The 71,128-nt window shown below is 42.0% G+C and overlaps 3 protein-coding genes across 10 annotated transcripts in view; 1 reads left to right on the top strand and 2 right to left on the bottom strand.

The window, feature by feature from the left end:
- The window catches only part of LOC309438695 (uncharacterized protein), a 14,415-nt gene extending 2,249 nt beyond the window's left edge, over positions 1–12,166 (bottom strand). The window contains exons 1-11 of one of the 7 annotated variants that reach the window (XR_014183838.1): positions 12,056–12,166; positions 9,870–9,986; positions 7,980–8,084; positions 7,123–7,242; positions 4,724–4,876; positions 3,757–3,894; positions 2,979–3,095; positions 1,801–1,908; positions 1,257–1,370; positions 864–977; positions 1–147 (exon numbers count right to left, since the gene is read on the bottom strand). The exon at positions 1–147 is cut by the window's left edge and continues 45 nt beyond it. Coding sequence is in view for 1 of the 7 variants with exons in the window: in XM_082050420.1 (XP_081906546.1) it covers positions 872–977; positions 1,257–1,370; positions 1,801–1,908; positions 2,979–3,095; positions 3,757–3,894; positions 4,724–4,876; positions 7,123–7,242; positions 7,980–8,084; positions 9,870–9,986; positions 12,056–12,117 (1,140 nt within the window). In the remaining 6 variants the exon portion in view is untranslated. The remainder of the gene's footprint in view (positions 148–863; positions 978–1,256; positions 1,371–1,800; positions 1,909–2,978; positions 3,096–3,756; positions 3,895–4,723; positions 4,877–7,122; positions 7,243–7,979; positions 8,085–9,869; positions 9,987–12,055) is intronic. The other 6 variants (XR_014183839.1, XR_014183840.1, XR_014183841.1 and 3 more) reach the window with 6 other exon arrangements.
- A 13,424-nt stretch (positions 12,167–25,590) lies between these two features.
- TMEM129 (transmembrane protein 129, E3 ubiquitin ligase) lies at positions 25,591–32,668 on the bottom strand. Its single transcript, XM_082051964.1, has 4 exons — positions 32,302–32,668; positions 31,171–31,645; positions 28,670–28,829; positions 25,591–25,925 (listed from the first exon to the last, which is right to left on the bottom strand). Exons 1-4 carry the CDS (start codon positions 32,504–32,506, stop codon positions 25,677–25,679), a joined length of 1,089 nt encoding a protein of 362 aa, XP_081908090.1. The 5' UTR covers positions 32,507–32,668; the 3' UTR covers positions 25,591–25,676.
- Positions 32,669–32,878: 210 nt separating this feature from the next.
- TACC3 (transforming acidic coiled-coil containing protein 3) lies at positions 32,879–52,244 on the top strand. 2 transcript variants are annotated; one of them, XM_082051962.1, is made up of 16 exons: positions 32,879–33,032; positions 36,573–36,753; positions 36,871–37,016; positions 39,334–40,425; positions 41,622–41,721; positions 42,179–42,371; positions 43,159–43,211; positions 44,089–44,222; positions 44,313–44,424; positions 45,132–45,284; positions 47,631–47,707; positions 47,797–47,840; positions 48,891–49,051; positions 50,375–50,481; positions 50,687–50,807; positions 52,074–52,244. In XM_082051962.1, the coding sequence occupies exons 2-16, from the start codon at positions 36,574–36,576 to the stop codon at positions 52,137–52,139; spliced, it is 2,739 nt and encodes a 912-aa protein (XP_081908088.1). In that variant the 5' UTR covers positions 32,879–33,032; position 36,573; the 3' UTR covers positions 52,140–52,244. The 2 variants fall into 2 exon arrangements, with proteins under 2 accessions (XP_081908088.1, XP_081908089.1); XM_082051963.1 differs by lacking the exons at positions 32,879–33,032; positions 36,573–36,753; positions 36,871–37,016 and adding an exon at positions 38,279–38,395.
- Positions 52,245–71,128: the final 18,884 nt, after the last annotated feature.

The raw sequence follows: 71,128 nt of genomic DNA, 5'->3' as shown, positions 1-71,128 counted from the left end.
TCTCTTCCTCTTTCAATGCACATTTTATGCAACTGCACCAGTTTTCCAAGACTTCATCTGCTGATCTCAGACTATATCCCTATTCTTCAAATCATTTTCTGCCACAGGAGAAAGTCCGTCTTCGATCCTTCTATATACAAAGAGAGACTAGATATTTTCAAATACTGAATTAGCACTTTAGAAAAGTGAATCCATATTGTCTTATTCACGCTCAAAGAATTTAAATTAAAAACCAATACAGTCAACAGGAAAAAACTGTGATCAGCACAGTTTTTTTAAAAGCTGTCTTTTCCTCATATTGATATAACCTATGTAAAACTAATTGTATGCCATATTCTTAATTGGTTTTGTTACACAAAATATTTCAAGATCAATGTTTCAGAGCCTGTATTAAGTGTAGATCAAAGGCAATCAAATCACACAGACCACCAGTTAAAAAAAAGCGCTATTTGACTCAAGATACTATCCATTCTATTAATGCATCACAGGAATCTACAGTCCAAAAGAAAATTTTCATTGATACAATGGCAAATGCAAAGTTTTGACTTCATCACAAAAATACTAAGAGGTAGAAAAGCTGCTACTGAAATAATTTTTAAAATGGCACTTCATGTTTGGGTGATAAAATACATTATGATTTCTGGCCAAACAGGTAAATATTTTAATTTACCACGTCTGAAGTATTGGATGTTTTAATTAATATGCTGCATTAAATACAAGAGGATGGGATAAAATACTAATATAACAAAGGAACAAAAAGAGAAATCAATCTGCTTGAACTGAACAGCTGGACTCTGTAGAATGGTACTGTGTACAGGCTACTGAAACAGAATAGGTAACGTAAGTAGTCAGCATGAACTCACCTTAGTATTCAAATTTTTTTCCTCATTATTCTATCTTCAGCATTTGTACTTCCCCACCTCCTTTCAGGGTATTGCGACTGATGTCCTTCCAATAAACTGCTACAAAGTTTAAGCCTACAAATAAAATACATTAAAAACAACTAAGTAGCTTTATTACGGTAAAGTTTTTATATGAAATACAGCTACAACCTACTATTTAATACAGATTATGAGAACAAGGACAGAATTTTACTATACAACATAAATATTGGCCAACACACCTCTAAGAATAGTAAAAACAACAAATAAATCTATGTTTTATAATCAAAGCTTGGATTGAAATACAGTAATAAAGCAACTATACTTCTAATTTAACAGGCCAAAAAAGACTGACTGATAAGCTGCACTTCATACCTCTCCAGCCTGAAGTCTGTATCTCTGCAAGTGTTGCTGTCAGGCAGAAAGAAGTTGTTGTTTTTCTGTTTCTGATTGTTCCATCCTGAAGAACAACTGGCTGGAATGGAGTCACTGCATAAAAACAAATAACTACTATTGTTGTCAGCTATAAAAAAAGTTAATCTCTCAGGAGACAGAGAAGAAGCTTTCAGCTCCTAGGCTCAGGAAGTGAGAGGCTAGTGACAACCATGGGGATCAATTCTGTAAAATGTCATTGCTTTCCATAAGACAAAGAGAGTGAAAGGAGCTCAGCATCTTCCAGCATTACATAATGGCAGAAGCAGCAGAAAGCAATAGATGGATAGTCAGACTGGAAAAAGCCAAGTAAACTCAAAGAACACAAATAACAACCAAACATACCCCACACTGGAGGAAGTTCAAGGAGAGAGGAAAAAAAAAAAGTAGTATTAAACAGTGAAGGAAAAAATATTTACAAAGCCAAGAACACCTTCACAGCACAAGTAATAAACAGAAGAATCATCACATTTATTATGGTATTTACCTTGTTATTTCTATCCCATGTTGTACTGTCATTAGTTTGTCATTTTCACCAAAGGCCTCCCACTCCGAGCACTGTGAAAAAGCATCCCGATGTCCTGAGTCAGTAAGACTAGAAAGAAAACGAAAAGGTCTGAAACCACAAACCTTTGTATCACAGATCCTCTTAATCCTCCTGAAGGGGGGGAGAGAAAAAAAACTGTACCCTGAAGGGGGTACAGAGAAAAAAAACCTCATCCGTATAAACATTTTTACTAAGGTTAGTGTGAAAAGTCAACTAAACCCCCCAAAAACTTAAATCATTACTCCAGTTTTCTTATGGTTCTGACAAAACTTTGCATGAAGTTAAATCATGTTCTCCTCTATGCAGCCTATCATTTCTTATTTATAGAAAGACCTCTTATGCAGCAGCTGGGAAAGGGGGACAAAGGAAATATGATTAACACCAATCACTATAGGAGTAGTTTAATTCCTAAACAACTTAGAATAAAGAAGGTGTGAGCCTGAAAAACTCTACCCTTCTGTTACTTATTTTGAAGATTCACCTCCCTATGTCCCAGTCTCAGGCTGGGTGACCACCTCCTTGTTCCAACAAGCATTTTCTCCCAAACCATGTTTCAAAAGGCAGGGAAAAGCTTAATCAAAATACATAAAACTTCTTTCACATACTTTCATGAACACGTATTCTCTGTAATACCTGTAGCAAATGTAACACAGCAATAATTAAACATGCAGCAAGTTTCAGTATTCACTGTCACACTCGTGACTGCACATTGGGTTCCATTCCTTTACCATAACATTCGCCCACTTGTACACACTCTGTATGCCAAAAAGTAGAATGCAATGCACGTTAAGAGGTATGGGAAGTTACTATGGCAGATGCCTGACACTTTCAGAAATTACAACCTCCGACGCAGAAACCAGATCCCATGAGAAATCAAGAACAACACATCAGTGTTGTCTAAATCTACAAACAAAAAATAACCTACTTTGTGTCTTCTGACACTTAAGTTCCTTCATGTTTGCAGTGGACCACTGTAAATATTTGCTATCATACAACACGATTATTCTGGGATGATTAAATTTCACACACATTTAGATAAAATTAAAGCTATTAACAAACGGAGGGATAAATACTAGTCATATTCCAAAGGCATCTCCATACGGAGAATCATTTCATACCTTTCCAGTGTATGGTACATATCCACATAATGGTTTTTGCTCTTTGAAACCACAGAGGAGTCAGAATGGTTTCTTTTTCTGCGTTTCCATACCGGAGAAGAATCGGGAGAAGAGGAACTACAAAAATAAGACAGATTTTACACACACAACATTTTTCATCTCTTTGTAAATGCTTATCAGAATTCTGCAAAAGAATGGCACATGCTACACTGCAAAACTTTTTTTTTTGAGGTATGAAACTTCAGTCAGAGAAACACTGAGAAAGCGGCTCAAATTTTGGTAACCACTGCACTGTATTTTGGAAAATGAACCCAGTCACAATCACAGAAGAAACTTGGAAGCAGAACCATTTTCAGCTCCCACATATTCCCCAGACTGAGATATCTCAGTAAACAGGGAAGCGTGTGAGGCACTTTACTCTTAATCACTCTGCTCTTCTGCAGACAGGGTAACACTGTTAATTAAGGATGGTCACTCTTGCTTCTGAAAAAGGTATCCTACTTTCAGCACTCGCCAGTGGTTAAAGAAACCTCAGTACTCCACTGTGTAAACAGAGAAGCTAAAAAAATACTGCCTTTTTCTGTTGTTGTTCATGCAATTCTATAACACTGGTAATTTTTCCACATTCATGCTTTGTATCAGTGATGTACCATTCAACAGCAAGTGACAAACTCAAAATCCAAGCATTAACTGCCCTCCCTCATTAAACATTTCCTAAAAAAACCTGACATGTATTGAATTATTTCAATAAGTTAACCAAAAAAGTTTTATCTGGTACCTCTCTGGTGTGTAGTCAGCCTGTTTCCATTCATCTTCACGCTCATTTCTCTTTTGCCTTTCATCAAATAGAAGGGAGCCAGAAACATCTTGGTCTTTGCAGAACCACTCCTGGGAACTGCCTGAGGGTTCTGTACTACTGGAAAAAAAAAAAAAAAATGAGGAAAAAAAGAAAAAGGATATAAACCACTACCCATCTGGCTTACTGCTCCAAGCAGAAGACAGTTAAGCTGCAGTAATAATTAACAGTCTATCTCACATGACATCCAAATGGTGCAAACAACTGCAACTTCCACCATAGGTCAATTACAACACAGCTGAAACTATTTACACAATGCAGTTCCAGAACTAACAGAAGCCCATTCACTCTTTGTCTCCTAATTTACTAGTCCAAGCCTTGTAAAGTATCAGGTGGTGTCAGTTAGCAGAGCTAGCCTTGTTACAGAAATTCAAAGTTCTGAAAAGATTAAAAAAAAAAAACCCAATATCTTGAACACAGTTGTCACTCTCCTGCAGAGAGCACTGAAATGTCTCTATAATCCTCTCATACTTCTCAAATCCTCTAACATACTGTTATTGCAGGAGAAAGGTGGTTCCACTGACAACAGGAAAATGAAAGATGAAAAAGTTATCAAGGTCAAGGAACAGTAATCACCAAATTTCTGCTTATGGCTGTCACTTTCTAGAAAAATAATTTTACCTTGTGCTGACTAGTGTAAACACACAGGGGAAGGGAATATACAACTGCAGGCAGACCAAATGCCTTCCTTCCCCCAAAGCACCTTATTGGAGATGAATTTAGACTAAATAATGATAATATCTTGAAGACTAACAGAATTCAAAAGGAAAACAAGGCATTCAAGGAGATTCCCATTTCTGAACCTGATCTCTTCCTCCCAGTTAGGAATGCTCTGGAATACAGACTCCTCCCGTGAAGCAAGATTCATGCATTGAATTAATTCACTCACACACACACTGGCTGCAGATCCCAGGTTTCTTCAGGAGGATCCCAGGCATGCAGTGCTATCTTCCACAGTCTGATCTGCTGGTCCCAGGATCTACGGCTGTACTTCTTAAATTTGTTGGGAGTTCTGGGGTGAACTCCTGGTATTCGCTGATTCCTGTAAATACACAGTAACATTTATTACTTCAGAACATAATTTTCCTTCTTAAAAAAAAACAACTCAGCACATTGCATCACACAAGCATCAGTGACCTAATAAATTAAGTTTTTGTATTTTTAAACACTTAACTGAAATGAGTGTATTCTAAAACATCATCAAAACCAGACCACATAAGCAACAACTATCAATAACACGCTGAATCAGACCAGAGGTTCATCCAGTCCAGCACTCTGACAGCTGCCAAAAGCAGATCCCTACTGCCCTTGGACAAATACAAAACAGAAGCAACATAACTCGTACCCGTTCAATAGTATCCTAGCCTCCAGCTACTTTTATCTCAATTTTACTGAGTCAGGTGCAGTTTATTTGTAGTTATTATTGTACTGAGTCTGGCAGGGATGGGGTTAACTTCCTTCATAGCAGTCCCTGCTACTGCTGTGTTCTGGATTTATGGCTAAAATAATACTGATAACACAATTTTTGGCTATTGCTGCACAGTGCTTGCACAGCTTCAAGGTCATTTCTTTCTCCCACTCTGCCTCACTCCATCCCACAGCTGTTAAGTTGAAGGTGAACAAGAAGCTGAGAAGGGAAACCACTGGGACAGCTGACTCAAATTACCCAAAGAGATATTCCATACCATATAATGTCATGCTCAAGAAAAAATCAGGTAGAGGAAAATAGGGAGGCATCTTCTATAGTAGTCAGGGCTCAGAGACTGCCAGGGCACTCTGTTGTGTAGTGAGCATTTGCATCAATTGCTTCCTACTCCGCTTTCTTTCCTTCACCTATAAACACCCGTATCTCAATCCACTTTTGCTCTTCCTGTTCCTTCCCCAACCCACTGGGGAGAGGGAGTAAGCAAGTAGCTAAGTGGGTACTTGGCTGCTGGGAGGGGTCAACCCATAAGTAACTTCAGTGAACTTTTATTCCACAATTATCCATGCATTATTACAACAGGGACTGCTGTAATTCTATATGACATTTGCCTTTTGAGAGTACAGAAAACAAAGCAGCACCACTCTCCAGGTAAAATGTAAACAATATGCCTTTTCCATTGAATCTAGACAGGGCAGACACTACAACAATGCTGTCTGGGATTACCCAATGGCTGGAAGTGCTGTTTCTCAGATGGTATCTCAAACCTCAGTCCTTCCAACCACAGGAGAGCTCACTCAAACTGTACCTTCAGTACAAAATAATCCCATCTAAAGTCCTATCATACTGGAGCCAGCTTTAAGCCCGCACATTGTGGGGAAGCATAATGTTTTAAATCACACAGAAGTACCTTGGTCTCAAATGGTTTCCCCTACCAGCTTCACAGATCAATGTACTTAGCCATAACACTTTTTGTAAGATAAAAAGACGCCTGCTAAGGGATAGTATTATACACTACAGTGTTAAAATGCCACCCAGAACACTTTTTGTAAGATAAAAAGATACCTGCTAAGGAAAAAAGAGTGTTATTGAAGATGCAATCACGATATTGTGTGATATCAGTGATTATTTTTGGTGTCTGCTGTTGATTTTTAGTCATCTAGTCTAAGCTTTCAAATTTTTCCTGAACAACAAGCCTGCAGCATCCACCACACTTGGCTGACAATTTTCACAACAGATTCTTACAGGTAAAACCCACAGAAAGCAGGCAACTTTAAGTAGCAAGACGTGTAGAAAAACCTCTAAAATCAACCCTCAAAACAAAAAACCAATAACATAGATGCAAATCCAGACATTAGTACAGTATAGCTTCTGAGTCTTAACAGCTCTGCAGTAAGCACAGGGGCTGGCTAAATCTTGATTTAAGTGCCACAATTTGCAGATTCTGAAGCACAAAGCAGAATGACAGAGAAAGCAAGAAATCCAGGTTTTGATGTGCTGGTTACTGATGAATCACTGAAGACTTGTTTCCCTTGCCAATACTTGAATGCAAGGCTTTATTCAGTCCTCAGCCAAAGCCATCATTTCCTCATATCAATTAACTTCACACCGGCCTAGCAACAGTCACCAGAAGTATCACAGGGTGCTGACTAGTAAGGAATTTATTTAAAGTATGTTTGGTAATAGCAACAGCAATACACAAAGGGAACATTTAGCATTCAATTTTCCCTAAATTCACTTGTATGCAGAAAATACCTGGTTTCTCTAACAACAACAAAAAAATCCATTGATTCAAGTTTTATTCAATTACTGTTCATGTAATTTTCAGGAACAAAGAAGAATTTATTTGGAAATATGCAACTTACTTTGGAACTTCTTTAATGTATCTGTCATAAGCAAGGGTATTCTTTCCAAAATTGATCTGTTTCTGTCTTCTCCTCAGAACCACTTCATCTGTTTCCCTTTCTGCTGTATTAGTAGAATCCCTTGAAACAGAATTTAAAAATAAACATTAGAAATACGTTGAAAAGAACCTTCATGGCTTTACAACAATTTATATAAACACATACTCTAGAACTGAATGTATCCTTACTGTGATAGAGAGGAAAAACAACCCTTACTTCAGCATTTTACAGTAGTGAAAGTTGTGCTAACCAAATTAATCATTACAACAAACAGAGTAGGTTTTGCAAGTTCACGCAATTGCTTAGGCTGGTAACAAGTAAACATACACCTGAGGGTACCAGTGCTTAAGCTGCCTTATTAGAAACTTATATATAGTCCTACAATAAGAAAGTGAAATGACACAAGATTATTGCATGTATGTGTAACCTCCTAACATAAATACGAAAAAGCTTAAACTCAGCAAAACAGAGATGGGTAATATAAAGGAGGCTAGTTGGAATGACCTAATAGCCATTTCTCTCTATAAGCCTCAACAGCTGTTTTTGTTTGTTTCACTATCCAGTATTTTCTTTTATGGAAAGTTGTAATTAACTTGAAATTTAAGATGAAAAAGAAAAGAATCTGAAATTATCACACAAGCAGCTTTTGAGATAAGACTTCTCAATGCTACACTCTCCTTAAGGCTTCCTTCAGGCTTGATATGAAATGGCCTGGCGGTGCCTCAAATCTTCATTAATGCATGCAAACTAGCTGCAGAACATCAGATGGCTATTGCTAAAACCAACACAATAATAGCTGAAAATTATTCAATACCTACTTTGTAATTTTTTTACTTGATGTCCTCATTGTTTCGTTGTCTTCAATTCTACCTTCCCAGCTGGGGCAACCAGAAAGAGGCCTGGGGTATTCTGGTCTTGTAGAGCTGGAAAATAATGAGAACTCAATATGAACATTTGATATTCATAACATGGTTAGCAAACAGGACTTCAATAGTGGACAAAAACAGCTCCACAACTGTAACACCATGCGCATACCCCAATCTGTTTCAGTTCAAAGTCAAATGAATCAAAACATTGTAGCTCAAGACTTCAGCAGTGATGCAAGATTATCAGTTTTACTTTGCAAGGAAAGAAAATGGTCATGAAGTAAATTTCATGCCAGAACACAGACCTGACCAACTCTTAAAATTCTCCTACCTCAACCAATACAAATGCTTCTCTCTACTACTTGAGGACTTTCTCAATACTGCCATTCTGTCAAAGAGCACAATTCATGAAATTACTTGAGCTCAGAATCATCAGTCTAGTTACTGCTCTCTGTCATCAGCTACAGACTTTCTGAAGGACAGAGGAGATGCTTAAGGAACAGAAAAATGCCCATCACATCAGCAGAAGTAACATTTTGTCAGACACTATCATACCCCAACATATCATTTCAAGAATGTAAACTCTGCTGTATAAAGCCAAAAAGTGAGCCAGGAAGCTCTTAGTCAGATGGATCACTCATGATCTCTGAGTGAAGAAACACTTAACAAGGTTCCTCAATAACTCACAAAAAAAAAATATAATAAATGAAAAGTGTATAATACTGTAGTATTCTGAAACGCTGATAATTTCTTCTTTCGGTCTATCTACTTCTTTCAATGCTAATACCTCAACATTTAACATAAGTAATATTGAAGCAGATTTAGATTATAGTCTTACTTCCCTAAACAGTTTCACATCCACAGATGAAATTACTATCCACGCTGCCAATGTCATTTTAACACAAGACAAAGATTCCACACTAAGAAGGCATGTATCTACTCAGCAAAAGAGAAACACAAAATGCTGCCAGCACATCCAGTTTGATTCAAAAATCATAGTTACTATTTTTTTATGACAGCAAAGACACAGAAAACACTCCTGAATACAAGGTCTTTCCTAAGCTCCTCAAAAGATTCATTTATTAACTGATGTAATATTAAACATGTCATCAGAAATTACAACTGCCTTCCTATAATGTGATACTCAGAAATGTATAAACTATATTAAAAAAAGTTTAAGTGCCCTCAGTAAACTATTTCATCTCTTAAGTTCTACTCAATTTTCTGCACCTATCCAAGCACTCACCACTTTTCATACTGTCAGACATATAATATACCAATCTCAACCACTTCTTCCACCTGAGGTCTTTAGTGTACAACATTCAAAAGCAAAGCAAGACACTCCAAGAACTACCTACATATAAAATTTGATCTCATCTCAAATTGTCTCCAGTACAAAAAAAAAAACAAACCCAAAAGTATTTACTAAAAAATGTAGTACAGCTGAATATACCAAGTGTATTGCCAAGTGAAGAGACAAACACTCTTTGCCCACACTTACACATAAAGATGTGTAAATAAAGCATAAAAAGTAACAGCACACTGTTTCAATGGGAGTTTTATACCAATATTTAAGAGTTCAGCAATAAAGGGCTTAAACGACTGTACCAGTATGCACCGCTTCTCTCTTTCATGTGGAATACTGCCTAATATTATGTCATGTACTTCAATTAGCCAAACTCAATGGTCTACTTGTATAACGCAGGTACCATTTCCTAATTCTTATTAGAATTAGGAATTACTATTATTAGAAAACATTTAATTTAATCACATCCAGAGTTTTGTTGGATTCCTAAAGAGTGCAAAGTGAAGATTCAAACAAACTTCACATTTATTCCTTACCTCTCCAGCCACTGGTCTAAATGTCTACATCGATATTCATCAGACACCAAGGAATCTGAATAATTCCAACTTCTACATTCCTGCTCTTGATGCCAGCAGTGTGGATATTGCACAGGACTAGAAAATAAGAATTCTCATCAGAAATCAAGTCACTGGTAGTCAGTGAACATTGTCTATACAAAACAAATATGGACAATCTGAGCATCACCATTTATAATTACAAAATGCTGATTTGACAGAGATATGTGATTTGCATCAGTTTCCTCATTCAGGCAACACTAACTTAACAAAGGTGTTAGATAAAAGGTCTTTGACTAATGCAGTTAAGACATCAGAATTTTTAAATAAACCATTGATACCTAGATAACAAGAGTACATGCTTCTCTATTTTCAAACAAAAAGGGGGGAAAAAACAACTGAGGACTGCCACTGGTGTTCATGGAACTGCTGAAACATGCCAACATTGATAGATCCTCTGTCAACAATACATTATTTGACACTTATATATCATTTTGTCCACCACTGAACTCATGAAAGAGGCAAATACAGAAACATCACTTCAACACAGGAGAACAGTATGTCTAAGGATAAGGTCAAACATTCATGTGTAAACAAGTTTACACAGGATATTCTTCACCAGGCACTGCTGTGGAGTCCTCACAAGTAAGCATGGGACAAGGAGCTATAGCAGGGTGCTTGCAACATGCTGGAAAGACAGCCAGAGATTCCTTACGGATTAAGAATTACCTGCATTTTCCTCCTCAGCTCTGGTGGCTTTGACATCTTAAATAACAGATTACCAAAGAAAACACTGTCACAGCTCTACTAACATCACACCTGGCTTCTGCAATAAGGACCACACCTGCCTGAGAGAATGACTCTACATTGCATGCTGCACACAGTAAATATACTGTTCTGTATGTGCAAGTAAACTGTAAACATATCGCTCTGTATACGTGAGCTCTCTGCACTTTTTAAGTCAACAAGTGACGTGGAAGGAAGGTTTTTGTTATTTTAATGCTGGATTAACAACCTATGTTTTCCTTCCCTTCCTCCTCCCTCCTGACTGGCTATTGGAAATCTCCTGCTCCCAGAGGGCTCAAAGTTACTAACACACAACACAAAAAGCTTACTCCAAATCACGGATATAGGCAAAGGACACTTCCAACACATTCTTAGGGAACTGGGGCTGTTTAACCTGGAAAAAAGGAGGCTGATGGGAGACCTTAATGCTCTCTACAGCTGCCTGAAAGGAGGCTGAAGCATAGAGGGTGTTCGTTTCTTCTCCTGAGTAGCAAATGATGAGACAAGAGAAAATGGCCTCAAGTTGTACCGGGGAGGTTCAGATTGGATATTCGGAAAAAATTCTTCATGGAAAGGGTTGTTAAGCACTCGAATTGGCTGCCCAGGGAAGTAGTGGAGTCACCATCCCTAGAGCTGTTTAAAAGGTGTATATGTGAGGCTCTTAGGGATATGGTTTAGTGCTACTTAGGTTATAGTTGGACTCAATGATCTTAACAGTCACTTCCAACCAAAGTGATTCTATGGTTCAGACTTTGAAAAGGCAGTCAATGAATAAAACCTTTCTCTAACTATCTTCAACAACAATTACTCAACTTAAACACTTAAAATATTAAAAATAAGGTACAATACCCAACATGCCTTAGGTACAACATTATTTGACTATCTAGGGAAAAAAACGCTAACCATAAATCATGACATTTAGAAATAGAATCATAGAATGTCCTGAGTTGGAAGGGACCCACAAGGATCATCCAGTCCAACTCCTGTCCCTGCATGTGACAACCCCACAGTTCACACCATGTGTCTGAGGGTGTTGTCCAGTCTCTTCTTGAACACTGTCAGGCTTGGGGCTGTGACACCTCCCTGGGGAGCCTGTTCCAGTGTCCAGCACCTCTGGGTGAAGAACTTTTATCTAATGTCCAACCTAAACCTCCCCTGGCACATCTTCCTTCCCTGGCAAATATTCCAGCATTTCTTTACCTCCAGGGCTCCGTACGCCCTCCCACCTCAGCGCCAGCCTGGTGACCGAAGCAGCCGCTGCACGGAGCCTCCCTCAGCGATGGCGCCCGCCCACACACCACAGCCCCGGGCGCTCTACAGACGCCCTGAGGGAGCGATACCCTCCACGCCCCAGCTGCCCGGCCCCCCGCGGTAGCTCCCACCTGCGCAGCTCCCCCGGCTCCCCGCCGGTGTGGCAGGGCAGCTCCCGCTGCCCGCGAGACATGGCTGATGAGAAGCGGCTCCAGCACCGCGCAATATGGCGGCGGCCCCCCCTTCCGAAGGGAGGGAGGGGGTACAGCGCGCGTGCGCGGCGTTCCCGCCCAGCGGGGTGAGGCTGCGCATGCGCACAAGCCCGCAGGCGGATAACCGGGCGGGGGCTGAGGGATGGGTGGGTTAGTAAAGGTGAAGGGAAAATATGTTGTTTCTGCTAAAAAGCCGATCAGGTTGTAAGGAACGTTTAACGAAAAACTGTTGTTTTTATATAGCTGAGGACCTGGCGCCTGACCCCAGCAGGGGGGAAGGACCGAGAGACATCAGACTCTGAATCCTTAATGTAAAACACAGTCTATTCCCAGAATATATACTGATACCTGTATTTATGAGTTAATTTAGGGGGAAGTGTAGCCAGCGTACCAGGAATCCATATCTTAAGTAGATTGATAAGGGGAAGGGTATTGTATGCGCCAGGGTAGCCTGTAAACCCTGAAGCACCACCAATGGGGCACAGAGGAGGGAAATTGTGGCCGGGATTTTGGGGGGATATAAGCAGGGGCTTTTTGCCCTATTATGTGTGCCTACCTTTAGGTAGAACACCCGGTGTTGCAATATTGTTCTTAAAAAAAATTGCTTTGCTGAGAGATCCTGCCTGAGCCTATTATATTTGCAGAAAAATTGTTTCCTACAAGGTTTTACAGAGGGAAGCTGGGGGGCGTTGGGTCCTGCAGCCCATGGCGCTGTGAGGGGGCAGAGTGCAGCTTTCCCTGTGCAAAGGGCACCATTTCCACCACGACTGCTCCCTCACCCAGCACAGGGGATGGCAAAAAAACAGCCCTGATATTGGTGTGCTATCTCCCTTATTAGCCAAGGACTTAGTTTCGGCCCAGTTAGCCTTCTGCTAGATGTGGTGAGATAAACCACCTCAGCAAAGAGTGCTGATAATCACCACAATGTACGCTCTACAGAAACGTGTCCCACATTTCATACTGTTAATGGAATTCACCGCATCCTTCCGTTGCCTGCACTTGTTAACATATCTAAGCAATGCCACAATAACAAAAAAAAAGGTTTTATACAGGACACATAATTGCTATATGCCAGTGCTCCCCTGGAAGGACAAACTTCTAGTCATGGCCTCTGCTGATTTCATGACATCCAGTGTCATTCCTTCCCCCGCTAGTTATCAGATGCGTTTGTTTGGTTTTCACATAGATTGCACACATCTTTCATTTATGCAACCCTCAGCATTCAGGTTATAGTAGGAAAATTCATCAGAGATGGAATTATCAGGTACATCTTAAGGAGAATTGAAATCCTCGTTGTATTCATGTGTTCTCAGTTAAAACATAATGTACTGATAAGTCAGACACATTTCCACCCATATAAACTGGTAAACATATCTTTAAAATGAAAACCAGAAACCTTACATAAATTTTTATTGAGCTCTTCAGAGAGTTTTAAGATTAACTACATGTCTTCATTAAGACTTTTCCTTAAAGGGTATCCAAACAATACTGTCCATTTTAAAATAGGTAAGCTATCTAGGTTAAAAAAAACAAACCAAACCAAACCCAACCACAAATAACAAACCCTGGGGTACATCTTTGGAAGAAAATGTCTTGTAATGCATGTAAGAGTTTGAATATTTATATCTCAACTCTTTAAATATCACAAAGTCAACATTTCTTAAGAAATGGCACTCAGAACTTCAGGCAGTTGTGTCTTATTGAGGTTTAGCCTGACTGGAATGGTACATCACTGCTGTCCACCAATTCTCAACACAATAAAAAATACTACTACTGAAGAGATCAAGGGATGGCAAGCCTCATGGCAAACAACTGCCTTCATATAATGGATCCAAAATATATCCTGCTTGGACAAATGCCTCTTTTGGGTCAGCAAACTATGTTAACCTAAAAAAAAACCCAGATAACATTTTGCCAATATTTTCTGGAATGCTACAATTACAAAAATAAGACAACTGTGGAAATAATACAGACACACCCTATGTTTTCATAAGCAACTGTTCAGCTGCAGCGCATAGGGAAATTTTGGGCTATACATGTATACATACGTACAGGGTATTTATACTGACACTGCGTACCCATATATAGTTTGTCTTGTAATGATGCTACATGTGTACTTTAGATTACTAACACTGCCTACCTAGAAGTCAGTGATGTGGAAAAGCGTACACCATAGCTGAAAAATATTTGGTTTGGGTTTTTTTCTTAGAAAAATGATGTAAAAAGACTGATTCTAAACCATATCCTTATGTTTAGGAAACCTACCAAGACTGGGTGGTAGGCAATGTATTTCTTTTTACTGCAAACAGTGAGATCTTCTCTAGAAACAGCCCTATACGTGTATCTGGTTTTTTGGATGATGACCTGAAGCTATCACAAATGCCTGTTTATGTTCATGTTCAATGATTTATTCAAGATAAATAAGATATCACATGACTGTGCAGGGAGAGGTCATGGTTTCTCCTACCGTTCCTAAGAAGAATATGTGATATGGATTTTTAACAAGTTGGTTCTCTAACACAGCTTTTAAGAACCTTACAAACTTTGGAGACATGCCAGATTACTTTGATAATTTAAACTTGGGGAAAAAAATGCTTGTTTCAAGGGGTTTAAGACAGGCACTATTATTAACATAAATTATAATTTTATTTTGGTAATTATTACTAAGTTTTCTAAGAGGCACTTCTGTGGATAGAGCACTGCCATTAAAAGATGCAAGAATATTATACATTTTTGACTGTTACTTTGTCGTACCGTTGTATTGGCAAGAGAAGTAAGATGAATAAAAGCGAAGTTCCACTGAAATGAAAACTTCCAATCAATTCAAACTGGATTTCTGTAATGAACCGTGCCACTGCACAAGCAATTACGAGACTAAAACTCTCATTAGATATTATTGGAAACTGACCTGTTTTCTTGTATAAAACCATCTGCAACTACATGTATCTATTATCTAAGTTTCTCAAGACCTTTACAATGTTCACTTCACACATCTTTATAGTAAGTATTTTTATTCCAAACAGGAAAAGAGCTGTAGGAATTGAATGACTGCCAATGCAAAACCACGACTCCAAAATCCTACCCTCTCTTCTGTAACTATTTCAAGGAGCACATCCCTTATATCTGTGCCGCATTATGTAAACTTTCCAGAAGTTAAATGGCACAAAATACTTATTAGCAAAGGCTGCTGTGTAGCAAGGATGTGCATGTCAGACGGCACCGCTCGGCCTGGTAAGAATCTTCCAAAGGTTAAAAAATCCTGCAGAAACCATTTAAAACTTCCAACGAACTTTCCCACAGAACTACTGGAAAATATTTTAGATACAGTCACTGGTCACCTCCTTGATATTTTATTAATTTTCAGACTTGTCAACAAATCTGGCTGAAACTCAGGAACTCAATTTGTTCATATTCAGATGAAGAGGGACATGCCATTTAAGATTTCTGTGGGAAAGATAAATGAATCATCTCAGCGTCAAATTTTCACTCTATACAATCCAAAACAACAGGTAATGAATAACAGAAAAATGACCTGTATAAATAGGTGCTACAGAGAATGGCATAGTAAATGTTGTTTATGTAACAACTGAGATGCTCAAGCAATTAGCGTCCTTAAACCCAAACAGTTTGCACTTTCATAAGTCCATGTTATTCAAAAAACCCAAACAAAAGCCCAACACCAACAATGTAACATATATATTCTCAAATGATGCTGTTTTCAACTCCTTTTCCCTCTCAAAAATCTGGCTTGCAGCCACATTCATAACCATGTCCTGGCTTGGGGGCTCTAAGTGCCTTTTGTGCACTTGCCACACAACCTATAGCTAGGCTGAGACTAATGAAGTGTTTCATGATCATGCTTCCAAGTACTTTTTAACATCCTCCCACCTAGTCTTGCTCAAAGTAGTTTTGTCTGTCATCTACGCTAGTGATTTATTGATAAGATCCTGCTGATGATAGAGGTGGGAGGTATTAGGGCTTTCACTCTGCTAGAGCAAAGCATTAAAATACTCCTTTTTCTTGCTACTTGGCCCACCTGTCTGCCTGAGTTTACTACCCTTCTCACATGGACAACCCAAGCAAACAAATACCTGCAGCGTGCGGGTCAGTGTAAGAAATCAAATGCGTGTTCCTTGAGGCTTTCCACCAAGTAGCCAAATAATCGTTTAGTGAAGGGTGTGATGGACAGCTAGACCACCATTTAGGTCTTTGATTTTAATTTATGAATTATTCTGATGCAGAACAGATCAAAAAATGTCCGTCAGTACCCTATGAATATTAAAACAGTGACTACTGCTTGTGATCAGTCTTTGAATTGCAAGCCTGAAAAACTTTCGCTAATAATGGTCATTCCTGGGGCATCTTGCATGGCAACTTACACCTTTGTGATCCTGGCATCTCTTTCAGAGGAAAGGCTACCCTCTGAAAAAGCTTATAGGCTTTGAAATAGCTGAGCATTCTTTCAGAGTATTTAGACAGTTCAGATGTTTGCTGCACTCCCTTCAAATGTATAAAATAATCCATCACCTAAAAGGCATTGAAAGCCTAAGCAATGTAGCTTCTGGAAAGTAACGGATTTAATGATGCATAGCATTAACAGTATAGGCAAACGGTATGGTTTTGAATCCTTCTGTTGTCTGAAATAAATACATCAATTAAAAAAAAAGCTAGAGGCAGATTAATGGAATAAAAAGTCTCTGTGGGAGTTCTACATCTTCAGGGATTAAATTCTGTAGCCTATAGAAACCGATCCCCTTTTTAAGTGGAGGGGACCAAAAGAAGGAATGCAACTGGTATACTTGTTTGGTAAACACTTGTGGAGATTAATAAGAACTTTACAAATGGATCAAAGAAAAACAAAAGTATCAATGAACTCTAATCAAAGTCATTCTGTCAGCCCTTTACTAAAGAATAAAAATCCAAGTTAAATTTAAAAATCTAAAGAATTTAACTTAGTTTAAATTTGAAAATAGAACAGTAGAGCAAATGTAGAGGAATCCCCTCATTCCATCCAACATATAAGAAAGCAAGATCCAGAAACTGACATCTGGTGAAAAAAATACAAAGATGCGGTAAAAATGGAGAAGAACTGAAAAACTAAACGACTTGCAGAGGTTTTCACCTATAGTGACCTATAGTGACATTTTGACCTACGGTGACCTTTTGACCTCAAGTGACCTTTTGACCTATGGTGACCTTTTGACCTATAGTGACCGTTTGACCTATAGTGACCGTTTGACTTCAGGTGACATTTTGACTTATAGTGACCTTTTGACCTCAAGTGACCTTTTGACCTCAAGTGACGTTTTGACCTATGGTGACCTTTTGACCTATGTTGACCTTTTGACCTATAGTGACCTTTTGACCTCAGGTGACCCTTTGACCTATAATGACCTTTTGTCCTATAGTGACCTTTTGACCTATAGTGACCTTTTGACCTCAGGTGACCTTTTGACCTCAGGTGACCCTTTGACCTATAGTGACCTTTTGACCTATGGTGACCTTTTAACCTCAAGTGACCTTTTGACCTATTGTGACCTTTGACCTCAGATGACCTTTTGACCTATAGTGACCTTTTGACCTATAGTGACCTTTGACCTATGGTGACCTTTGACCTATGGTAACCTTTTGACCTCAGGTGACCTTTTGACCTATAGTGACCTTTTGACCTATGGTGACCTTTTGACCTCAGGTGGCCTTTTGACCTCAGGTGACCTTTTGACCTATAGTGACCTTTTGACCCCTGGTGACCTTTTGACCTATAGTGACCTTTTGACCTATGATGACCTTTTGACCTCAAGTGACCTTTTGACCTCAAGTGACCTATAGTGACCTTTTGACCTATAGTGACCTTTTTACCTCAAGTGACCTTTTGACCTATAGTGACCTTTTAACCTATAGTAACCTTTTGACCTATGGTGACCTTTGACCTCAGATGACCTTTTGACCTATGGTGACCTTTTGACCTATGGTGACCTTTGACCTATGGTGACCTTTGACCTATGGTAACCTTTTGACCTCAGGTGGCCTTTTGACCTCAGGTGACCTTTTGACCTATAGAGACCTTTTGACCCCTGTGACCTTTTGACCTATAGTGACCTTTTGACCTATGATGACCCTTTGACCTATAGTGACCTTTTGACCTAGAGTGACCTTTTGACCTCAAGTGACCTTTTGACCTATGGTGACCTTTGACCTCATGTGACCTTTTGACCTATAGTGACCTTTTTACCTCAAGTGACCTTTTGACCTATAGTGACCTTTTAACCTATAGTAACCTTTTGACCTATGGTGACCTTTTGACCTATAGTGACCTTTGACCTCAGATGACCTTTTGACCTATGGTGACCTTTTGACCTCAAGTGACCTTTTGACCTATAATGACCCTTTGACCTATAGTGACCTTTTGACCTATAGTGACCTTTTGACCTATAGTGACCTTTTGACCTCAGGTGACCTTTTGACCTATGGTGACCTTTTGACCTCAGATGACCTTTTGACCTATAGTGACCTTTTGACCTATGGTGACCTTTGACCTATGGTAACCTTTTGACCTATAGTGACCTTTTGACCTATGGTGACCTTTTGACCTCAGGTGGCCTTTTGACCTCAAGTGACCTTTTGACCTATAGTGACCTTTTGACCCCTGGTGACCTTTTGACCTATAGTGACCTTTTGACCTATGATGACCTTTTGACCTCAGGTGACCTTTGACCTTTTGACCTATAGTGACCTTTTGACCCCGGTGACCTTTTGACCCCTGGTGACCTTTTGACCTCAAGTGACCTTTTGACCTCGAGTGACCTATAGTGATCTTTTGACCTCAAGTGACCTTTTGACCTATGGTGACCTTTGACCTCAGATGACCTTTTGACCTCAGATGACCTTTTGACCTCAGGTGACCCTTTGACCTATAGTGACCTTTTGACCTCAGGTGACCTTTTGACCTATAGTGACCTTTTGACCTCAGGCGACCTTTTGACCTATAGTGACCTTTTGACCTATGATGACCTTTTGACCTATGATGACCTTTTGACCTCAGGTGACCTTTTGACCTCAGGTGACCCTTTGACCTATAGTGACCTTTTGACCTCAGGTGACCTTTTGAACTCAAGTGACCTTTGACCTATAGTGACCTTTTGACCCCTGGTGACCTTTTTACCTATAGTGACCTTTTGACCTATGATGACCCTTTGACCTATAGTGACCTTTTGACCTATAGTGACCTTTTGACCTCAAGTGACCTTTGACCTATGGTGACCTTTTGACCTATAGCGACCTTTTTACCTCAAGTGACCTTTTGACCTATAGTGACCTTTTAACCTATAGTAACCTTTTGACCTATGGTGACCTTTTGACCTATGGTGACCTTTTGACCTATAGTGACCTTTGACCTCAGATGACCTTTTGACCTATGGTGACCTTTTGACCTATGGTGACCTTTTGACCTATAGTGACCTTTTGACCTCTGGTGACCTTTTGACCTATGGTAACCTTTGACCTATAGTGACCTTCTGACCTCAGGTGACCTTTTGACCTCAGGTGACCTTATGACCTCAGGTGACCTTATGACCTATGGTGACCTTTTGACCTATGGTGACCTTTGACCTCAGATGACCTTTTGACCTATAGTGACCTTTGACCTATGGTGACCTTTTGACCTCAAGTGACCTTTTGACCTATGGTGACCTTTGACCTATGGTGACCTTTTGACCTATAGTGACCTTTTGACCTATGGTGACCTTTTGACCTCGGGTGACCTTTTGACCTATAGTGATCTTTTGACCTCAGGTGATCTTTGACCTATAGTGACCTTTGACTTATGGTGACCTTTTGACCTCAGGTGACCTTTTGACCTATAGTGACCTTTGACCTCAGGTGACCTTTTGACCTCAAGTGACCTTTTGACCTCAAGTGACCTTTTAACCTCGGGTGACCTTTTGACCTCAGGTGACCTTTGACCTATAGTGACCTTTTGACCTCAGGTGACCTTTTGACCTATGGTGACCTTTGACCTCAAGTGACCTTCTGACCTATGGTGGCCTTTGACGTCAAGTGACCTTTGACCTCAAGTGACCGTTTGACCTCAAGTGACCTTTTGACCTATAGTGACCTTTTGACCCCTGGTGACCTTTTGACCTATAGTGACCTTTTGACCTCAGCCGATTTTTTTGACCTCGGGTGACCTTTGATCTTGTGACCTTCCACCTTAGACCTTGGACCTTTGACACTAGACCTTTGACCACTACATTTTGAGTCTGACCCCCTGACCATCTACATGTGACCTTTGAGCTATGACCCTTGACTTTTGATCCTTGACATATGACTCTTGACTTCAGACCCTTAAGTGCTGATCTCTGACATTTGACACTGAGCTCTGACCTCTTTTATAGGAAATTTCAATAGACAATTTTATTAGTAATATAGTTATTGTATCTGATTTTCTATCTACTTCCTAGAAAATCTAAGTTGACATCCATACTGAGTCTCATTGTAAGTATAGCAGTAATAAAGTGCAGGTGCTGTCACTTCAAATGAGATTCCAGGTAATTTGATAAGGGTGGTGGGCGGGGCCTGGCGTGATTGATCCCTCCCCTTTCCCAGGGGATTGTGGGAAGGGGTGGCCGGGGCCCAGGGTATTTGAGCCCCAGTCCCCGGGTAGGGAGTTCATTCTGCTCTGGGACTGCTTTGGTGCCGGTTCTCTGTTACTCCTTCGGCAGTTGGCAGCTTTGAGCTGTTTAAGCTGTGTGGGCAGACGTCTTAGGAGAAGCAGAGGTGCACGTTTGAGCTAAGAGCTTCGGGCACAGCAAAGGTTCAGTAGCAGCTGTAGTAGAAAGGTTGTTTGTCATTATGTTTCATTTGTTGATTCAGTTCCAGGTGCTTTGCATTTTCCAATAATTCCTGACCATGATGAAGATGGAGTGTTGTTTTTTGGTTTGTATTGCTGTATTAATAGTTGTTAATGTAATCTCTTCTCCTAGAAGAGTGTCTTGTCTCCAGGACTTTTGCAGCGTGCAGTGGCCCCTGGCAGATCATTTAAATGTACCTCCCGGAGCTCAGCCAAGGTGAGCAATGACTCGTAGGCTACTACTGATAAATATTATTTGGGTGCTTAATTGTAGGCATGTCCTTGCTTTCCATATTGTAGGTGATGATGGAGAAAGTGACAAGTGCAGGAAGATCCCCATTAGCCCACGTCATGTTTTCCTCTGTTGAAGATGGATTCAGTCCCTTGGCCCTCTAAAAGTTAAGTGGAGGCACGAGGGCTGGGAAGGGGCTGGGAATTGCAGGGAGGGTTTAAAGTTCTGAGACAGAAGAGGGCAGTCCAGGAGCAGTCCCCTTTGGGTGGATAAATGGCGTCAGGGAAATTTACAGTGCCATGTCAGCGTGTAGCAGGCAGGGCAGCTCCAGCCCGCATTTGTTGTTGTGTAGTTTGGGAAGCCCGCCTCGCGCCTGTCAGACGATCCTGGGGTATCCTTGTGCTCCAGGGGCATGAAAGTAATTTCAAGTGCCATCCCGGGGTCTGGAACGCCGGTGCCGATCGGCGTAGCGCCACTCGGGTGCTGGTTTTCTTGTATCGGCAGCCAAAAGGGTGCATGGTTCTTGCATCTTGAATGTTTCCGGTCAGTTGTGTTTTATGGTGTAGTTCTGGGCTGCAACAGCAGCTCTGCTCTCTACTCATCCAGTCTAAGGGGCTGGCACTTCTTCCCAGCATCTTGAAGGTTTTAAGTCTTGCAGCAGCTTCTCGTATTTGCGCCGTCTCTTTGTGTTTGTGCCAGAGCTGCCGTGTCATAAGAGGCCGTGACGTTAGGCTCCTTTTTTTTTTTTCTGGGGTTGCAGTAGAGGCTCCTCGCCTCACCAATGCCTCCCTGCAGGTTATTTTGATCATTGCCATCTCTGGTTTGGAGTCGTTTTTGTTGTGGAGCATTTTTGGTGCTGTTGCTGTCATGTGTCTATAACATTGTGTGGAGCGTCTGTCTAAGCATGTGCACATTTGGCTTGGAGCTGCTCTGCCCGGAGGTGTAGAGTCAGGAGCTGTTGGACTGAGTTCTAGGAGTCCACGATTAATCTGTGGACATGTTAAACTGTGTTGGGAAAGGTTGTGCAGTCATCTGGGATGGAGTAGCTGTGGGCAGGGGAGCGGACAGTCCGTTCCCCAGTGTTTTTGGGACTCAATTAGACCTTCTGGTGGGATTCCTGAATAGTAAGCAGACCTGTGGAATGGTCAAGCTGTTGATGAGCTCCTGGGTGACTTGTTGAATACCTTGATTTCAGATGCAGAGGGACAACTTGGCATGAAACAGCAATGGAGGAGGCGAGCTGAGCGCCATAAGCAGGTAGGTTGGTGCGTGGTGCCAGAGGGAAGCTGTGCCGTGTGGCTCTAGCTAAGTTTGGTCATTTCTCTATTTCATAGGTGTGAAGCAAAGAGGAAAGTTGGGTATCGGCAGCGCAGCTCCTCGGGCCAGGTGAGCACGGAGTGCTGGGCTGAAGCGGCAGCTCGTTTCAGGCCCCGTGTTGCTGGTGCAGGTCTGAGCGTCCTTTGGTTGTGTTTTAGAGGCGGTAGCTGAACGTCTTCATGGTCAACAGCATGGCAGTCAAAAGCAAGGGCGGCCAGGTGGACGAGCGGCCCAGGCAAGGGAGGGGGAGATGGGACCTCTGCGGGCAGGCTGTGTTTTTGGGCGGAGTCCCAGCAGGTGCCTTTGTTTTTGCAGGTGCCGCAGACGAGCTGGGAGGGGTGAAGCCACAAGCCGGCCGGCATCGGAGAAGGTGAGGCGGCGGTGGGTGTTGAGGAGCCCGGTATTGCCCGGTGACTCAGTTCAGCGTTTCCTTCTCGCTTTGCAGGCTCTTTGTGGGCCCTTTGGACTGGGAGGAGCATTTGCGGTGAGCCGGGCTAGGGGCGAGGAGTAGCGTGGGGCCGGGGACTCGTTCCAAGCGCTACAGTTCTTTTGCTTCTCACCGTCTTAGGCGTCACGAGCGGTGAGGGTTTGTGATTGTGCCCGCGGCACGACACGCCGAACGGAACGCCGTGCAACTTAGGAGGAGGTGGGTGTTGCGGAAGGGGTCAGTGTTTACCCCACGACGCCGTGTGCTGGCACAGCTTAGCGAGTGTGTGTTTTCTCGTGTTCCTGTAGACATTGAAGAGGAACCCAGCGATGCAGGAAGACGGCCATTTGCGCACGTGGCGTTTTCCTCTGTTGAAGATGGGTTCGGTCCCTTGGCCCTCTGAAAGCTAAGTGGAGGCATGAGGGCTGGGAAGGGGCTGGGAATCGCAGGGACGGGGGTTTAGTTCTGATAAGGGAAAGGGCCATCCAGGAACAGTCCCGTTTGGGCGGGTAAAGGGCCCGGGGACCTTTACAGTGCGATGCCAGCGTGGGCCAGGCAGGGCAGCTCCAGCCTGTGTCTGCGTTGTGGTGTAGTTTGGGAAGCCTGCCTTGTGCCTGTCAGACAATCCTGGGGTTTCGTTGTGCTTGAGGGGCACAACAGGCATCTATGGCAGAATGCAAACCCCCTCTCTCCCCCTCCCTCCTTCAGTATGGAAGGAGTAGGCACATCTCCCTCTCTCTCTGCTACTTGAGGCTAACAGCTTCTTTTGTTTGGCCCCAGAGCACCCTGGCCAGGGCCATTAGGAGAAGGGAGTGCCGAGGCGCCAGTGAGCTGCTGGGCGCCTGCAGCCAGTGTGGGGGATGTTTGGAGGTTTCAGGGGCACCCCACAGCCAGTGTGGGGGTGCAGAGAAGCTTCTAGAATGCCTACAGTCAGATCTGATCAGCCAATATAAAAACGGGATTCTCGTCGAGACTTTGCTCATTGTCGCGGGTCTCTCGGAGCACGAGCGAGATGCTGCTGCTGAGAGCCCCCCCGGGATGGAGACTCTGCTTGCCTTGCCACAGGTGTGAGTAAAACTTCTCGCAGGATTGCGAGTATATTTATACTTTTCGTGCCCATATGCATGTGCAACTTTCCGTGCTCAATATGAGCACGTGTAAAATTAATCCTCGCAGAATCACGGGTGTATTTTCTTTCCGTGCACATTTACATGTGTAACTTTCCGTGCTCAATATGAGCATGTGTATAAATTTCCTCGCACAATCGCGAGTGTATTTTCCTCACGTGCTTCCACATAAGCACGTGTAATATTCCGTGCGCATTTGCATGTGTAAGTAAATTAACCCTCACAGGATTGCGAGTGTATTATAAATTTACCCTCGCAGAATCGCGAGTGTACACTTCCCATACTCACTACGAGTACATGTATCTGTTTAAAAATAATCCCACACCGTGTTTAGGCAAGTGTGTACTTCTCTGGGACTCAGAGACGGCTCCAGCATTGTTTTGGGTGAAGCCATGTGCATGCACTCTGTGGACCGCCTGTTGTATTAGTTGCTGCCCCTTAATAATTTTCCTCAACTGATATCTGAACCTGTATTTAAGTCACTTTCGGAGTGCTAAAACCCTGTTTCTCACCTGTTTAATAAAAGTTGTTTTGGACCCTGTTGTCCCTTTAAACTTACCTCAGGGTGCCTCTGTGACATTTTTGGCGCAGCGAGCAGGGTATCAGAGATGGAGGAATTATTTAGAGGGTTGAGTAAGATTTCTGCAGCAACTTGGCGTCTCACGGTGTGTTACCTTCTGGCTGTTTGCTTTAACTTAGCATGGGATGTGCGTAAACTTGACCTCCAAATAGAGGAAGAAGTTTTGCAGCAAAACAAATGCGCGGGCTTTTTGAGTGAACGCCCCTCCGCTTCTCGACACTGAAGACCGTGTTGATGAAATAGGAAGAGAGGATGTGCGCCCTCTCATTGAAATGGAGACGTGTACGTGCTTTGTTTGTGTTGCTCCGTGTGCCGAGGGTGATCGGATATTGTTAAGTGGTAGTTTGGACTCTTCCCCACCCCCTACCGAGGGATCCGGTACCGGTGGCGCTGCGACCGGTTTGTGGGAGCCTTGGTGGGTTCGCTATAGCTGGCTGCTCCCCTCCCAACCGGACGGTCCCGATTGCCCATCGCAATCGAGACCGCGACCTGTCCCTAGCCGTGGTGTCCAGACAGTCCCCTCCCCGTACTGGCAACTCAGAGGGTCCAGCATAGCAAAGCCCCACCTCGTGAGGGCCGGCAACCGCCCCAAGACTGGCGGTGCGAAACGGAGCAGCCTGAAAGAGCTGCTAGAAACACATGTCCAGTACGGGCGTGACCCGAAAAACAGAGGCAAACTTCCCCCCGTAAAGCTTCTACCGCCTGTCCGCGCGCCTCCTCCCAGCTGGCCCCCCACCCCGCCACCGCATCTCAGGTGCCATCCCGGGATCTGGAACGCCGGTGCCAATTGGCTTGGTGCCAATTGTGTCCTGGATTCTTGTATCATCAGCTGAAAGCGTGGATGGTGTTTGCATGGTGTAACATCTGTTTTCCATACTGTCAAAGAAAACGCTGGAGTTTGCACCCCTATAGAATGTGAAATCTCAGAAACAAACCTAAGAGGCCTTTTAATCAAACCCACTATGAAATACAGTCAAATTGAAAAAGTTAAAACATACCCAAGTATTATTCATCGTATTATGCAAACATCTAAAATGCAAAATTTGGCTCGGCAAGTCGGACAAGGCACTTGGCTCGACAGCCAGGTCTCTGGGTGCTGCTCGTCCTGTCGGCTGGCAAACCATTTGCCCATGCAGGTGAGGCACCACATGGGCCGACAGTAGCATTGCTGGCATTCCCCTTCACTTGGCTCCTGGCAGTTCTTGATGAGCTTGATGTTAGCAGTAGTCTGCATACACCCTATGCACGGCTCCAGCTCCTAAAGGAGGAGAAAAACATCAAAATTACAAACCGAACAGAACGGTTTCTAGCATTGCTCTTCAAAGGCTTTTAGAAAATTATCTGCGCGCAAGAATAGTGGGAACTTGAGTTGGGCAGAGCCCGAAGGCAGAACTGCCCCACCAGAAGATACCGAATGTGTTCAATCTCCAGAGCCCTGTTTTATTAGACCACCCTTTAATGAGTGAGAACAAAGTATCTCTTTCAACAGAAAACCCTGAACTGCTGCATGAGATTGATAAAACAAAAATGACTGAAAAGAAACATTCTTTCTCTCTGTGTAGAGCCCCACCTGTTTCCAGAGCACAGCAGCCAGAGCAAGGTAAGCAAGCCCCCTTCTTTATCATTCCAACATACTATTTTTCAAAAAACATACCAATATAGAGGAAAATAAACAAAGCAAACAATTCTTACTACTTATTACAGCAAATGGCTGTTCCTATCTTCCACCTTTTTAAGTAAGAAACATAAATAACAGAGGAAATTGGGGCTCTACTGAACTCAATGGGCACTCATTTTGAAGGACCAGAAATGTACTTAATTTTGCTTGGATAATATCAGAATAATTGATATTTCCCCACAGTTAGTTACGTGTCATGAACTTGCATATCGGGAGATAATCTTGGTATGAAATATTTTACAATTAATAAACAATAATTAGCATTTCCCATATGTCTTCCAGCCAAAGCTCTTTAAGAACTTGACAAAGTTCAAAAGACAGCAGACTGGGCAGGCATAAAGACCTGAATCCTATTCATACTGCTGTCAGTGTAACAAAAAGAGCTCTGCTTTGTTGTCTCTAGTTCCCATCTCTCGTGTCTCCTCCCCTGTCCTCTCAAGTGTCTGTTCCACCACACCAGCAGCTTGACTGTGGAGCAGATCATCTTGCATTTCCTCTTTTCAACTCCATCATTTCCCCAACCCAGGTTCACTGCAAAGTCTTGTGTCAACATGGGGACAGGGAGTGTACAGGAAGCAGGACTGCTTCTTTCACAAGCTCTATCAGTTTTAACTTCTGAAATCAGGGCTTATCTTAGATTTTAGGCAGGAAAAAACTCTAACATAGAAAGGTTAACTAACTTTTTCAACTTATTCAAGGAGCTTCACAATAGGGAAAAATCCCATGTTGTATTTTTAATGTCCGTATCATAACTTCTGATGTTATTTATCACTCGATGTTAAACCAAAACTCAGTAGCTCAGCCTACACTTAAATGTGTCACAAATTAAAAGCCCTGCAAGAAAGCAACTCTCCCAAATGAATAGTATCTTCTCTTTATTTTGAACATCTCTTTCCACTGTATCCTGGTGCTGCAGTCAGAACTTGCAACCACATTCTGTGCAGATCTATCTGATCAGTTTTATTTTAGCTAGTTCATGCAACAACTGTACAGCGAAGACACCATATAAGCTCCATGATGCTACCAAAACTATCCAGTACTCACTCCATTACCTAGAACATCTGACACAGGCTCACTGCTAGGTCACCAGAACTAGTTTAATTAGTTACCCTTGGTACAACGAATAGTGTTCTAGTCACACTTCCAAGTGCTGAACAAGTGAAATAATGACCAGGTCTCTACAAATATTACTGAAGGAAGGACTGCATGGTATTATTTACAATTAAAGCAAGCCCAACTTAAAAATCATTAATTTATTTCAGCAGATCCAGCAAAACCTGGTTGTCTAGAAAAGTAAGCTGTAATGAAGCAACCCGCCAAAAGAACTGTAACAACAGCTGTGATTCTAGCTCCTATACACTTTCTGAAAATGTAACCTCATCATTTCCAAATGTTTTCAAGTGAAATTTTAATGGAAATTATTATAGGGGACTTTCTTCCATTCTGCTGTTTCTCGTGTCTCAAAATGTAATGTTCGCAATGCTGTTTGTCTCCTCATAGAAGGAAGAGAAGCAGCCAGAACTACATTTATTACACTTCACTGAAATGGAGGGTGAGCCCCTGCACTCACCCTGACTGAGCGAACAGCACTTTAGTGCAGGAACCACAGAAACGGAGTCCTGACTGGAGTCAGCCCTGCTGCGCAGACCTTGAGAAATTGTGCGAGGCCACATCTCACAAAGCTAAGGAATTTAGGCTAGGTCTTATCAGGAGCTAATGGTGCCAGCCTAGACTGGAACTAGACAAAACTAAAACTGTTGTGGCTGCACACTTGCACGTATACCGAAGGGGAGTTTGACTATGAGTCAGTCACTTTACACTAAAAATATCTGCAGCCCCCCTGAGCCCACAGAGCTCTCCTGACTGACAGCAGGCTGCACGGTGGTTCATCGCCTCTTGGGTAGGACACTAGTTACTCCTTGGGGCTGAGAAATCCCTTACCTGGCATGTTATCTACAGCAAGATAAGTGACACTTCATATTAGATCTAAAGCATACTGTATACAAGCTTGCTTAATTGCTAGAAATGCAGAAAGTAGTAGAAGTTTTGACCATAATTTAATGATAGTTTAATTACCATTTTATTACTCTTTAATTATCATTTAATAATAATCTTTAATAATTATTGTTTAATTAATTAATTCAGTTATCATTTAATGATACTTTTTGGTTAACCCTACAATGGTGACTTCTTTTAATAATTCACCCGTGACAGCCTTACATACACAGTTATCAATTACACAGTAATTACACAGTAATTACACAGTAATCACAGGCTCACCTGCATTGAAAAGTGTAATTATTACAGTGGATAGAAAGTCTCACCTGAGTGCTTGGAACAGGATACGGCTGGTTACTTTCCACCAGAGATGTAAACGTTTCTAGAAATAAATCACTAAGGCTTTGATGGATCACAACATTAGCTGCATTGATGATGGGAGCACGGAGCTTTTCTCGGAGCTCCCCATACTCTGTGGAGTTCAACCTGATGAGGAAAAGATGGGACGAAATGTTATATTGATTATACATTCAGATACCTTGACAGTACATTGCAGAGGTTAACATCAGAGAAATTAATCCACAGAAAAACCATTAAGGTTGGTACATATTAGTCAGAATAAATACATAGTGAGCATTTTGTTTTCTTTTGTTGTTTAGTTGTTGTTTTTGACACAACTTAGACAACAGAACATGCTGTCCTCCTTCATATCTGTGTCACATTGCCGACAGGATAGGCCAGAGATGAGCTAAAACATCATACAAAAATACAGGCAGGCTTTGGAAGTAATCAGCATGAACAGCAGCAATACAGGTAAAAAAATAATGCATTAACTGTAAAATACTGCATGCACAGTTTCTGTCCACCTTTCTAAGGCCTATTTACATATATCATATCTAAATCCTGCTTTATAAACTCCTGAGGACAGAAATTAGAGTTATATCATGTGGTATGTATCACATTGATGTAGTACAGAGAAGTATTAGGAGAATGTCAATCAGTACCAGCTTCTGTCATTTCATTACACAATTATAGATAAAACCTGAAATTTCCCAAAGGTTACAAACAGCTGCTGAATGTGACTTACTCTTTGATTTAACGCTGTAACAGGCTGTGTTCCACACTAGGTTGCTGCTGCTAAAGTCTCTCTCTAAGTGAGGCTCACAGACCTCAAGAGGCAGGTGAGACGTTGTGCACATTCTGTAGTGACACACCACTGTTGTTACCCCTTTTTAATATGACAGTTCTGAAGTGTAGATTCAGAACTCCCCAGCAGCTCAATGTATCCACTCATTACACAGCTTTCATGAAGAATTTCAGGGAACATTGCCCTGAAATTCCTTCTTCTTCCTACCACTCACTGAGCCCAATACAATGTAATATTGGCTTAGCTTTAGCTCCCGGTGGGCTCCATTGTTTTAACTACTATAGGATAGTGTCATTTGCCAATAGATGCTATCTGTGCAAATAACAGAGACCTTTGTATCCAGAGGAGAAATTCACATAGAACATGCACGGAAATATGGCCTGCCTGCACAAAAGCATTTTTCTTTCAGACACATCCCACTGTATCTAATTCCTGATATGTACAATGATCCTAAATAGGGGAATTTTGTCCTATGGCACTTTTGTTAAATCCTGTATGGCTGCATTCTAGCAGAGATTTGCTATTTCTGAACTTTTAAACACTGCTGTACTGTTTAGCCACAAAATAAGATTTTGGATTTGGATTTTTTTTTCCCTAAAAGGAATTGTCAAAGAAGCCATGATTTTCTCAGCTGGGGATGTAGTTTTGTCACTCTGGCACTGAAGCACTTCAAGAAGTAAATCATTAGTTGTTTTATACTTATTTGGTCACCACTCCCACAGGTCTATAAAAGTCTCCTCTTTTCTTAGGATCGTCATGCTTACCTTAACTAAGCTCTTGTTCTGAGCTCTGTTCACCTGGATATCTAACACAATCACCTCTATGCCTTCTTCATGCTTGCCAGGACCCCTCTGCTGACCTGTAAGTCTGGTGGTCTGCCTCCTTTTACTTACCTAGTAAATAAATGCTGCTGACATACAGATTTACACCAAGCAGACACTCAACTGTCTTTTCAAATATATAGTTTTAAGAACACTAGCATGGCTTTGGGTACTCCTTTTAATGACACAGTGACAACAGAGACTTTAGCACCATTCTAATCAACATTACAGCTTTCTGCAGAACTTGCAGTTTTGCTTAACTACACAGAGAGACTGCTGAAAAAAATAGCACGAGCCTCTAGAAAACAAGCCCAAACAGTTCACAGCATGTTTGCCATGATTTACTGCTAGGAGAACACAAACATCAGCAATGGACCACAATTACTTCCTTGCTTTAAGGGCAGTCAGCTTACAGCAGCTCAACAAGAACTCTTCTGAGCAGTAACAAAATTAGGAGCCTTGAGCCAAAGGAAAAAAAGTCATGGATGAATAACATCCACTTTTAGAGAAATAACTATTTATCCTCCCCTAAAATTTGGAAGATCAAAGATTCTCCCTTTTATTTCTGTTCTGCATCTTCCACCTACGTTTTTCCAGTTACTTCTTTCTACATCCAGGACAATCCTCTCCAGATCAAACAGGGCAGTCCCTCTGCCCACTGTGGATTCAATGCTGCAGGTGTATGAATCCTTTCAAACAACCTTTTTTCACTGCACTGTGTGGCAGGAGTGTGCCTACAGCATCTCTGAACACCAGGCAGAGAGCAAAGAGGAAGGGATGAGACCCAAGGAATCTTCAGATCTGCCACCAAAGCACTATCAAATAGCATATATATAACACAACAGGGTAGTTGTTTTACCGGATATCAAACGCTTTCACGTAGGGGTTAATACTGGAAACACGGATGGTGAGGAACTGCACAGGCATGTTTGAGTCTGGGGTGAGTTCATGCTGTCTGGAGTCTGTCACTGTCAAGTGAATGTCCTGCTGCTGGGCAACATGTAAACAGTAGGCGGTCACTTTAATCACCCATGAGTCCGTAACAATCACCCTCGCTCCTGGGGGTCCGGTAGCAAATTTGTCGATTCTCCTAAATTCTGTATTGATGGAAGAAGCTACTGCCCTCCAACCTGACTGCGGGAGAGCATGAACAGCGAGTGTTCGGGCTAACGGATGATTATTCCAACCTTTCCGTGACCAGTAATATGCCAGGGTACCGGTGACTGCTGGAAAGAAAACAGCGAAGAAAAAGAAAGTCTTCCATCCTTTTGAAGCCAGGTAGAAAGAGCAAAGATGTTTTTCCGGAGCAGCAAAGCACATACCAAGGTAATAACCTGCAAGGAAAGAAAGACTGACTTTCAGGATGCAATTAAGTATATGCATAAGCAAATCCCCCTGACTCATATAGTTATCTAACCAGTGAGCTCAGCTCCTGGAGAGCTAGTGTACTTCTGGATGACAACTCAAATTCAAGCCTCTTGTCCTAAGCAATCTGAAATAAAATCTTACCTGTCATTGATTTTTACCAGAATTATATAGCTAAATGAAGCTGATTTGAATGTACAGATTAAATAAAATTACCTGTAATATACTGCTTTTATCAGAATTATGTATGTAAAGGATTTGAATTTGCTGATTGAATAAAACTAGTTGTGAGATGTCACTTAGTTTTAGCAGAATTATATGGCTACAGGAAGCCAATTTGAATTCATTAGTTAAATAAAATGCTATTCCTTTAAAAGTGCTTGTTCTCCGATGCAGCCAACTTGTTACAAAGCTTAGGCTGTACATTACAAAGAAGCTTGAGCGATGCTAAAACACAGTATATCCAAGATGTAGAGTGTCACCTCATTCACCCACAACTGGGACACAGGCGAGGAACCCCCTGGCTCCCGCCCGGCCGGTTCCCGAGCGCAGGTTCACCCCGAGGCCGAGGGCTGCCATGGGATCCCACCCTCCCCGGGGCTCTCCCGCCGCCGGCCGCGCTCACCCAGGGGCAGGAGGGAGTGAACCAGCAGCGTGCCGGTGCTGCGCCGCAGGTGGTACTGTATGAAGGCCACGTCCTCACTGCCCAGCCAGGCGGCCAGCAGGCTCTGCACCGTCAGCCCCGCCGAGCGCATTTCGTCGGGCGTGAATACGAAACAGACGGCGAACACCACGTAGGCCAGCGTGAAGGTCAGCGCCGGGCTCGCCATGCTACAGCCCGCTCCCGCCACGACCCGGCCCGGCCCGACCTGCCGCCCCGCGGCTCCCTGGGAGCGGTAGTTCCCGCCGCGGCAGCCCCGGATGGGCGGAAGGGCCGGCCCGGCGTGGGCGCTGCCGCGTCCGCCGGGGCGGAGCCGCGGCCCCAGAGATATCGATAGGAGGCGGGTTCCTGGCGCTGGTTCTGAGGTGTTTAACCGCCACCGCCTCAGCACGGCGCCACGACGAACCGCCCGCGCCTGCGCACTACGTCTTCCATCAAACCACCGGCTCACCGGCCAAGTATCGCGGCTGTCCCCGCCCCACCCGCAGAGCGCTCTTCTGATTGGCGAATACGTTTCGAATACCGCTTTCTCATTGGCGGGCCGGGTCTGCCGTTGAAATTTGAAATCCTGCGGCGGTGTTGGAGCGGGGCGCTGCTCGGCGGTGGCTGCAGCTGCGGGGGAGTTTCCGCCAGCCGGGACCGGTGCATCACCTCAGCTGAGTGTCTGCGGGCTCCAACCCGGGCCCTACCGGCAGGTAGGGGTCCTTTGGGGTGCCTCTTTGAGTTTGGGTGTGGGAGGGATGAGGGGGGAGCTTGGGGTGGTGTGCGGCTGAGTGGGGGAGCAGCCTCAGGGGCTCCCTCTGCGAGCTTGAGGGTGGTGCGGGGTTGGGGGAGCCCCTGTCGAGGAGTCTCATGGGCACTTTCGTGAGCTTGGGACAAAAGACCTGTGGGGAACTTCTGTGAGTTTGGGGGTGAAGCGGAGCCGAGAGCTTTGGGGGTGACAGGGATAGGGTCGGGGGTGATGGGAGGGGAGCTCAGGGGTAACCCCATTAGTTTGGGGGCACGGTGGGGCTTGGGGAGGGCCTTGAGAGCGTCCCTATGTGTTTTGAGGGAGATATGGGGCTGTCAAGGACCTTGGGGTCTCTGAGTATGGGGTGGGGTGAGTAGGCCAATACACGTCGGCACCTCTGGGGGCCTTGTGGGGCTGGGGAGACTCCGGCAGTTCAGGCGGCCGGGGGTCGTTGGAGGCACTCCGCTGAGTTTTGGGGTGGGTGATATGGGGCTGTCGTGGCATAGGAGCATTGGGGGGCTGTGCGAGAGGAGGTGTGGGGGTTTTTTTGTTGTTTGTTTGTTTTAAAAAACAAACCTTAAAGCATGGTTGGGGCAGCGATGGGCAGGGACCGTTCTTCCCTGGCCTTGCTGCTTCTCCTCTGCCCGGCACGGAGGAGCCCCCGCCCCGGCTGCCTCTGACTCAGCCGGGAAGGTCAAGGCCATCTTTTGTTTCCATGCTACAAGCTGCTGGGCCCCGAGTGCCTGCTCCGGGCGTTAACGAGGCCTCTGGGCTTGGATCTGCATCCTCTGCCTGCTAAAGCTCGGCTTTGGCTAAAACTGCTGTGAATTCCCCTTCCTCGGACACTCTGAGAGTCGAGTGAGTTCTGGAGTCAGGGGACATTTGTGATCATGAAGGAGTCTGTTAAACAGAAGAGTGTTGATTTGTTCTGACTCGAGATATTTGCACTAAAACTATATATATCTATATATATGTATCAGTAATCTCTGTGTCAGTTTGTATGGAAATATTCATAGCACATACTAACTTGCTCTGTGAGCAAGTACTGTGCATCTTAGCTGCTGGAGAAGTTTAAAAGTGTAATTAAGTAGAAAAGTTCCATCTTTGTATGTTCAACAGCTCCTTTTGGTATTTGAGACCACACTGGTGATTTGGATGTTATATGCCCCAGTGATCATTAAGTAGGTAGTGGCCATGAAACCCTTAATTTACAAGCTATAGCTACCCAAGCTTTAATTATCTCATGTCATTGAATTTATGTTCATTCTCAAACAGGATGACAGACTGCTGCTTGAGCCTGGATAAATATTATTCTAAAACTAGGAGCAGTTTCATTTTTGTGAACTTTGATTTGCCATAGTGGGAAAACTTGCTGCCTTTCACAACACTTCATGCATTGGACACTGCTTTACACAAAAATATGCCTTTAATAAAGCATCCCTTTCAATTTATCGCAGCTACTAGCAAATAAACTTGTGAAATAGAATTTAGATAATATCTTGGTTGCAAATATTTTAAGTACATGCTGAAGTACTTTAATGATTTAATCCTAGGAAGGAGTTTGATTTATTTATTTATTTATTTATTTTTTTAAGCTTTACTATCTAAATTGCTGGGCAAACCCAGTATGTGTCTATGGGTATTTTAATGATCTGATTTAGCAATGGTGCACAAGTATTATAGCTCAGTGACAAACCTGAGGAATTCTCCAAATTAACCTCTCCTACTTAAGGGTTTTATTTTAGAAGGTGTTGCCAATTTTTTCATGTCTTAGGCTTTGTTTCTAAAGTAATTACAGTAAACAACTATAGTCTGTAAAGATCCATTTGATCTTTTGTCTTGATTTTAGTTTGGAATGAAGGAAAGTAATGAAATTCAAGTTCTACAAGATGTTAATATGAAAGTACTTTATGTATAAAATAACTTGGGTTAAAGTATGAATATGATGAAGAATAAAGAAGGAATGAAAGAGCTAACACAGGCTTACTCTTGCTTCTGTAGCCATTGTTTGCATTCCATTGGTGATTAAAAGCACTGTTGTTGGGCTCACAGACAAAGCAGCTGAGTTCAGTGCAGAGTATGAAGCGAATTTTCCCATGAGGATTAATGTAAGAATGGGGAAATTTGTGCGGAGACTTAAATACAGAAATTCAAATACATAAGGACAATGAGATTAAAAATGTGACTTAAAGTTTTCAGTGGGAGTGTTCTTGTTACCTCTTTATGACAGCTAAGATTCGGAATTCCCAGTTGAATTTTCTGAATTAATCTTGACTGCATGGTGGAGGATGGAAAAACAAGCTAAGGCTCAGCTGTTTGATCAAATAAGCATTTGAAATAATTTAGAATGGTTATCCATTGCAGAAAGCCAACGTCTTTCCTCCACTTGATGATACTAATTATCTTGCATAAGCAGTATAACACAAGTTCTTATGAAAGAAATCCCCTTGTAAGCAGTTTGACAGACAACTAACTGCTTCTCAGGGGTCATGTTGGATGGATGGTGGTTATGCTTGGATCTTGTGTAATGTGCCTTCTGTGCTCTCATCCTGTTTTGGGGTTTGTCTGTTTTAAAGAAACAGCAGTAGCATTACTGAGCAGTAATGTTAAACCTTTAATAATAGTAGAGGCTTCAATGGGAATAAAAGGTAGACAGAGTTCAAGTACCTTTACGGTACTGGCTTGCCTGGCATACTCAGTGTGTTCTTTCTCTATTCCTAACTGATTTTCACCTGTAATCTTAGATGCAATGCAAGCTTTAGAGTCAAGTCCTTCACACTTGAAATACTAGTAAGATGAGATCAGCCTGCATGGTCTACTAAAGCTTATGCATGTCCACCCTAAGAACAATATTTAAGAAACGCCTTTTTAATTCATTGTTTTTCCAATTTGCATACCAATAATGTCTGTGCTGCAAAGGATTCTTAAGCACTATGTCTCTTACAAAAGCAGCACGTGCTCAGACAGGGCAGGAAAAAGCTAAATAACTTTATTCAGGACTGTGATCCTAAAGACACCCTAACTAACCAAATTTGTTGTTGCTGTTCACTGAGGTGCAATGTAGCAACGAGACCACGTGAATAAAATAGAGAAATGATTGTCATCTGCCCCTTACAAAAGCTGTAATTTTGGTTAGCTAGATGCCCTGTTAGGAGAGACATGACTCTTAAGTCGTTGCTGGCTTCAAGGGACTAGGAATGTGGAAACTTGCAAATGACAGAGCTCCCTTTAAAGGATGGACAGCTTAATTAGTAAGGACAGGATGTTAACTGTGGAAAGTGTAACAATTAACTTCTCAGGCCTTTCACAAAAGCAGAGGGGCCGTGTGGTGCTGCACTTAGATGCTTTCGGAGTCTTCTGAGATGCACGTTTTTATACGAAGATTTTCAGTGTTAATCTTTGCTAGCCAGTGCCAGGCTTCCCACTACTTTGATTATCTGAAAGTGCATCTGGCTGACCACACCCTCTCATTCATGCTGCTATGGTGTATGTGTTGATATTCTAGAATGAGTCTGCAGATTTTAAATGCAGAAAATGGAGAAAATGGAGGAAACGTCAATGATGATCTAACAGCAGAAGACTGTGGATTTTTCTTTGCACCTCCGGAACCTACAGGGAGACCTTCCATTCTACGCCTGTCCCAGAAAGAAAACTTGCCGCCAAAAAGTGTGGCAAAAGCTATGAAGGTAAACTTTTGATTTATTATTTCTCCTTTGATCGTTGCTACATGTGCTATTTGGAGCTTGAAAATATTGTGGTGTTCATGTTCTTCCTTTTTTTTCTTCCTTGCCCCTTTCTTAAAGGTAACTTTTCAAACTCCTCTAAGAGATCCTCAAACTCGAAAAATCTTAAGTCCTACTATGACTGACAAACTTGATGCCACTTTCACACTTGATGATTACAGTGATGCCTTGGAGGATGATCTTTTGTCTGCATCCTTCAATGTTGAGTAAGTAACGTGTTCACTGCTAGTAGTATTAGCAACTCAGGTTAATTTTTCCCCCTCATAAACCTGTCTAGTTAAAATATAAGTTTGTATTTTATAGCAAGATGTAAACTACATAAAAAGACCAAAATTAATGCTGACTTTGCACAAACTTTTTCAAATATAATTGTCATTACTTTTAAGAAAATTTTATGTTGGTTGTAATATTGAATACTGAAATCAGTTTCTAATTCATCAGTAACTGATTTTGTAGAGATGACTTATAATATGGGTAAACAGTTTAAGAGAAGAGAGATGCATTGGGTTGAGAATACAAAACTTTCCTACAGTAAGGCTTTCATGTGAGACTATAACTATTCTGAAGCTAAGCATTAATATGTCTTCTGTTGTATGTAGAGTATAGTTTTCTCTCTAGATTTTTCTCCTTAAGATATATCTTCTGAAAAGTTAGCTTGAATTGACACCTTGAGTCAATGAGTGTTAAGATTAAAGAAAACCTAGCAGCACAAACTGCATATAACATCAATGTCAAGTACAAAGAAGTTTGTGTGCATTTATAGTCTAGCAGCCTGGGGCTCAAAGTGTGCTCTTCTCTAGACAGCTAGCAGGAGCCAAAGTCTGCAATGTCCCAATTTGGGGTTTTGCAACTCTCCTTTACTAGAAATATTGTTACAATGGTAGAATAATATAGAATAATATAATGTTATTTAATAAGGCTCAATGCATGTTTTTCGTTGCGGACTTTTACAGCTCCTTTTTTTTTTTTTAAACATATATAAACATCTGACATCTTTAATGCCCAGTGGCAAGAAATCTCAGATCTTAGCTTTGCCTTCTGCTAGGAATACATCCTTTTCCTTGTTTTTAATTACCCAGTTACTTTCATTTGACCCCTATTCTTGTTGTTGGGGAAGGGAACAAGGGAGAAATATGGGAACATTTAAATGTTTGGCTGTTAACTTGCATGCATACTCTAGTTTAGAAAAGTACTTCTGAGCTAGCCACCACAATTTTTAAATGACTTAATAGCATTTATGGTTTTAGTTAGGACATAGTTATATATCAAGATATCGCTTTTACTGTACATATTCTTTCTACTTTAAAAGATAAGGATCTGCTTGTAGCAAATAAGCGAAAGGACTGGGTGTTGCTGAAGGGTGTCACTTTCTGCTAGTCTCAATAAATTGAAGTTTCAAGCAGGTGTCTTCCTCTTGACTGGCATTTATCAGGTTAAAGACTGAAGGAGAAAGGGAGGGGCCTGAGCAGCTGAACCAGCCTGGGGCTGGGCTATTGCAGGGAAGAGGCGCTCAGAGCGGGTGAGAAGAGCTTCCTGAACTTTTATCTCAGCCTTTGCTTTGGAGCTTATCAAAGTGGTGTCTTTAGTAAGTGACTTTTAATCATGTTCTGTTCTACGGCAGATATGGATGGTACATAGAAATAATAACTTCACGAAGGGACAAAACAATGGGAGGAAATCCTGTTTCAGGAAGTAATGGCTTAACTCTCTGTAGTCTGAGGCTAAGTCTTAGAAGTTGAGTAGAGTTTGGGGAAATAACGTGGAGAGCAATAAATTGTAAAATACCCACGGTAGTGAGTGCACAAACTTTCTTTAACCTGTTTCTTCTGCTAGAGAATCTTATTTTTCTCTTACTGGAGAATTATTTTCTTGTATACTGCTTTGCTCTTCAGATCTACTGTTGTACAGAGTTTAGAGTTCCTCAAGTCTAGGTTCTGTTCTGGTATGTAGGCTATCATAGATTAAATTCTGTGCATTCTTTCAGGGGAAAAATATCTGCAGAGCGACCAAAGTAATCACTAGAACTGGAGAACCTGAATCATGATGCAGTTTGGTCCATAGACTTGTGAGTCTGTCATGACTCACAGATGAATCTACATGAAAATGTACTACTAGTGCCTGTGTTTGACCTGCTTGTTGTTAATAACTCTTCCTAAGCAATCTGAATTTCACAGTCAAGTGAAATAGAGGTGTCCATGTGCCGTAGTAAGTAAAGCAGGCTCCAGTGGTGACTGGTGTATAATATATGAGGTAATATAGCTGTGTAGAACAGGTAGCTTAAGAATACTGACTAGTTTAAAGGATTGATCTCTGTGTACCAGAGTTCCTAACTTCTGACTGTGAAGGTGGCAACTGAATTTTTGCTGTATGATAATCTTTTGCTGTCAGCTGCCTTATGTCTCAAAAAAATTGGATTACTCTGAGCATATAAAGCTACTTGTGCAAATGTATTTCTAAAGATGATTTTGAATGATGTCTTAAAATAGCTATAGCATGGGTGACCTGACTTTTTTTTAAATGCAGCACATGTAAACAAAAGACTGAAGCTGAAGCAAATAATACAGTGAAAAATACACAAATGCCAGAGAAGGTCAGTGCGGCTCCTTACCCAGATGATGAGATGCCAGTGAAGAGTCGAGGTTCCTACAATATTGATTTTGATAACTTAAATGACATCAATCCCTTTCAAAGTTCAGCGCAGTTGCAGAATTCTCCTGTAAATCTACGAAAGTCTCCTGTAAGAGCATCTAGCATCCCTGAAAAAGCTGCTGAAAAAAGTAATGAGTCTCTTCAAGATGATACAGCTTCTTTTGCCTCAAGCACAGCAAGTACAGAGCGCTCAGGTGAAGAGAAGACTCTTTCCTCTGGAAAAGAATCTGTATTGAGAGAGCTGGAGTCTAACAAACCCAGGGTATCTCCTAAGCAAGCAATCGGTGGCTCTGTGCAGGATGTGAAGTCTGTTTCCACAGGTGTGAGCCAAATTGATAGTTCAGTGGGATTAACAGAAGTACCTCCACCTCCTCTACAGTCATCTGGCAGCTTAGGTCCCAGTGGTTCTGATGTAACTGATGCTCCTAAAACTAGCAAATCGAAGCCTGAGAATGTTTCAGTAGCAGAAAAAGCCTCTGCAGAAGAGTCGAAGCCTGTGGAAGAGGCAGCTATCTCCAAAGGGGAACCTGCAGAAAAGCCTGGTGTTACCAAGGCTGGACCAGTAAAACTGGAATTTGACTTTGATAATACCACTGCTAGAAAGCCACCTCCTAAGAGACTAGGTAAAAGACCTGGAATTAAGCCACCTTCCAAAAAAGCTCCTATTAACAAAACAAAAACGGAGAATACTGAAGTGCAAAATAAAAGTAATGTGGAAGATGAAATCCCTGTTCCCAAAGCATCTTATAAGTTGGACTGGGACAAATGTGATGATCCAAACTTTAATCCGTTTGGAGGAGGCTCTAAAATTTCCAGCTCACCCAAGTGTTCTAAACCTAGCCCTCAGGAAGGTCACTTGCAGGAGGAGCAGGACAGGACATCATCAAGAAGGGAGCCTCTTCCAGGGGAGCAGGATAACATGCCAAGTATCTGTGAAACTCTTGAGAAAAGAGAACCTGGAAGTCTGTAAGTAAATCTATACCTGAATGTAGAAGCACCTTGAACTAATGTGAGGAAAAGATAGTTAAATGATATCTCTAACTAGTTGATTCCTACCTCCTTGTCTTTCTCCAAGGCTGTCTGAGTCTGTTGCACATTGTAACCTTTAATAACACCTTGCAACAGCAGAGATCTCCTTGGGGAAAGCATCCTGAGATAGCTAGCTTTGGGCAAAGGATGTTCTTAAATCTGGTGAAATGGGAGGCAACAGGCACATATGGGAAGAGAATTAGTACTTTGGTCAAGTGGTTCTTTCCCAAATTCTCCAAGATTAGAGTAAAATGTGGAGAATTGTGTGACTGCTGCTGCCTTAAAAACCCTCTGCCACCACAAAACCCAACCAGACAAAAGTGCCAGGTAAGTAGGCAGCGTAGTTGCACATCATGCAGCACCTGAAAGGAGCAGGCAGTTGTGTCTTTGTGTAGTGTCCTGGCTGAACTGAGGTGCTGTTGCTTCCTTGCATGTGCTTTGCATCTGAATGTTATCTCCAATAAAAAGGCTTGTCACTAAAGTTGCATATTTTTGGTACCATGTAGAACTTTTTATTTGAGAATGGGAGATGTTGTGTTGTCTTTCCTAGAAAGTCTAACTATTAAAATGTCAGCATTGCTATAGATAGCCAAGTGCTTATCAGAACTAGATTGTTACAAGATGTTCATTTGACAGAAACATTTGCTTTCTTTATCCTTGTGTATCATGATCAGCTACCCTTTACCAGGGTGAAAAGTTAAGTTTGTGCTGTCAGCAGTAGCTAAAGTATTGGACTTCTCTAATGTAGTTCTGTACTTTATACCAGGAATCACTATATTACTTTAGAAAGAGTGGCAGGCTGCTATTAATTCTGTTCTTAATTAAATGAGAAGCCAATCTTTAATTAAAATAATGGTCTTAACAAATGGAAATAAGACATCAGTGTTAAAAAAATACGAATAAGTGATCCTGCTGTGACTTTCTGCTTCCCAGGTAGCGCTGCTTCTGATGGAGGGAGAACTTTCTGTTGCTTAAGCTGGCAAGACTGACTTTACATCACCACCCTCCTTGGAGCTTTCTGTACTGTGGCAGTAGAAACTCTGAAATAAGCTTACTTTGTTTGATGCTTCAATGTATCTGGTAAACAGAATTCAGAACTATCTGTGTGACTTGAATTTCTTTATTTGCTTTAGGGAAGTCAGTAAACAGGCTGTGGTAAAAGACAAGCCGAGAACTCAAGAAGACAAGCCAGAAGTTCAGGCAGAAGCTGCACCTCTAGGACCGATAGATATGGTAAGGTATAGGAAAGATAGCCAGTTCTTACCAAATTGTTCCATGAAAGAGTTCTTTCACTTAACCTGTTAAACTCCTGTTTGGTATTTTGTCTAAGAATGTGTGTTTTTGTGTGTCTTGAGCATCTCTAGAATGAATATCAACTGTGCAGACTTGTCTTTTGAAGGTAACATCAGAGACAGCCAAATTGGTACCTTGGTATTTAGTGTCTTTTTTGATCAGGAATCACATATAATTACTAACATAGGGGTGTGGACTCTAAAAAATGTCTCCTGTATAATATGAGCTGTTGGTAGTTTAGTTTCTGTGCCTGGGAACTCTTGGTTTATTATGCTGACTAGCCATAATAAACTGACTGCCCAGCTAGTTTATGACAGACCAATCATTATCATGATTTTTTTCATTGTATTTAAATCAGTATTCGAACAGTAAAAAGTATTGCGTGTTTTCTCATCAGGAGAAGCAAAAGAGCCCATCTAAAATGTCTCCAGCTAACGTCCCCTCCCAAGATAATTTGGTTTCTGCTGACAGTGGAGAAAAGTTGATGTCTGCAGGTGAAAATAAACCTACTTCCCACAGAACTGAAGTAACAGCAGATGAGCAGACAGCAAGCACTGAACCTGAGGAAATCTTCAGACCATCATCAGAAGGTAAGCACATTTCTTTAGAACAGTCTGAAAGTATATTGTTACAGTAACTTCTGTGTATGTACTTCTCTACTTAGATTTTTGGCATTAGTTCTTGTTTTTTGTCTCTCGTTTTGCTCTTCTGAAAGGACTGTAAAACCCACCTTGACTGGCAGGGGTGGGAAATGTACTTAGGCTTATTTCTAACTTCTGCTGGATTAAGTTAAATTCAAAGCTGGCTGTTGGCGTTCAGTTGCCTGGAAGGATGAAGCTTAGACTGGTACAGAAACAGTGTTTTTAGAGTTTCATTGGCAGCTTTCTGTGCTGAAAAAATGCTCCCTTAAAATCACTTCTGCTATTAAGAAAACAATGTATTGAGAAATAGCTATTTCATTGTTCAAATCTGAGCTGTCTGCTAATGTTAATGGCGAGATTGCCCATTTTACTCTTCTATGGGGCATTGTGTAAAAGAGTAGAATATCTGAATGTGCTTGCTATTTTAACCATAGGACAACAGAAGTTCCTCAACTGTGTGTTAAATTCTATGTGTTCTTACAAGTATTTGAGGACAAATGGAAACTGTAAGTTCATTTAGCTTAGAAATTTTGCCTGATTTTTTTTAATTTTACTTTATTATTTTTACTTAATTTTACTTTTTTCAGCTAAAAATAGAATATTTTTAGCAAATGTAAAACTAGAACTCATTATGTGGGAGCAGGGATTTATTTGTTTTATACAGATACCTGTTTCTGTCACTCTAAGATAATATGACAATATTGCATCTTCACTGTATCATTTCCTTCTTTTCCAGTTCTAGGAATGGGCATAGAAATAGACTATCTGGAACAGTTTGGGTCTTCATCAGTAAGTATGACATTGAAATGTTTTGTTTCCTTTCCTCTTCCCTCTGCCAGGGAGGTGAAATGAAACTCTCAAGCCTGAAATGTTTTTGTGAAATAACTTAACTTTGAACTTGCCCCCAGAAATACAGGTTCTGTTCCAAAGGAATGTGTCTACAAGGCTGGGCAGGGGTTGGTGGTCGAAGGAACAGTCATAAGCAATTCTGCTAAGGATCAGAGGTCTTATGCTTTCATTTTGCAAACATGCTATTTTTCTTTAATAGCGGTGAAACTGAGATGGATGACATTTCACCTCTCTGGTTGCCAAAACTGCAAGAACATAATGCTTTGAAAGTACAGGATCATTGTTTTGAAAATATTTCTTCCCAAGCTCTTTTGTTTTATGAGCAGTTTCAGGAAATCTGTCTCTAAAATGGGCATGTCATGTTCTAATCAGTTCAGCTTATTTATTCTTTCTCCTGCTTTGGTCCAGAGTAGGAGAGGCTCTGAATTTACAATGAATATGCTGAATTGAAATTGTTTTTCGGTCATGCTGTTTTTGTTCTTGTTGTATGAGCAAAGACAAAGAATGACATGCACTGGTTGTTTGGCTTACAATACTATCTTTCCCTTTCAGTGTCTTCTGCTGGTTTTGAGTAGTTCATGAATATTTGCCCTTTTGGTTTTGTCTGTGAGCAGATGGAGTTCACTTGATATTACATAAGGACTTAAGCATGTGGGCACAGAGTTCTCTTACATAATTTTTCCTCCTGAGAACAATGCTCTGGACACTGAAGAACAGGCTCACCCTCTCTCCAGAGGATTATTTATATGTGTGTGTGGGATGTGTGTGTTGTGCTATGAAGCAACAGGTCTGCCAGTTTATGCCTCTTTACCCTCAGTTCAAGGAGTCTGCCTTGAGAAAACAGTCGCTGTATTTGAAGTTTGACCCTCTGTTGAGAGACAGTCCGAGAAAACCAATTTCTGGTACTACTGAAGCAAACATGAATGTCATGACAGCTTCACATCCGTGTGGGTAGGTATTGACTTAGTCTAGGCTCTAGTACAAAGCTTTACAAAGAAAGGCAGTGCTTGATTGTAATGGTGTATGTTTGTTCATTTTCAGTCCTGTTGCTAATATAAATAAATTACTTGAGGAAACTGAAAAGCCTGCAGCAAGTCTTCAAAATGAAGAAAAACCAAAAGGACTAGATCTCCTGGGAACATTTACAACTCGTGTAAGGGCATCTGGAGTGGTATTTGGTTTCATGTTGATATTTTGGAAAGGGGATTGGGCTAGGTTCTGGATTATGTGGATATTCTAAGGATCACTCACTTAAATAATGCTTATCTAAACTGTTATCTTAAAAAGCAGGTTGGATACTCACTTATATCAAAGCTGAACTTTCTGGTGGACTTAATTTTATTAAGAATTAAAAGTCTTTATTGTGGAAACTGGTGACATTTCACATGGTCTAGGAGAATTCGAGCTCTTTTTAAGAATCCTTTAATCAAGCAGTCTTTCTTGCAGCTGAAGCCACAATTTTAATTGCACCACTGGGATAAAAAGCACTACTTTTGATTAAACTTGATGCTTTATAGTCTAAGGGTTACAGTTTGAACAGCCTTTTATCAACAGATCTGCCCACAGCAGTTCCTCCTGAAATGGTGCCTTTTTTTCCTGGTGGGGAACAGTGTGGTGTCTTCTGCTTTGTTTCTGTTAGCTATAATTGGTGGATAGCAGTTTCTGTTATACCTTAAAGATAACTATGTGGTTCAAAAATATATCTACAAATTAAGAAAGTAATGGTAACAGAGTTATGGAGGTATTTTGGGTGTTAAGTAAAATATGTTGACTTAGTGTTGATTAATTTGCATACAACTAATCAATGGCATGAAAATAGGAATCTATTGAATCTCCGCTTTTTTTCCCCCCTCTTCACAGGACTCAGAACCCCTTATTCCAGACTCCCTGAGTAGTGACATTTCTCAGCTCCCTTTTTCGGATTCCACAAACACTGCAGTGGATGCTATTATAGATGTGCTAAAATATAGCCAAAAAGACATGGATGCAGCTGTTGAACTGGTGAAGAGAGAGGTATGGTGACCCTTCCAAAGCAGAACTTTGTGCAGCCTTGAAAGTCACTTGTGTTTAGATTATCTGGTATCGATATCTATACTTGGTAATTCTTTCTATTGTACTTTGCATAAGCATCTCATTCTGAAAAGCTTGCTGTGCACTTGATAGGAGCAGTACGTATAGAACTCTTCAGAGCTAATATCTTAGGAAATGTGGTAAATTTCACTGTTAGTCAGGTTCTGCCTTAGAAGTGGTCAGTATTAAAAGGCATCTGTTATTCGATGGAACGGTTAGGCTTAATATCAGTGATTTGAATGCTTTTTGTTAAACCAGGTAGGAAATACCTCTTCTTACCAATGGGAAGAACTTTTTACACAACTATTTCCTTAAAACAAGATAAAACTGTAATGCTAAATCAGTGCAGTGTTGTTTTTGTTTTCCCTGTGGAATGGGGAGGCACAACAGTATGTCCAGCTAATAAAATAAAAGTAAGATCTGGAGCTTAGTCTGTAGGAGGAAAAACATGAGAAGCAGTTGGTAGGATTTTAAGCATATTCTGTAACTATATCACTATGGGAGTTCTGTTGAACACCCATCTTTTTACTGATGCAAGAAGAGTTATGTATCCACTCACTTCAAAAAGCAGAATACTTGATTTGTTATGGCTTCTGGGTTATATAACCTTACAAATACTAAATAACTTAGGAGAGGTAATTAAGCATAAATATCCTTACAGCTAATCATCTCACTTCAAAATTACCTTCAGGAGAACATGGAGCATTCAAAATTCCTAACTAGCTCTGCTGCAGGCAGTGACACTAAGGACACCAGACAAAGATGACCTGTGGTTATTTGCTGCTTAAGTCATTCTTTCCACTTAGAAAAGCCAGTGTCTTTGTACCCTAGGAGTAACTCTTGCTTGCTGTCATTTAGGAGGACACTCTTAGCCAGCATATTGTCTAATCCAGGAAAACAAATGCAGCTTTGACAGGATAGTTCTTAGTGCATTGATCTACAATGAAGAATTTATATAATAACAGGGGGTAAAGCTTGTAATATCTTAAAATTGGGGCTCTAATCTCTCATTTCAGAGATGTATTTTAAACATGACAACATAGTTGTAGCAAGACAGGTGTGACTGGTTGATTCCAGCTGTGTGCCATATAAACAAATAAAAATGCTTGGAATTACTATATTAACATTAAAGGAAGACAAATTTTCAAATGACTTTTTGGTGACAGGACTCAAGAGGGAGAGGAGAGGAGAGGAAAAAAGCCTCATTGTCTCCCTTCTGGGCAAATGCAGCACTTCAGAGAAGCATGTTTTGTTGTTCTGGGTCTACTGAGCAACTTCTGAGTTTGCAAATGAAAGTTTCTAGCCAGTTTCCATCTTCACCCATTTTTGGTTTTGTAACACTTATTTCTAGCCTAACTATCGTTAATTCTTTATATTTTGGAACGTTATTTTTTCACATCTGCCTCCCTTCCTGATATCTGAAATATTACAATACATTTAAAACTAGCTTTCTCAAAAAGAAATACTAAAAAAATCAGTGTACTACAGTATACTGTGCAACTTTGAGGTAGAATCAGCAGTAAACACGTTGTCTTGTTAAAAATTCCAGGTGGTTTTATATATTTTGGGCCTCTTACTGAAGGCCTCACACACTGCAGTCAGATATCAGTGTTAAGGTTCTTAGTAGAAACTCCAAGACAACATTAAATTTATGGAGTTTGCACAAAGCATTTAGCAAAGAGTGCTTATGCTGCTTAATACTGTTGCCATGAGTTCTGCTTTAATTTAGCTGATGTGAAATAGGTGTGGTTATTCTTAAATGAACTGAAGCATCTTTAAATTTGGAAGCATAGTCAGGGAAGGATTAAATGTGGAGTATAAATTATTCCAAACAGCAAATTAATCTTGACTAGAGTAGACTTGTATCATTTGTACTTTCCTCTGTTAAGATTAGCAGATTTTTGTGGTTTATTTTGCCTGCCTTGTAAATACATGTCACCTGAGATAATAGTTCTTGAGAGAATGTAACTGCCCAAGGAATTATGATCTACATATAGGATGGGTAAGAGTAGCCAAAGGTTGACTGAGGTGGTTCCGATCTTACTATTTGAAAAGAGATATTGGTAACATTGAGTGGGAATCATGCATATAAAAATCTGCATATCAGTCCACATCTTATTTTACTTACATTTGTAATTAAACACTTAATTTTGATTCTGTTAAGCAGTTAGAATGTAGCACTCTGTATCAAGTTGTAAGTATTCCTAAGCTGCCCTTCAGACTGTTCTGAGTATCAAATCTTGTATCTCTTCCCGTGCAAGAAATAAAGGTTTACTTTTTCCCTCAAAGGTTCAAGAGAAACAGTTGGAGACTCAGGAATGGAAAAGAAAGTATGATGTGCTTCATATGGAATACAAGGAAATGGGGTATGAATTCATCCTGATTTTTATATCAGCTTATTTACTCAAGCAACTTTTTCTAACTTGTATTCAACTTTATTTTTCATGTTTTTTAGAAAAATAGTTGCTGAGTTCGAAAGTACAATAACACAAATGATGGGTAAGTTCCACATTTACACTTCGAATAGCTTGAGGCCAGTGGGGCATGCTTAACCTCAGGTTACTAACTGAAGTTAGTAGTCTTTCACTTCTGATGGCATAAATATTTCAAGTGCTTCCAGGGTGAGTGTAAGGCTTCAGACAACCAACAGTAGTTAGTTACACTTTTATGCATATTCATATGGACACGATGTCGCTTGGTGGGTAATGATGACTTCCTGAATCAGGCGTGAATGCATCTTTTTCTTATTCTCCAGTAGAGCTGTCGGTTTATTAAAACTGGTGGGTTGTTGTCTGTACCTCGTGTTTAACTGCTGATTATCTGACCTCATTTCAGTGATAAGATGTCAATAGGAGCTCTTGCTGGACACATCTGGCCTTTACTTCAGCTTCAAAGCTAGGAAGATATTGAATGAAACTCTTGTTGTATAGGTAGATTCTCCTAGTTCAAAGCTGAATAGCCTAATCTGTGCCTCACTTAAATTTAGTTCTTTAAGGAGACTGAATATTAGGTCAGCTTTTTTGTGCTTCTTTAAGCCTGTGGGAAGCATAGCTCAGGTGTCCTAACAAAATTGTCCTGAAAGAGTTTGCTGTGCTAGTTTGGCTTGTTATCCCAGTCTTTTCTGGATCTTCCAGCTATTGTGTATATCGAATGAAAAATATTTTTTTTTATTCCTTCTATCACAACAATTGGGGTTTCTGTTATGGTAAACTTGGGTGTAATATTTTGACTACATAGCAGGAAAAACAATGATTTGGCAAGCACCTTATAACTGGTTTTTAATGGCTTTAGGGTTGGTGTGAGGTAGTATGTAGCAAATAGAGAATATGACTGCTTCCCTAAAAGCAAAGCTATGGTGTCCTTTCAGAGGAGCATTATGCTCCTCTGAAACCCTTTGCATTATCTGAAAACTTATGCATGATGAAACCCTTTTTCTGCTTAAGAGGAAGAATTGAAGTTGTAGGAGTTATCTGTCCATACTATAGAACTAGTTTTATGCTAATGTAATAACTATCATGAGTGTAACCCTGTGAACTCCACTTTCTTTAGAGGATGCTCAGAAGCAGAAGGAATTTTCAAAGAAAGAAATGCAGAGGATGGTGGAAGAGAAGCAACAAGTCATTTCAGATCTCAACTCTATGGAGAAATCTTTCTCTGAACTCTTCAAACGATTTGAAAAACAGAAAGAAGTGCTAGAGGGTTACCGCAAAGTAAGATGTTATAATGCAAATAATATCCTTCCAAGATAGATGAAACTTGGTGGAGAGGTAATGATGGATTTCTAGAGCAGCCATTAATTAGCTAGTATAGGCACTACCTGTAAAACCAGGTGCTAAGTTGTTTATTTAAAGATTTAAAAAATTACTGGTTTGTTTTATTTAGTTGCTGGCTTAAAGTATGATAATGATCTCTCTGTTAGAAGCCAAAGTTTCTTCAAACAGAAGAATGAGCTGTTTCTTGCTGCAGGCATATCGCTTTTCTGTTGATCATGGAGACAGACTCTTATGTCATGACTGCTGTGTAAGGGCAGGTTGTTTCTACTACATCATGTTGAATGGAGACGAAAGATGATTTGCTATTGCAAGTCAAAATGCTAATAGTTTATTTGGTGTTCTGTAGCTGAAAACAAACAAACAAACCCCACACCACAAAAAAAAAACCCACAAACAAAAACAGAACAAAAAAACCTCCAAACTTAGTAAAGTTAGGCCTTCATTCTGTATTATCTTCAGAGACTAGCGGAATGAAGCTAATGAGCAGCATAAGCTATAGTTTCTTATTGCATGAAATGCATAAAAATTGATTTAGTAGTGTTTGAAAAAAATGCCTTCAGACTTTTCCCTTTGGTTATCCTTTAATGTCCTTTATTTCCTCAAGCTTAGAACTAGCCTGTTAAAAGTTTTGTGGTATCTAAGTTTGAGAAACAGGCATAACGTCTGTGTTACGATTTAAGTTTCTGCCTTCCTACCACGCGTCAGCCTTCTTTCATTTTGTGTCCCTTCCTTCTCTCCACCTGAAATTCAGAAACCCTTTCCTTAGCACAGAGTTAAAGCGTCACTTGGAAACAGAATTGCTCAATTCAAGAGCTGGAATTAGCAGAGTGTCTTAGCATTTATTTCAAACAGTTCCAACTTGTTATAATAGCTAATAAAACAAGGTGTTACAGTGTCTGTGCGTACCAAGGTAACTTTCTTGCTGTTAACATTGGATTCATTTATGTCAGTGTCCAAAGCCTCAGTTGTTCCATGGATTCTCTGAAATAGTTGGATTTCCCATTTACTAAAGTTTGCTACTAAGTAAACAGTATATTGGGAGGGAAATAAGGTGAATAAATCTCAGTTTGCAAAGCTAAGAGTTGAAAGGGGGGACCTTTAGTCCTTGTGTAGGTCTGTGGGGCTTCACAGTTATTCTTGTTACTCTTATGAGCAAATATTGCTGCTTCGGTGTAGTCAAACAGCCCATTTGTGGAGTGGAGAGATTCTTTCATCTACTAGCATGTATAAAACTAACCAAGTTTCTTGGTTTTGAGACAGAATGAAGAAGCTCTGAAAAAATGTGCTGAAGAATACCTGGCTAGAATTAAAAAAGAGGAGCAGAGATATCAGGCATTAAAGGCACATGCTGAAGAAAAGCTGCATCAGTAAGTACCATGTCAAGAAGCCAAGTACTGGGAGTGAAATATATATCACAGTTACTGCAAAATGTTCTTAACTTACAGCAAGACTTGGCTGAAAACATTTTTAGCTTGGGGTTTCATCCAAATTATAAGCATCTAGGGTGATTCTGTGAGCAGTTTTGCTGTGCTGTCTGAAGGGAATGTAAACACCATGTTGCTTCCATTTCAGAGCAAATGAGGAAATTGCCCAGGTACGGAGCAAAGCGAAAGCGGAGACTGCAGCACTGCAAGCCAGTCTCCGCAAAGAACAAATGAGGATCCAGTCTTTAGAGACAAGCCTTGAACAAAAGGTTAGTCAAAATGCCACAGGTGAGCCTCTTCAAGCTGTTGCCTTAGATTAGGTCAAGAAGTACCAGTGCTATAGAAATAGCCATGCTAAGCGTGCAGGTTTTGTTGGCTTCTGTCCTGGCAGGCTTTGGGAAATAGGCTTTGAAACTTAAGGTACAACTCTTATGTTGACTCATCTATATGTTTAGATTTTTTTGGAGCAGGTTTGTTCCCATAGGTGGGTCACAAGGGTGGTCAGTCCAGGCTCATGTATCAGGAGGGTGTCTGAACTGCTGAAGGAGATGGTGATCTAAAGCTTAAACACGTCCCAGAGCAGAATCTGGGGATGAATCTTGAATAACTGTCTGGTTCAGCATGTTCATTTCCATGATTTGTAAGCTATTAGCACTAATACCGACTTCGTATTGACTGAACTATTTTAATATCATTTAGGGCATTAATCCTTGTATTTGATATTTCATATTATAACAGGTAGTCTTAGAGTGTCTTAAAAGCACAGTCTCCTTTTTTAGAAACCTGCAAAGAAAAGCTTTTTGAGAGTCAAGAGTCCATATTGCTGGAAATGCATGCTAGGAGTTTTACTGCATCATGGTTGTATCTTTGCTGGTGTTGAGGATTCAGAAATAGATAATACAGACATGTTCCTGTTAGGGAAAAGTCCAGTATTTGTGTTAGTCTTCAGCTTATGGCTAAGGTTTGCATAGCTGAGGAAAAAGTGGCCTGTAACTGGAGAGATGAGACAAGCCATTTAATGCAGAACTAGTTTTGTTCCTGTTATAGGTACAGTAATATGTTATGTTAAACACTTCTATTAAAATGGTTTGACCGTATATGGAATTACAACAAACTGAAAGTTATTGCCACATGTCAGTAAAAGCATCAAAGCAGCACGCTACACAATTGTCTGTCTCAAAGATGAAAATCTAAACTGTTACTGTCTTGAATTTCAGTGCATCTAACAGACTTTGAGTCTGAATAGTCTTATTTCCCTTGATCAATTGGTCTTCACATTATGGGAAAATCTGTGGAAGAAGTAGAAACAGTATAGTGAACTATGACTCATTGCCTAAGGCATCTGAGGCTGTCGTGTGACCTTTATGAAGTAGCATGTCCTTTAGAGTAAAAGTGCAGGAGTCATTAGCATGTAAATGGACTTTCTGTCCCACACATTGGAAAACATGACTTGTGACTCAGCTAACTACACAGATGTAGCGTAGCTTAGCCATACCTCAGACTCACTCCTTTTTTTTATCTCCTGTCTTCAACAGACTAAAGAAAACGATGAACTAACGAAAATCTGTGATGATTTGATCTCGAAGCTGGCTAAAGATTGATAGCTTAACTGTCTTGTAAATATGTCCAGTCTCTCTTCCTGTCTTGTCTGTTCACTCTCTTTTTAATTTGTTTATGTGAGAAAGAAATAAAACTCTTGATTTGCACTTGTCTTGCGTATTATTTGCTGTATCTTTTGCAGGAAACGTTGAATTTAAGTTCAGTTTCTGCTTCCAGTAGGTGGTGGTGTCTTGCATAATGTTTTCACATGTTGCTCAAAGAAAAAACTTCTAATAGTCTCACCCTCAGTCTTTTCCCTGTTGAAGAACACCAGGGTTATGTGCTTTGCTGGTGGGGGTCAGCATGGACTATGTCACTTATTTTGTACTTCCTGCTGTCTCACTTGAAACATTCCAGAGGTACAAGATTATAACAAAATTTGACCTGTCACAAATGCTATAAAGTATTTAGTGATGGAAAAAAAATGGAACTTTGTTTTTTGAGAGGAGCTGGCGTGATTCCTTTTCTGCAGGCAAGCTGAGCAGAGCACTGAATAGCAGGGCAGATCACTTGCTACTCTGTCTCCAGGATTATTTTCCTATCATTAGTCTGTCTGATGCTCTTGACTTTCCAGTCACCCCTTGAAAATTCCCTCCCACTTCCCTGCAATGGAAAGCCTTGAGAGATGTAGGCTGCAGGTCATAAGTTATTAAGCCAGTTTTAATTAGGGCTATAGCAGAAATCTTGGATAAGCTGTTACTACCTTACAGATGTTAACAGGATTGTCTCATTGCAAGCTACAGCATTTTATCTCTGATATTACTGTATTGGGGCCCTTTTCACGTAAGGGTAGTTTGCCAGGGCAGGTGGAAATACGAGTAGCAGTTCTTAGGAGTTGGGGTACTACTCTGCATTTAGGTATTAGTGCTCAGTGTTGTGTATTGGCAACTGTGTAGCAGGAATATCCAATAGTGCAGAACAGGTCTACAGTTAATTAACACACTTCAAGTTCATGGTATGTGGGGTTTTATTGTGGTTTCTGCACCAACCTGAGAGTGTCAGTATGACAATATTGAATGCCTGGCTCCAGAAGTTGTGCCGCTGTATGTTTTCTTTAACTTGTACCTTAGGAAAGTACCAGATAGTAGCAGAGAAAAACAATTAGTCATGTAACAGAGTGTATGGCAGCAAAATTTACTCCCTGCCTTAATTTCAAAGAGCAGAAATTACTCCAGACCGTCTTGGGATGTTCCTTTGTATATAGACTCAACAATAAAAGGGAGATATCTTGTATTTGGTCTAATTTGTGAACTATCTTGCTCGTGTGTGTTTTAATCATGGCAAATGATCTCTGTTAAAGTCCTCAAGGAGTACTGAGGCTGCAGACTGTTGGTGTATATGACATAAGGTTCAGCATACAGCCAAAGGCTGGACCTGCTTGTTCCTCCGTGGTGTTGGATCATCTCAGTAGCGTGATGAGCCAGACAAGCTGGTCTAAGGGAAAGGGTGTTGACTGGACAAAACTGCTGTTTTGCAGTGGGTCAGTGTGCTGGGCAGGTTTACTTTGTACATCTTTGTCCCGGTTTTGTTAAAAAACAAGTTTCTCTTTTAGTGAATTTGCCTGTCAACTAAAGCTTCATATTAGCTGCATTTTCCTGGAGAACCAGATACATGTTTTGGTAAACATAGCAATGGAATCCAAAGTTATTGATAAACATGGATGGACATCTTGTGAGGGGGCAACGAGAAGCAGGTGACCAAGAAACTGACCAACTGTGTATAACATTCCATTCATGTGAATACTTCATATAGAAGTGGGAGATCACGAGGATCTCGTCCCCTTTTCCCTTCTGCTTATGGCCGACATTAGGAGAGGATCTTGCCAGTCGTCCCTGTGAACTGAGGCCTAGTGACAGACTGAATCCAGCTCCGGTTGGCTGCAGAGTCCAGTCCAGGACTTCGGGTGCCGGCTCTGCAGTTGCTGACACTTTCAAGATTGGTTTTGTATATTTTGTATTATTTTCTCTATTCTTATTAGTAGCATTAGTAAGACATTGTTAATTTTTCCAACTCTCTTCTCTGTCCTTCTTTTCCTCCTGATCACCTGTCCTGAGTGGGAAGGGGGGAGAGGGAGGGGCAAAAGGGGGACGTGGGGGAGGAGAGGAGGTTAACAATACATCTGCCAGGGTTTTATTGTCACCCCGCAATCAAAACCCTCGACAATCTTGCACAAAAAGAGGGGTAGAAAAGGGCAGCACATTTCAGCAGAATCCCTGGCTAGATTAATGCAAAGCTGAACTTGCTTTCCTGACTTCCTAAACTTGCATTATTAGGAATAAACCTGCAATGCTAAAACTTTCCACAAGATGTAGCTGCTGCTCTTTGAAATATTGGCTGCACTAGACTGGGCTGTGCTTCAGCCCATTGCAGTGCTGGACATCACCCCTCTCTAGTTGTGCTTCATGCTAATAAGATAATTGTTTTGATGGATTCCTGTTGGAAAGGATAAAGAGCTATGAAGTGGTGTATGCCAACAGATTGCAGGTAATTAGGAACAATGCTATCTGGAGTTCTTGTGCTGCAGGTGCCAAAGTATTATAGTGCTGTGCGTGTCTTTGGGCAACTTCTGCATGAGGGAGCACTGGGATCTTCCTTACCTTTCTCCTATTTATGCAGAATATCTCTGGTCCAGTAGTTTGCTGGGCGAAGGGACAAGAGCTGCTAGGTGTAAAAGGGAGTGGAGACTTTGAACTTATTTTGTTGTGTTGCTCGAATATAGCGACATTACAGACATCACTGGTGGATGTGGACACAGTAGTAGTCCAGTAGAAACCAGCATACCAAATACAGGTGCTGTGCTACTGTTGTTGCCTGACAACTCTTATTTGGTCTCATATTACACGTTATCAATAACTACACCTTGTGTGGCCAGTTATTGCCTGCTGATATTAGATAATGGAAACTGCACTTCAGTGTGATGTGGGAAGATAACACACCGCATGTCTGTCATCTGTGATCGCCGTCCGTGAAATCTGCCTGAGGCTCTGCTGTTCCCTGGTTGTCTCAGTACTTAACACTGATGGTATGTGAAAACTGAGGCTTAAATGGAGATTGCTGTAGGTGCCTGGACTCTGAAGAGGATGAGTGGGCAGTTTTTGAACATGAGTCTACCCCAAGGTAGACTACCTGGCTTTTGGCTTGAATAACTATATTTTGTTTGCCCAAAGTGGGAGCACTCTGCATTTTTAAGCTGCTCAGAAGAGACAGCTTATTTTTCTCTGCAGGTGGAGTGCTTGCCTCCAATTGAACCACCACCCATAAGAATTTAGTATTTTGTAGTTCCTAGCTGAAAAGTATTTTATAAATATTACCTTGCTCATCTTAAACAACTGTAATCTTTACTATCCTAATGCTGGACAGTCCCCTTCAGAAGAATTCATACAATGCAGATGACCAGTTGCACGTTAATGAGCTTGTGTGAGCTTCTGTGTGTAAGATGTGTGTGTTTCAGTAGAATTACTATACATTTACAGAGATAACAAACTAGACAGCTTGGTTCTTACCTTATCGCTGCTTACTTACTGAGCTTCATCTGATGAGAACTGGCCTCTCTGCAGACAGGTAATAGGAGGGAAAATGATACTGCCTGCTGCCTCTGTCATATAATTTTATTATTTATATGAACAATTACTAGGTGCTGTACAAACCGAGGATGACAGTTCTTGCTCCAGACAGCCTGTTCCTGGTCCAAGTATGTGGGAGGATGTATTTTATTTTAGAATTGATCAGGGTGGATCAAAGGTACTGAAGCTGCTTGCATGTTCTAAAAGCATTGGTGTGTTTATATTAAGGGCTTCCAGAAATCTGTCTTTTTAACACCTTTTCACGGCATTTATTGCATTTTCTGGGAAGTCTTCAGGGTACACATCTGCCTTTGGACTCTTCTTGAACATTCTGCATGTGGGTAATATGTGCCATATACCTACAATGATGCTGCTCAGTCTCTCCTTTAATAGGACTTTTTCTTCTCTTAGGTTTCTAAAGCAAACATAACTGTGTAGCCTGTGGTCCAAAGTCACCTTCTTTTCAACCATTTCCACCCCTGTTCCATCAAACCCAATTTTCAGCAGAACTTATCTTGGTCTGAGCACGGATTTTAGTATCTTGTGTAGTTAAAGACTTTGGTTCAGAAGCCATGGCTGAAACCCTGCTGGATTCAGAGAATGTCTTCAGATTGGTCCTAGTGGGTTGAATTCTGACCAACTTTCTAGTCCTTTTGTGCTGCTCTGACAGAACAGAATAATTAAAGAAATGCCATAGCTTGACATAAGGGAATTTCAAGAGTCATCTTGGTGTAAAACTGGAACCAGGCAAGGCTGTGAATCAAACTCTGACTTCAACTGAACATTTAAACATGCAGCTTCACTTCTAGGGTTGCAATTTATACCTATGAAACAGATGTAACTCATCTTTTTTTCCCTCCCTGTTATAAAAAATTGTGCAGAAGAAAACCAGACAAATGATGGACCATCTCCTATTTTTCCACAGTAGGGAGGATTTATTACCCGAACCAGTAAACAACAGAGCATTTTAATGCAGAAATGGGAAATTAACACTATTTTGGCATTAGGAAACAAGCTTAAAAATCATTTAACTTCAGCATGCTGTATGAGGAGCTCTTTGCCTTTTCGGAAGTCATTAGATCATGACATGACTAATCTTTTTAGAGTTTTCAAAGACCAGCGTGGCTTTGACTGTGTCAAATGGATCTGTCACAGCACCTGCTTTCTTATGGATTTCTTTTCCTTTCCAGTAATACCTAGTGCAGGCAAACTAAATGTTCCACAGGAGGGAAGTGAAGGAAGTTCCTCATAAGTTTTATCCTATTTTTTATTATACTGCCAGTAAAATTAATTGCATTTTACATCAGCTATTTACTTTTCAGTGCTTACTGCCAGGTTTTTGCCAATGATGCCTTGCTGTTTGAAGGTCTCTCTAGTAGTTTGCACACTCAGAACCTGGGTCTGATTTTTCTCTCTGTTGGCAGAGAGCTTCCCAGTGATAAACTTCTGCTGTCCTTAAGAGGGTTATTGTGTAGCTTTATTCATCTCTATGGAGTTTCTCCTGGCTCTTGGTGTGTAAGAGGACTGTCCCTTGGCCACTGTCACTTAACAGGAGTGGATGGAGCTGGGGACCAGCTTGTCTGACTATGTGTGATAGATCTCTGTGGCCCAGCAGTAGCTGTGACTTTAATGGGGTTGATGCACATCATGGGTTGCAGCAGGGGACCAAATGTGCTCATGTGTCTCCTGTGACTTGTTCAGCCTGAGGAAAGAGCCACTGGGGACAAAAACATGGTGAATATTCCTCTCTTTTTCTCTTTAAATCCACTTAGACTTGCAGTGCAAGACTGGGGGGAAGATCTTCAGACCTTTCCAATACTCACTTCCACATTGCCTTAGTCCTTAACCTGGTACCGAGCCCTCTTGTACAATGCCAGGGTTGACTTCAGACTATTCTAGAGGAAAATGGTGCAGGATGGCATGAAGCTATCTAATAAGTCATTTCACTTTCTTTTTGTATTCCAAGCTTGCTGCATGATACTGCATCCTGGAGCTCAGTTAACAGCTTTACTTTTTCCTTTTTCATTTCTTTTAATGTCTTAAAAACCAGATTGCTTTCTATTGTCTGATTTAACTTGATCCTCAAAGAAACAGTTCCCCTGCAGTGCCATGTCTTTTCTTATGTTTTCCAAATCAAGAGCCTATATCACTCTCTCCCAACACAAGTTGTGATTTTTCAATTCAATCAACCTGTTTCCTTTTGGACAAGTTCTTCAAGGCAGTTCTCCATTATTCCATCTGGGGAATACAGCAGCAAAAAGAGAAAAAAGCTAACAGAAAGGTGATGCTGGCTTTGGGGGACTGAGCAGCATATTAATCAGTGTGAATGGGCTGTGCATGCTGGATGGCACCAGTCAGGTCCAGGTGATGAGAGAATCCAAATGTTTTCCACTAATTTCTTTTCTGGGATTTGTCCCCAGTTTAAGTAGACAGGTAACATTAAGGAAAAACCACTACCATTAGATAGGAGACCCAGAAAAAATAAAGTTTTTTTTAAAGTCACTTATGCAACGTTCCATCATGTGGGAAGTTCTACCACTTGTCAGTCTTTTGGCACCTGAAACAACATCCTCTGCGTTTCTTTCCATTAGCAAACCCCACTGGACTGTGTTTGGGAGCAAGCGACAAGTGTTACCCTGGTTTGCACTGAGTCGTCGTGCGGGAGCCTGTGCCCAGCAGCTGATAATTTTATTTATAATCGTGGCGCCACGATTCCCCGTTCCATTTAAAAACATCGTTGGTGTTACTGAGGGAGAACTATGTTTGGGTTGGAAGAGAGGTAAGTGCTAGTCTAAAAATAGCTCCTCAGCCTAGCTCCTAAACTGCGCTCAGTAAAGCTGGGGAGACAGAGATCATAGAATCATAGAATAGTTTGTATTGGAAGGGACCTTCAAAGGTCATTTAGTCCAACCCCTGAATGCAACGGCTGCTTTGTTTCCCTAATCATGGTGTTTTTCTGCTGTTACCCTGATTTTATTGCTGCTACTCACCATGGCCCCCAGAGCCTAAATGCAAAAAGTTGTGGGATATAATCCGTAATATTAATCAATAATGTTGCTTATTGGATCTTGCAGTGAGGTGGAATTTGGTCCTTTGCTGGGTATGATGGTCTAGTTGATGGCAGCTGAGTTTGTGTGTTGGGATCCAGTACCCGAGTAGTAACGTGCTGTTGGAGAAACCACTTTGGTGGTGGTTTCTCTGTGTCTCTGCTTCCACGGTGGTGACTAGAGATTAACGTCTGCTGCTTTTACACAACGCACTTGGAGGTTTTCAGTTCCAAAAGCTCAGTGTGTTACTAATATTTTCCATCTGATGGGCAGCCCAGAGCTAGCACTTCAAATTCTGGCTGCTTAGATCTCATGATAGAAAAGCCGTTGTTCCGATAAATGAACTAATTAACAATGAAGCATCACATCTGGTTGAAAAACCTCTGCTGTAGTTTCTATGGAGACTTCTGTAAATAAATAAAATCATTTCCAAAACAATGTTTTGATCAGCAGTTGTTTCCAAACAATGGAAAAAACTGGGTCCTAAAATCTGGAGTCTCCAGCTGAGGTCTAGTCCCAGGATATCAGGGCTGGCACATTTACTCTGGATTTAACTCTTTAACGTAGGTGGTGTACAAGAACCACCCACCTCCCAAATAGAAACATGATTAAAACTGACCTGGAGCTTTTTGCGTTACCTGTGACAAGTGATGCAGGAGCTGTCCCTGTTCATAGCGCCATGGTACCTCTAGACTAGACAGGGCAGTAAACATCACCCCTTTATAATGAGAAAATGTGTTGCTTCTAAATAAAACTGGAAACAACCCCATGTTTTCTGTAAGATGAGGGTTTATAAGGACTCAGTGAGTGGTGGTTGCCGTTAGAACCTTGAGCAGTCAGTGCTGGGAGCCAAGCAGGCGCACCTCATGAGCATCCACGAGGACCGGGCATCCTGGAGCCCTCAGCAGCCCGTACCTCACCACACATCATTTATCTGGCACCGACAAATCCATTGCTCAAACTCATGGTGTTTCAATACTTGGAGTGACTCAACCTGGGTACTGACTGTAATTAACCTCTTTCTGGTGCCTGAGGTCCTTCCAGTGACAATTATGCAAAGGGGAGCCTGGAGTCAGTTTGTCAGCCGGGGATCTGTAATTCACTCCTCTGAGTGCTGTTCTCATCTTTTCCCATAAATCTCATCTGAGGAGCCCCGGAAAAGGGTCTGTGCTGTCAGCTTAGAGAACTCCAGAGTGCAGAGGCCGAAGGAGGATACTGGTGGTGACACCATCTGGTGATGTGGGACAAGGTGACTGAGGAATGTGTGTAACTGATCAATAGCTGGATAAGGCATGAATGTACCATGAAATGTCATTGGCAATGAACTGAGAATATTATGTGCATTCAGACTGCATGAGGAAATATTGGGAAGTATCCGTGTATATTTGAGAGTAAACAGGGGTTGTGTTTGGCTGGGTCCAGAAAGGGTGGGAGTCCTGTCTGGAAGGAAATGGGTCTCCCTGTGCCCTAATCTTAATTTCCAGGATTAGGTCTGATCTGGAAATCCATGCTAACCTGGGCAGGAAAAGAGCTGCAGCTGGAAATGTTGGCAGGATACATGACTTTTTCTCTTTACAGGCATATATTAATACATACAAATATACATTGTATCTGTGTGTATACATGCATCTCTGTAAGTGTGATTCCTTGATTTCTGGTCAAAGCTGCCTAGGACATCAGCAGCAATGGAGATGGTGCATGCATCAGTCTGTTAGGAAACACAGCTAAAGGTTTCTTTTAATATCCATCTATTCATTTTTATCCCAGCATGTGCTGGGCAAACTGCTGCTTGTTGCAGAGCTGGTGCTCCCTGGTATCCTTGTTCTACAGGAAATCCATGAGGATGAGGCTGGCTGCAGATTATTGACTGTTTACCCTTGCACAAGAAGCTTAACTCGCTCAAAAGAGAGATCTTTAAAGCCATATGTGAAAAATAGGCAGCTGACTTTTATTGCTTTATTATTAGAATCAGGGTCTGTCTTCTGAGCTTATACAGGTGACCAAACTTCCTTACCAAGCCCAAAATATTAGTGTGCTGAAAGCCACCAGTCTTGAGCTGTGTGCCATGGAGAAGAGAACAGTTCACAGGTGGGTGATGAGAACTTCTTCTCAGAGGTCCCACTGCAAAACAGGAGCGGTCCTGTCACGCAGCCTGGTCTCAGCCACTAATGCTCTGCACCTCTGGGATGTGGAATGCCCCTCGCAGCCCCTTGGGCTTCTCAGCTTGGAGAAGTCCTGCTGTAGCTAAACAAGAGGCTCAATGCACTGATAGGAAAGCACTTTGCATGTCTGTTGGGTGTTTTTCAGTTGATTTGCGTGAATGGACAGGGAGCAAAGCAGCTTGATTGCTGTAGACGATTAAGCTACCTGTACTGCCTGTCCAGGTGTGAAACTACTCTGCACTTTCATTACTTGATTTGCTCACAGTGATATTCAATTTCTTGGCATTGTAAGGAATATTATTAGCAGGAACTTTATCCTTCTGGCAACTAACAAAGTAATTACTTCAGACTTCATCCTTCAGTTGGATTTTGCTGTGATTTGTGGCTGCAAAATCCAGACAATGTTAAAGAAATGGATAAAAGGGATTTACATTTACATTCTGGCAAGTAAAATGAACTGTGGCTTGGGTTTTAGTTTGATTAACAATGAGTAAAATATAAAGGAAAGGCCTGTAACCCAAATATTGCAGGAAAAATCAACTGGATAGGCCAATTTGAGTTCCAGGTGTTCTGGCATGGCTTGGACAAATTTGTGGATCCCTGTGTTAGCAGTGAGCCTGTCTCTAGGTCTATACAAGCGTGCTGAGAGGGATTTGAGACGTGAATTAATGGCAGATGATGGTGACAGACCCCAGAGCTCAGGGAAGGCTGCTGGCAGCATGCTGTCTGATGAACACAGGGCAGAACGAGCCAGAGTGACCTTCAGCCTGTGGTTTACAAAAGGCTGGGGCTCCATGAGAGGTAAGTACATGCTGTAAGTGGGATTGGATGCTCCAGTTACTAGTTCACACCTGCTTTGGTGTGCTGGTGGTCTGCAGATAAGAACACGAGAAACTGAAGTTGCTTCTTCCTTATCCCTTGGAATGTTCAAGACAGACCAAACTGCAAGGCAGTGTATCCTCACCATCTGCAGCAAGGCATGGGAAGGAATTAGTTTTTTGCCTGGACTGTAAAACTGTGTGCTCTGAACTTGCTTTATTCTCACTGCAAAACTTCAAGGACTTGGTTAGCACCAACAGAAAACAGCATCATCTCAGTAGTAGTGATAAATAGATATGGGGTGTGCTTCAGTATGACTCTCATGCATGGGAAGTTAGAAATATCCTGGTATGATAAGGCCAGATCCTCAAAGGGGTTTACATATGTGATTCTTATGGATTTCAATGGGAATGAGGCACCTACCCATGGTGAAGAGCTGAGCACTATTCCTCCTCTACATGCTGAGTTTTTCCCAAGTGGAGATCATAGAATGTCCTGAGTTGGAAGGGACCCACAAGGGTCATCAAGTCCAACTCCTGTCCCTGCATGTGACAACCCCACAGTTCACACCACGTGTCTGGGGGTGTTGTCCAGTCTCTTCTTGAACACTGTCAGGCTTGGGGCTGTGACACCTCCCTGGGCAGCCTGTTCCATTGTCCAGCACCCTCTGGGTGAAGAACCTTTTCCTCATGTCCAACCTGAACCTCCTTGGCACATCTTCCTGCCATTCCCTTGGGTAATCTCCCAGATGGCAAAGTTGGGGGAACCTCTGCCACTAAGCTGCACTCTGCTGCAATTTCCTTTTGCTGCAATACTTTTTAACTTATATTTTTTAAAGATACCTTTAGAATCATATGGCTGAAGCAAGCTGGTGTTGCTGCAGTGGAATCAACCATTTCTCTGGCCGAGAGCTAACCTGCCTCCCAGCTGGTTCCCCAGCACAAAATGCACTTCTCCAGGGTGGGAAGCTGGTGTCACAGCAAATTGCCTTTCCTTTTCATCTCTCTCTTCACAGCTCTGCAGATGGATCAATAGATGATTTCCAACTCAGCTTTCTTTTTAGGCCAGTGGAGAGATGATCCCTCCTTTACAAAGAGAACTAGTGAGGAGGCACAAGAAATCCCCCTGGATTAGAACTGCTGATGGGTCACAGCAGAAAGCAGAAAATGAATTGAAGGAAGGAATTGGTAGATTTGAAGGACTGTGACTTCCAAAGATTGGCAGGTTGGGGCCATGTTAAAGGTCTCCTTTACACACCCAGGACTTTTCACTCCAAACAGTCTATCTGACTGAGGGTCTGACACGAGCCGTGAGCACCTTGGGATCAAGTCCCAATTATTTTCCTCCATCCTATTTCAAGTCACATCCACCCTGATAAAAGCAGTAAAGAGCCAATATCTCCTTGCACAGAAATAAATGGAGTTGTGAAACTTACCGTGTTAACATAATCATCTTCATGAGCCCCAGGATGGCTCTGTGGGACCATGTGTGTCCTGGTGCATGTCCCTTACACAGACACCACAGGTGCTGGGGTACCTTTGTCTCCAGGAGTGGAGGAAGCCAAATTCCAGAGGTAAGTGTCTGAGGCACTGTGGTCTCCAGCCCGTGTCCCCATGTCCCTGTGGCTGCCCAAAGCACATGGCGTGTCTATGGGCAAGGGCTGTTTTTGGCAGGTGGCTCCCAGCCTGGGCAGGGTGGCCGTGTCTGCTGTCCTGATGCAGCTGGACTCTGGATGTACTGAAGGTGGGAAAAGTGCTCTAGCAAGGCAGGCATGTATCTCAGCTCCTGCTTTCTCTTACAGGAGGGAATCCAGACATTTCCCGAGCCCTAAAAATTATTGCAATTGTCCTGAATTTTGCTTAGACTTCGAATTTTCAGTCGTCTTAAATGAGTTTTGAGAGGCACTCTCTTGCTGAGTGAGACGGAGAAGCAAAGCAGGGATTTTATTTCCTCCCAAATCTCCTTTTTGCAGACACTGGTAAGGAAACAAGAAGTTTTTTAGCTCTTTTTTGCTGTCAGACTTTTCTGCTGAGAGACTTTTCTGCTTATGCTTATTGTCACTTGGGACTGTGCACACCAGCAAGCGACTGACTCTGCATAATAAATTGGAGGTGGTCTGAAAAAAAGCAAATAAGCTGCAGTTTTTTGGGAGTTCAAAAAGCATATACTCCAAAACCTGCTTGTCTGTATATTGACTGTTATTTCCAATTGCCAAGGAACTGCGTGTACGTTTTTGCTTTTTCAAAAGCCCATTGTGTGTGTTGTTGACAGGAGGCACTTTGGCTCCAAAGTGCTGCCAAATAGCCTTGTCCAACAGGGAGAGATTTTCCTCTTGGTTTCTCTCCTCCTTCTCTCCTCTCCCTCTGTCCCTCTCCCCACTTTTCCCTCTCTCCTCTCCACACCTCTCTCCCTATGACATGGGATATGGGGCCAAAGGCTGCTATGTGCAAAGGGATGAATTTCAGACTGTGCATTCAGGGCTGTCATTTGTCTTTCTGACTTTTTAACCATTGAAGGGTCCAGCGCTATGGCAGTGACCTTAACAAGGTGACAAGGCCCTCAGTGTCACACATGAGCAATGGTTGCCTGTACAACATCATGAGAAGGTGGCAGCTTTGATGCAGAAGCACCAAAGGTCAAGAAATCAATGCATGCACATAAAGGCAGGCATTGTTGTCAATGGCTTTAATCTTTACTTAATATAAAATCTTTCATTAATATAATTGTGCTTAAATAATTTAAGTGCAAAGTTGTTTTGAGTCATGATTTGAAGCAACAAATGTTACTGGGAAAGGCAAGGAGCTAAAGTTATTTTTGTTGAGGAAGTGTAATATGAAAGGTGAAGGTAGAAAGCCTTTTTCCCTTGGATTTTGTAACATTCTTGTTCAGGAATGTCAGTTAATATTAAATAATACACTTGGGTGACTTTTGTAGGTGGAAACCAGAACAGATTTCAAAGGACTCCAAAGGAGGTCCTTCATAAAGGAAACAAATAATTGCGCTTTGTTTTTTATTTTGCTATGTTTTTACCTTATTTGCGACCAAGAAACTTTAAATAGGCTTTCTTTGTTTGTCCACACTAGAGCAATAAAACCAGGGAATTTGGCGGAGTCCCAGATCCTGGCAGCAGCTGCAATAAAAGCTCACTGAGCAAGTACAAAAAATAAAATCACACAGTATCATTTTTAACTTCGATTAAGTTGTGCTGAATTGCTCCAAGGGAGGTAATGACGAGCTCTGAGGGGTTTGGACCAGCACGGGATGTGAAGGATGTTTATCTTGCAAGTGTTTGCTTTGTGCTGTATATGTAGTTCCCACTGCTGGGGAAACACTTTTTGTCAAAAGCCCACTATTAAAAGACTTTGGGGAATAAACATTGCAACAACGGGAACAAATAAAAACCTTTATAATAAAAACCTTTATACCATAATGTGCATAGCAGGCCACTGTCAAATCACAAAGCTGAATGTGATTTAAAATGCTCCCTGACATCCAAGGATGGGGCTGTCTTGGATTTGCCAGCAAGTGGCTGAGCAATGCTGGGGACTGTCATCCTCAGTCATATGCTGTGTCAGGAGGAGTAAAGGGGTGCAGGGCAAGGTCATGCTCTTCTTTTAAGATGACCACAATAATGTTACTGCTCCTCTGTGGTGGGATGCTAGGGAAGTTGGCACCTGCTATTTTGGCCTTGTGTGCTGTGAAATGGGGTTTGGGAGGCATCCTGGAAGCAGGCACATCCAAGAAGGGAAGGAGGCAGCCAGCTGAGTGATGGGAACCACCACCAGCTCCTTAGGTGGTTAGGTGTGGGTACCTGAGGACATTTGGCTGTTTGTGTCAGCCAGGTATGGTGGGGGGTTAACATGGGTCTATGTTCAGGATGCCAATAAATGGGACACATTCATGGGGACATCCTCATCCTTGGCTGAGGCCCTGGGGATTTCTGGCTGTGCACTGAGCTGTTCTTATCCCTCTTCTCCACTCTGTTCCTTGGTTGTTCTACACTGGTGCAATAGTTTAGGGGTGACCTCTTGCTTAGGATGGTCTTTGCTGGTTTCTGACTGTCTCTGTGACACCTCTTGACCTCATTAATGTTTATAAATATATAAAAGGTGAGTGTCAGGAGGATGGAGCCAGGCTCTTCTCAGTGACAACCAATGGTAGGACAAGGGGTAATGGGATCAAACTGGAACACAAGAGGTTCCATGTAAATTTGAGAAGAAACTTCTTCACAGTGAGGGTGACAGACACTGGAACAGGCTGTCCAGGGAGGTTGTGGAGTCTCCTACTCTGGAGACATTCAAACCCACCTGGACACCTTCCTGTGTAACGTCATCCAGGTGTTCCTGCTCCAGCAGGACTAGATGATCTTTTGAGGTCCCTTCCAATTCCTAACATTCTGTGATTCTTTGTGAGTTACCTCTGAATAAAAGTTCAGAGAGCTGTCAGCCTTCAGATGCTTCACATTTACATTTTTTTTAAGGTGCAGACCTTTCTCTCAGTGCCAGGGATGCTGAGGAATGACAGGGACATCAGGGCACCAGGGTCAGCCTGTCCTGGTCTCTCACCATGGGAGAGGTGTCAGAGCTTTGTGACCACAGTTGAGGATAGCTTCTCCCTTGACTTATCCTTTTTTCTGGAGTAAAAATATCTTTACATGGTGAGGAGAGGACTGGAGGGGAAAATTCTCTAATCCAGTCTAATTCTAGCTGGATTTGGGACCTGCTCAGACACCTGCCATTACGCTGGAGAGCACCAAGGCCTCAGTCACCAGAACTGCTTTTTTCTTGCCTGATTTCTGACAAAGGAAAGCAAGGACACAAAGTAAGCTTCATTCCCCCTGTGCTATTGTCCAGATTTTAAGTACTTTTTCCTTTCTGCATCACTGAACAGTAATTCCTTATGAAAATCTTGGGTTTCATGAAGAGCTCTGTCTCAAGCCAGGAGGGGTTTATACTTCCCGGTTCATATGCAGATGCCAAAGTTCTCAGCTGTGGAGCAGAAGTTTCTACTCTGTCCACCATTCCTTAGTTTCAAGTGAAAAGCAAAACAAAAAAAGCCCACACAAAAACCCAAACCAAAACCCAAACCAATTTTATTTCTTTTAATTCTTCCAATTGCTGGAGTCCCAGTTGCTCATGAAATGACTCCTCAGCCTTTGCATTCCTTTGGACATCATTCTCCAATGCCCTGCTTGATTCATAGGCTTCTCAACACAGTGAGACAGTAAAACTGGTTGTGTTTTTGTTTCCTCCACTCTATCCCATCATCAGCCTGTTATATACACTGCACTTGCTTCTGCGTTGGTCTGAAGGGTGTTTTTTTCTCTAGAAATCCATCACTCCCAGGAGTCCTGGCACTGGTTTGCTTTGTTTCCACGTGGTTTGCCTGCTAACACACTGCTCCAGACCATCTCTGGCCCAGCCTCTGTCATCATGTCTCATGGACACACAGGCCGATGTAACTTATGTGCCTTACAGTGGAGATTTTTAACTGAATGCAAGAGAGCAAAACCTGTGGTGAAGACACAGATTTTTAACTGGGGTTATGTTTTGCCTTTCTGCATGTGTCCCAGGCACAGCAGGAGGACTCCATGTGGGGCTGCAGATCAGCCCTTGCACCAGGAGCTTCCCTGAGGGTGGTGAACTCCCTGACAGCAAGGAGGACCAAACGTGTGCTGGTGAGACAAACTGGGATGCCAACAAGGTCCTGAGCAACCTGCTCTGGCTAACCCAGCTTGAGCAGGGGGTTGGATGAGAAGGTCTCCAGAGGTCCCTTCCCACCACAGCTGTGCTGTGACTCTGTGATAAGGACTCTCCTTGGGGTGCCAGTGGGTTAGGACTAAGTCTTGCCAAGCTGCAGGAGTCCAGCTGTGGGGAGATGGGATCCCACTGCAGTGGGAAGATCTGGGCATGGACAGGGAGTCAATGGGAAGGACATGGCTCAGGGCAGAGTCCACCCACATCAGCTTGTCACTCATATTAACCTGTGTTATTGCAAATGAGGAATGCCTGTACTTATCCCTCTGTTTCTGGGCAGGCTCCACTCTGTTTTTTCTTAATTTTATATTTTAGGCTACCTGAAGTGACCTCACCCTGTTTTGTGGTCTTTTCTAGCTGTGGAGGTAGAAAGCTCATTTCTTTTCCCTCTGCCTATACCCATTTCCTTGACACTTCATCCTTTGTCATCTCTTTTTGATCTAACTTAAAAAGTAGGTCTATAAAATTTTGTCACTATTGCTGTATCTTGCTAGCAGCCCCTGCATTCATTTTCTTCTTATTCGCTATATTAGGAGCAATATTTTCACTCTGTTGGTGCAGCATTTTGTCTCATTGTTTTCAGGACAGAAAAGGAAGGAGCTTTGTGTGGTGACATTGTGTTCCTCAGGTTTGGGGTGGTTTATCACCCAGAGGTGGCATGGAACAGAGCTGGGTGGCCAGCGCCAACCCAGCCCTATGTCTGAGTGGGTTGGTTTCCAGACCTCCCCAATGATGCAGCCAGCCCGTGGCTGTAGGCAACAACATCAAAGGATGTAGAGCCGTGAAAAATGCTGCCAAATCATTATAAGGAGAATTAATCACCAAATTGCCAGTTGTAGCTACAACTCAAGGCATAGACACATTGAATTCCTGCTTCTTTCTTAGAGCATTTCCCTTGGGAAACCTGTGCTCCTCCTGTCGTTCCTGGGCAGATGGCTGCCATTTGCAGGATCTGGCCATTCATTTGCTACTCAAGGCTGCTTCAGTAGTCATTCAGTGACAGCTTTCTACTTTTCCAGTAATGTCCCAGTTCTGCCAGATCATCTTTCCTGGTTATCTGCAGAACCCACCACTTGCAGGGCTGGAAGGGGGCTGTTTCAGGGTAAGACACCTCCTCACAGACCTGTTGCAGCAGGGTCACATCTCTGTGCTTCTCCCTCTCGTTTATCTACAACGTCGTTAGAGCAGAAAGGAAGCTGTTGCCACACTGGTGACCTCTAACTTTGGTCTGTCTGTGCTGCAGTGAGGCTACAGCTTCCAAGACCCTGCAAGGGTTGTGCCCAGCTGGACACTGAGCAGCTCTCTTCCTTCTTCCTTCTCCATTACTCACTGAGTTTTGCTCACAGCCTTCAGATCTGTCATGCTGATGTGTGGAGTTGATCTTCTTTGCTGCCAGGTCAATGGCAAAACACCTAGTCAGGCAACCCACAGGACCAGACTCTGTTTAGGTGTGGTTCTGTGTTAATTATGGTATTACTAAGCCACCAAAAAGCACAGAGGCAGATCTTCACCTCTCATAGCTAACAGGATTTCTCTGAAGATGCAGATGTGTCTCCATTGCTCTAAGCCCACCCTGTGAACGCAGCTGGCATATTTGTTAGGTCTCTGGGTGCCGAGAGAATGAGAGGACCAAGCCAGGATAAAGCACTCAGTGTCCACACATGTTGAGTGAGAGCTACCAGCAATGTGGTCAGTGGTTACAGAGGTCCAGGATGGCCCTTTTGGGGTCCAGGATAGGAGAGTCATTGCAGAGCTCCAGGATAGGACCTTTTGTCCATTGAACCTATCTAGGAGAGCAGAGGAACTGGGGTTAGTAGTTTATGGCTCAGCAGACTCCTGTTATTCCTGTGCTTCAGCAGCAGCTTCTTTAAACCTTCACTTAGGGCTTGTTTAGACAAGACAGGGCACAAATATCTGGCCAGCCTGGTGTCTCTGTGGGCAGCCTGGCTGGAGATCTGCCAGCCAAAGGGTGAAGGAGGCACCTGATGTGAAAAATTTATCACAAGGCTGTGAATGCAAAGTTCTTCTCATGTGAGGACACCAAGGAGAGGAGAGATGTTTGGTCCTGTTGGTTTTATTTATGAAAACCCACATGTTTTCATTGGCTGCTTCTGTAGCATGTTGGGAAACAGAAGAAACCATTTCTTAGGGAACAGCCAATGTTGGACAGCATGCCCGTCAACTTCCAGTGCATTTCCATTGACTTTCACGTATTTGTGTCATATTTCTGTTGGCCTGTACTATAATTTGGGCACTTGCTTCTATACCTCTTCGGTAAAGGTTTAAACAGTATTAAAATCCCATGGTGCTGTAGACTTGGGCCTGGCTAAACTTTTTAGGATCTTTAGCTCTGCTGACTTTTTGTGTGTGCAAAGCTTGGAAGAAGGTAGGGAAGACCCAGAACCTGGTTTCTCATCTCTCCTCTTGCCCTCAGAAGAGTCCTGTAAGAGACATTAACCTTCAGTGGTAGTGGATGCAGGACAAGGCTCTGGGCCATGTATAACACAACAGGTGTGAGAGAACATTAAAGTTCTTTTAGGTTTCCTTCACTAAGCTGCCTAAAAAGAAAAGAAAAAGCTAAAGGTGCTTAAACCCCATTGTGAAGTCCTCCCGGGCTGGGGAAATTTGAATGGGAAAACTCGTAACCCCCCGACTGCTCTGCACAGGGATGAGGGGTACCAAAGCAGCACACACACATACATGTACGTATTATGTCTCTCTCACACACACAAATATATGAGTGTGTGTATATATATATATATAGACATACAGACACACCAATATGTAGGGTTCATACTTACAGGCACTTCATAGGTCTATGCTCACTCAAGAATGTGGTCACTGCACACAGGCATTGAAAGGCCAATCAATTACTTATTCCTGCAGCATTGCTCAGCCAAGGAAAAATGGAACAGAAGTGTTATTTCTGCCTCTTATTAAAAGGGCACATTTTCTTCACCATGAGGGTGGTGAGGCACTGGAACAGGCTGCCCAGAGAAGCTGTAGATGCCCCATCCCTGGAAGTGTTCAAGGGCAGGTTGGATGGGGCTTTGAGCCACCTGGTCTAGTGGAGGGTGTCCCAGCACATGGCAAGGGGGGTGGAACTAGATGATCTGTAAGGTCCCTTCCAACAGAAAACCATTCAGTGATTCTATGATTCTATGAAATACAGGGCCCTGTCCTGACTTCAGGTACTCTGATTGTCTCCTTCACTGTAAGGGACATAGTCTGGATTATGCTGTCACATAGAGATAGGGATCTGTCCTATTATTTGCTTCTATGTTTCAATCTAATTATCAAAGCCTTTGAAAGGATGGTTGATCTTTAAAATAATAGTTGCTCTCATGAATTGTTCCAATGTGGTTCAAATTGGGCTGTAAAATTCTTAATTAAAAGGAATGTGCATATTTTAGTTCATCCCAGATTCAGCTGCAATGAGCATCTCCATTAATATGCTGATTTATTCCCATACAGTCCTTTGTTACTCAGAGAGAGAGAGACAGAGTAGAACAAGATCAAAGTCATGTAGTCCTGGCACTTCAGCATCTTCTGGGAAATTTCTGCTCCCTCCTGGCATGAACATTTGCTTTGCAATTGTGTCTCTGGGACCTGGTCATTGCTATTCCTGGGTACCCAAGACTGTG

This window comes from Streptopelia decaocto (genome assembly GCF_964273445.1).
Source record: "Streptopelia decaocto genome assembly, chromosome: 4".
NCBI classification, from domain to species: Eukaryota; Metazoa; Chordata; class Aves; order Columbiformes; family Columbidae; genus Streptopelia; species Streptopelia decaocto.
This window is presented reverse-complemented; position numbering and strand designations above follow the sequence as displayed.

Coding starts and splice junctions, on each gene's coding strand:
- TMEM129 (XM_082051964.1), bottom strand. CDS start 32,506: ATGGCGAGCCCGGCGCTGACCTTCACGCTGGCCTACGTGGTGTTCGCC. Junction 28,830..31,170: donor GTGAAAGCGTTTGATATCCG/GTAAAACAACTA, acceptor TTTCCTCATCAG/GTTGAACTCCACAGAGTATG. Junction 25,926..28,669: donor ATCCTGTTCCAAGCACTCAG/GTGAGACTTTCT, acceptor CTCCTCCTTTAG/GAGCTGGAGCCGTGCATAGG.
- TACC3 (XM_082051962.1), top strand. CDS start 36,574: ATGAGTCTGCAGATTTTAAATGCAGAAAATGGAGAAAATGGAGGAAAC. Junction 36,754..36,870: donor GTGTGGCAAAAGCTATGAAG/GTAAACTTTTGA, acceptor CCTTTCTTAAAG/GTAACTTTTCAAACTCCTCT. Junction 44,425..45,131: donor TGGGAACATTTACAACTCGT/GTAAGGGCATCT, acceptor CCCTCTTCACAG/GACTCAGAACCCCTTATTCC.